Source organism: Haemaphysalis longicornis, unplaced genomic scaffold, assembly GCF_048455015.1.
Source record: "Haemaphysalis longicornis isolate Haplotype H1 unplaced genomic scaffold, Haemaphysalis longicornis Haplotype H1 scaffold_4, whole genome shotgun sequence".
Taxonomy (NCBI): domain Eukaryota; kingdom Metazoa; phylum Arthropoda; class Arachnida; order Ixodida; family Ixodidae; genus Haemaphysalis; species Haemaphysalis longicornis.
In genome coordinates this window covers 107,528,496-107,583,527 of record NW_027526361.1, presented here as the reverse complement: position 1 = coordinate 107,583,527, position 55,032 = coordinate 107,528,496, and the positions used below count along the sequence as shown (strand labels likewise).

Below are 55,032 nucleotides of genomic sequence, written 5' to 3'. Positions count from 1 at the left end.
ATTATGAAACGTAGAGCTCTGAACTTTACAGGGCGACCAAAGAAAGGACACACGAAACGCGTGAAGATCATCAACCGCTTCGTGTGTCCTTTCTGTGGTCGTCCGGTAAAGTTCAGCGCTTTACGTTTCATAATGTTCCTATTTCAGTAGTCGTTCGCTAGACGAAGCCTATTGTTTGGCAACAAAATCCTTAAGCTAGCTCCCATAGCCGCCGCGAAGTGTAGGTAGAGCTGACCGCGCTCGACGCCGGGACCAGTGGCCGTTTCAAGGTTACAAACACGAAACTCCCAATCGTAAACGCGAATTAGCTACGCGCACTCCATGGAGAAATTAATTTAGTTCAGAACACCTTAATTTGGTCAAGGACTATATCAGCAGGGTATACAACATATCTTCGCCTTCAAGCGTGGACCTATACCTGAACTAAGGGGACGTTCCCCGTGACGGCACGATGCCAACTAGCTCAACACCAAGCAACATTGAATGATATAGGAACTTACGCCATAAGATGAATATTTCTAACGGTGCAGGAAAGGGGAAAACACGTGCATTGCAGACGACATATTATTAGAAAGGGAGAAATGTGGGCTGCTTCCTCTCATATCAGAAGTCTGGGGGATATTGCCGGGGCTCGGGTTCGATTGACTAGGTATTTCTGGTCCTCAAGCTTGGAGTTGGTGAGCGCGCTCTCTCACTGCTCTACGGAAACGGAAATAAGAAGGTGTTAACACTGGAGGCACTCACATCGAAGTTCATAAGTTGACCTTCCGGAGGTCGCAAGTACCGCAGTTAAGGCGTATCTTGCAGAGGACATGTGGCGATGGACAGGGGCATTGTAGAAGGTATCAGAATTCTTCGAGATTGCGCGCATCTGGGTGGCTGATTTTCGGGTGGGAAAGGGATAGTGCGGTCTAGAATTTTCACGAGAGAATCGCGGAGGTTTATGTGTTTGAAGTACGTGAAAGAGATCCGAGAGAAAACGTTTGCAACACACCTTGTAGCTAACGGAGGCGGGTTCGCGAAAAACCTCCCGTTCCTCTCGGCCGACGACACACACATGCCAAGGTTCCTGTACGTCAAGAAAAAAAGTTATTGCTTACGTGTTTAAGCGCTCTCGTAAATAGCGGCATGGTTCAGTTGATAACACATGAAATAAAATATGCATTCAGACAGCCCCACTTTGTCCAGCTTTTGTTCATATTAAAGTATTTGAACAATGAATTTGAAACAATTCACTTCAGATTTGCGACGAATTCCAACTATTCAATGATTTTAGCCATAGCCATAACTGTTTCTGCCGTTGTTTTCCTGAGCGTGTTGCTTTTTGGTAAATATAAACAGCAACATAACGTGAATATCACTCAATAAGGCTGCTGCTTTCTCCAGATAAGTGTGGTCACATCCCCTAGTTCAACGATGAATTTGAAGTTGACCGAAAGCGTTGGTTTTAATAGCGAAGCAGTTGAGGAAGGAGCTTGTGTGTGGTGACGGCAGCTAAAAATTAAAAAAGAAAAGGCGAGCCTTCGTGCACGCGTTCCTCGAGTGCGCGTTCATCAAGCTAAGCATATCCACTGAGGGAGATTGGCCAACATTGAAGACAAAAAAAGGAAAAAAAAAAAAAACCTCCTGGCTTCGCCGTATCGAGCCAGCGTACGCCCCTTGTTCGTGCATCCTCGTGTCGTCCTACGCATGCGCTTTGTACTGCAGAAGAGCCGTGACTCGAATATCGAAGCTGCTGTAGGTGATCACTGACTCCACATAGCCCGGCCGCGGATAGTTCGCACGGACGAGAAGAGGCCGCGCTTCCAGAGGCTCGGCGTGTAGAGCGTCCGTTCGAGACGATATGTCGCGCTTGCAGAGTGGCGTACGAAAACGTCGGCCAAAACGACAACCTCACTCTGGCGTTCCTCAACATGAGTTCATTAAAATGTCGTGCCGCCGGCGTCACCCACAACATCACAACGATATTAAAGCGCATCTTTGTGCCCGTCAGTGATCACCTACAACAGATTCGCAATTCAAGTCCTCCGCGTGAGTGCAGGCTTCCCAAAATATTTTGGCATGAACATTTCACCAGCACATATGAACGTCGCCAAAGCGCAACCAGTAATGCATGCCACGAACGGTGTGTAACGACCAGAAAACTCCTCCCTGTTATGATTCCGGCTGCACGGAGATTGACGCAGAGATTGCAATCTTTCAAACAAGCCGGTTTCAATTTCCCTTCGTACGAGGCTGTGATAATGGCGCGCTAGCGGGTATCCCTTTCTCACAAAGGACCCCGAGAGTGTTCTGCCCAGTGGCTTCTGTCCGAAGATCAAGTCATCTCCGAGTTGGTCTGTGCATTTTCCATCGTTCACTTTGATGTCGAAGCCAACGTGGGTCTTTTCACGAACTTTTTGGGGACACTTTTTGGGGGGGATAAGCCAGTGACAGTGTGCAGGTTTTCTGTTGCTCTTGAGGAGGGATTTGGTCATGTTCCTCCATACTGTCAGCTCACGCAAGTACCCGAGGGCTTCCTCGTCTCCACAGTGACACAAACTTTCTTTCCGTATGGCGTCGCAGAGCGCCTCGAACGTAAGTACTTTACTTTGCCAGACGGGAAGAATGACGGTTGAAGTTATAACTGACTGGACATAGACAACAATACACAAGCACGCGAGAGACCAGAAGGAAAAGAGCACCCTACGAGTGTTAGAAGAAAATTTATCTTTGCTCAGGTTGTAACCCTTCGACAAGGCGACGCTGAAAAAGACCTCCAAAAGACCAAGAGCAGGTTCGTGCAAGTATCGCTCTGTCATCATGGCTATTGCTGCGACAGCTAAGAGGGAGCCGAGGACTGCTGCGGTAGCGTAAATGATTCCCAGCAACTCGTGAGATAAAAACTGTGATCTCGCCCAAGTTTTTACGCGTGCATGGCGAACGTGGGCGTAAAATATTACGCGTTTGTCAATCAGTAGAGGAGAGATGTGAAATTCGAAGGGAGTTTCCTCGTCTAGCATGTCGTAAGCTAATGTGATATCCGCTGACATACTTTTCAACCCAGCCTTCGTAGCCTTAACCCAATACATACCCCTTTGATGCAAAGTGACGGATGCGTTCAGAAACTTCAGCGATACGAGAATTGCAGCATTAAATTTCTCATCGCAGAACGGTCGCCCCTCGCCACAAGCAATCACAATGTCGCGACGTCTAAGTCCTGACCAGAGCTGGGTTTCAGGAAGGTGATAAGGTCCTTTGCAGATCTCAACCTTTTCTTCCGTAAACGCTATTGAGGGACAGTGTAGCTGGCGCATAGAATCACAAGGTTTCCCGGCAGCTTCCGAAGGCGTGAAGAATACCAGAGTTAGGTAAGGAAACAGCCAGTTGCTAGAGCACAACGGATCAAAAATAGATCCACGCCCGCCTGACGGTGCGTGAAACAACACTGCGTGCGCACCACGTTTACACTCACGGCGAAGGACACGGAGCAGTGGTAGCATATTAGTCGGAGAATTGATAACTACTGATAGGGAAGGCGGGTTGTGATATCGCATCGCTTGCACTAAAATATCGGCTGGAATTCTTGAGATGGCTAGTACGCAGGATGTGCAATTTTGTTGAAGTGTTTCTGCAATAGCTTCGTCTAGACTTCTCATAACTTTGGTCGGCAGCAAGGGAACCTTCTCGGCCACCAAAAAAGAACCGCAGGTCACCGCGAGGAACAGGAATTTTTGCATATTCCTGGCGGCCGGATGGCTCCGCTGTTGGGTCCGCCGTGGGCAACCGCCCGTTCTTGCTGTTGTTCAAGCTGAAAGTAAAACACAAGAATGATCGAAAGCCAAGACAAGGCATCACGGAAATAATACATCTTTTTTTACATATTTCAACTGCAGCGTTTTTGTCGAAACTTGAATTTGTAAACACCCCATCTTTCGTAATGATAAAGTAGGTGCCACTTTCTTGCCTGACAGATGGGCGACATGATAGCGGGATGCAGCTCATTCTGTGTGAGATGTATCCCTAGTTTAAAAAAGTGTTCGGTATGCCTAGGGCCTTTAAAAATGGTGTTATTTATTTCAGCCTCACTCGGGACAACGGCTTAAACTGCTCATTTTGAAACACATATAAGGACCTTGGTGGTGGACGTCCACCTGTTTCAATGCATTTTGGGCTTTTGAACTATGTATCTCTCAGAAGCTTTCAAAATTTATCCGCCTATTTCGAAGTTTGTAAGGGCTAAATATATGCTGTACAATACATGTTCCCTTGCTAGCAATATTGTTTTTGTCGCTTATACGTGGTATGCGCGAGCCCTCGCTTTGCTCTGAAACGCTTCCAAAAGGGTATTAAGTTAAATTTCAGCAAATACTCAACAAAACCACGATCACAAATCAACTTATTCCAGCAATTGTAACAGTGACGTCCTTATTCCATAACATCATTGTTAGAACATCTACAGAACATGAAGTCCTCGCCGGTCGTACTCACTCGCCTGACCTTGTTGCAAAGTGTATTCTTGCCGGCTATCCACCAAGCACTACGTGGGTCTAAGGCCCGAAGATAACACGGCTGAAGAAGCAAACGCGAACGAATATTCCTAACTCGGCTGTACGTACAACCAGGCGAGCACAACATTGATTCCTGATTAGAAAATACGAATATGGCGGTCACCATCTTTCACCGGGCTCAGTTAAATTCCGAAAAAACAGCTGCAATAAAGGCAGGTTTCGTCGAAACTCTTACATGGTACACCGCGCCTTCGGTTCGAAATCTTCCAATGCTTGCGTCCAGATTGGTTGAGAGAGTGCACGGAGGAATCGGGAGCATGCGGATGGTGTCGTGTCTAAGAAAAACCTCTGCCTGTGGCAACTTTTCCAGGATGGCCTAACAAATTGGAAAAGTTTGACCGCATAGTAGCGCGTCTTCTATTTCGGGATAAATATATTGGGCCTATCGGCACACATTCGTTCCGTTGATCCATGAACTGACAGAGGGAAAAGCACCGCGAAAGAAAATGGCGCGTTTGGAGAGAGATAGTTCCAGTCGAGACAAGAGCTCGTGGTGACATTAGCCGCGTTTACATGAAGGCGACAGAATGCGATAGCAGCACGTAAGATTGCCTAGCGCATCACGAGTAATGCGATGCGGTAGCGTTTACATGTAGCGCATTACCCCTGGTGCGATGGTGGCGCCATACGGTGTCACATATAGAAGGTAAAGCAGCGTTTCTGGCGCTTCCAAAGCTTCTGGCACGGCTGGTTGTGATCTTTTTTCACGACTCGCATTTTCTGGCGTCTTACACTCGATTTAGACGTTTTTAAATGCAAAGCTGCGTTTGCAGGGCTTACTTTTCTTGTCGACATAATTTCTAATGCTATGCGCTCGCGTTTACATGCACTTCGAAAGTCGACTTACGCGTCTCAATCCACCCCGGTCTGGCGCATTAATGCGACGCGCTTTCCTAGCGCGTTAGCGCCGTTTACATGGATGCGATGCGCTAGAAAATTGATGCGATGCGATGCGCCAGTTGTCGCATTCATGTAAACGCGGCTATTGGCTGATGCGGCGCTGCGTTCGCGCCGCTGCTCCTACCTGACGTGCCTGTCGGCTGGCTCCCTGGAGCGTCGCGCAACCGCTTGTGCGCGTTGTTAAATGATGTTCTGCGCCAAGGCAGGGCGGCCGAGTCGCGGCAAAACAGGATGGAATGGGAATTACCGGGATCCATCGCCGATAATGGTAGACAACAAAACGAGCGAGAGATATCCATTGCCTCTGCTGAAACTTTCCGTTACTTCGATTTCGGGGCCAATACCAATAATCGTTTCATAAACTCTGGCGTATTTCCGGACCTTCAACAATCCAAGTTATTCAATTTTCATCATGCACCTCAAACAAAAGCACTTCCAAGCACTTCCAAAAGGTCATTTTTATACGCCTTCAACAGACAGTGGCAGACGGCAAGGCAGGAACAACAGGCCCAAATAAAAGCTGTTTGGCCAGCCCGGCATATCGACTTAGACCTCAAGCTCCACATTTTTGAAGCGTCCACAAAAACGGTCATCTTCAATAGTGGACATTATTGAATCACCACCGCTTCGACGAGAACACTGTTGATGGCACCTTACCAACATTAAATTATGAGATGTAAAGTGCGTTGCCTATCGAAATCAACGTTTTTATGATTTTTTTTTTTAATTTAGAGTTTCACCTCTAAGCCAATCAGTGGCCACACCACGGGTTTACCTGCAAATATCGTATCTGGACTCCACTGTTTCACGTTTTCCAAAGACGCCGGCTTCACAGTTGGCCACCACGATATCTTCTGGAGTAAGACAAAGGATGGTTGACCCTAAATACGTCTGCGGTCTGAAAAGCTCACATAGTTTCTTTGCTAAGCTCTGCACTTGGAGCGTCATAGTTGTTTTCGTGGCATTTCGTACTAAATTTCGAATGTATTTGTATATATTTCTGTCGTTCGAAAAATATACGGGACCCAGTGAGCAAGAAGCAATCGAATAATTTTTGGCCACGTGTTAAATTTATGGCCACATTCAAACCTGTCACCCAAATTTAAAAAAAAAATGAACATAAAAACGTTGATGTCGATAGGCAACGCACTTTACATATCATAATTTAATATTGATAAGCTGCCATCAACAGTGTTCTCGTCGAAGCGATGGTGATTCAGTAATGTCCGTTATTGAAGATGACCGTTTTTGTGGACGCTTAAAAAATGTGCAGCTTGAGGTCTAAGTCGATATGCGGGGCTGGCCAAACAGCTTTTATTTTTGCCCGTTGTTCCTGCCTTGCCGTCTGCCACTGTCTGTGCAAGGCGTATAAAAACTAAAGTACTTGTCTTATTCGATGTCATTCGTTTCCGCTACTCTACCAGACTCGACGACTTTTAAGTGTTGCCCTTCTATTGTATATCTTTTAAAGCTTTTATTTTTGTTAGTGTCCCTGTATTTACCTTCCTCGGTTCGAACCGCTCCTTTCTGCTTAGCCGTTACGGCAACAGCTGGCTGATTTAGAGCGACATTCTCTGTTCGCCGTTAAAGCACGGACGATAATCAGGGTGCTAATGAATGCCATTTTTCGTGTGAGCCCTACCAGACGAGCGTCTTTAGCATTCCCGAAGCTGCACTTGGTTTTTTTCATCCCCGTACGGGCTATTCTGTTTCTTCTGGACTTGCAGACCATTTTTTTTGTGTAGTTTCATTACCTGTCCTTGGTGCTTGAAATCAGGCTTGAGTGGGTACATAATAATGTAACGACTCGCAGCCTTGGAATATACCTAATATTTTTGCGTGCCTTATATTTCTATAACAGGCACAAGTTATTGTCAGGTATTGCGTAATTACATCCCCAAATCATATTTTTCTACGACGTATATATTCGAAACAAAGCCGCACTCGTAGTCCGCGCTCCAAAACGAAACACACCTCTCACTGTGCCAGTATCAGGTCTAAACGTAGCAACAATAGAATTAACTTGTGCTGACGTATTCGGAAGGGACATTGGTTATATGCTGCTTCCGTCGCCTACACCCGCAAGAGCGCCCAAGATGCGTAGAGAACCGCGTCCCCGGATAGCTCGTGTTGGCGTTCGAGCAATCTACCATGACACAGGCGTTTTCGAAGTGCTTTAAACGTACGATTTGCTTACAGACGTCACCATAACAAGTTGTTGAGGGCGCTGATCGGCGAAAAGATGCGAAAGAGAACCAAAACACTACACGAGCCCCTATCAGCTAGGCAGCACTCATCCCCTAAACGCCGCGGAAAAGCGGTGGCAGGCGGCGTAGCCATCGAGAAGCTCGAGGCGTATAACAAGCATCTGAATCACTTGGCTGCAGAGATTTACGAGTTTTCTTATTTGTCGTTGTTGTGAATTGTCAGTCCTACGCCCTAATGACTTTACCTTCGGGAACAGGCATTGTGTTTATATCGCGTTCAGTTTTCCTGCGTCTGATTTTTCTTATTTTTCATTACGACCAGAAGCTGATTTTTCCGATGAACTGGCAATTCAGTCCCTCGAACCGTAGCTCCAAACTGCATGCCCCGCTTTTTTGCTAGTGGTCTTCCATATCAACCGGTGACCGTGCTTTCATATATACCGTGATTTTGTGCACGTACTGTACATCGCAGGTTTCGTTCTTTTTAGGCTCTTGAAACATTTTGCCAGAGCCATCGTAGCTACGTTGAAGAGTAGCGGCGAAATCATCAAACCTTGTAGGCGTGCTTCGGTTAGAAGCGCTTCTTTAATGTGATTCTATTGAATCCAGTGTTAGCGCCATGCGTCTATCTCTCAGACAGCTCCTCACGTGGTTATGATTGATTGCAGGGTTAAACGCGCCGTCGCAACGCAGGTGATGAGGCGCTCCGTAGAGCTTCGGCTTAATTTTGACAACCTGGGGATCTTTAATGTGCGCTGAAATCTCGTACTGACGGGCGTTTTTGCGCTGCGCCTCCATCAGAACAGCGGCTGCCGCGGCCGGGAATCGAACCCGCGACTCGTGCTCAGCAGCAGAACGCCTTATCCACAGGGCCACCGCGGCGGGTCTCACGTAGTTATATGTTCTCGCTTTGCTATGGGCGTTGAGAGTACGCTGCCGTATCATAAAAAAATTTGGTCCGTCCTGTCAGAAATACCTTTTCTTTGAGTGTTCCTGTTAAGTACAGGTCAGAAAAGAGGGTCTAATTTTTTCTAGGGTGAGCCTTTTGCCTTGTTTAGGTAACAATACCAATTTTGAGGATTTGCATGCCATGATCTGACTATTGTCCCACCCTTGGTCCACGAATGGGGCTATTATTTCGAAGTCCTCTTCGGCGACATTTCACATAGGCTTATACGATGGCGTGTCCGGGCCCTGTTTGAAGTTCCGCTTCATTTTATCGAGAGCTGCTTTGATATTCTCTACGGTGGTGGGCCCTTTGAGGTATTCGAGGCTGTTTGTAGAACCTTCGTAATCTCTGTACACGGGGTTGCAGCTTCTTGGGAGATATCTATCCGCTAGCAGTGAATAGATATGATGATGTTGGAGAGTCCGTGGTGAACGTCGTTGTAAATGAAAGGACAAACTTGTGCTGGCTTACAAACAAAGTGGAGAACCCGACGTTGGCAGATTGCCCAGCGAAACTGTTTCGGTTCCATTGGGCTGCACATATTTGCGAAGCAAAACGACATTGACCGGGGCGCTCTCCTAAGTAAGTAGTGCACAAAACTGCGGCGTCGTCTGGTCGGCGGTGTAAACGTGGTTGCCGGCGTGAACTGCTGTGTCGCGTTCGACGCTGCACCATCTCACCCCCACTCTGCCCTGCGTTTTCGCTGCTGCTGTTGGGCGGCTTCTTCTACGCGGCTCTAATGCCTTGAACGCCGACGTCACCCCTTTCCACCCTCCATTGCGCTTCACTGCACTTGCGCTCCGCTCTCCCTCTTTACCCTTTTTTCTGTTCACGGATATTTTCGTGCTCGCGGACCCCGCCCTGTGAACGCATGTTTTGGATGCATACGGGGGGCTACAGTTAAGTCGCTGTAAAAAGATTACACGTGGGCAGCACACACTACAGCCGGCCCAAAGCTGCGAGCTTGGCGTCATGCATTTACTTTGTTCTCTGTTGGGCTCACCGAGATGCTTGCTTCAGAGGAGCGCAATGGCGTAAATACGTCGCAGCGTAGCGCTAGTCGCAAAGCGGGGGTGACGTAAAAGGTTGTTTGGAAGGCCCGTGGTAGTGCAACCGGCATCACTGACCTAACTGAGCTGCGGCCTTCGTTTTTTAACTTAACAAATGCGACGTAGTTGATGCTGCAAAACGCGTGGAACAGCCGATTAATGTATATTCCTTATGAGCTGCAAAGGTGCCTTGCGACATTTATTCGCAAAACCGAAAGAGCTGCATTGGGGTTAGCATTAAATATGATGTCGTCCTGTTTTTTTTTTTCGAGTTCCACTGTAGATATTGTTGGCGGCTTAAAGGAAGCACCTCCAATGTGTGCAACAACAATGCCGTTCCTTGCGGTAATACATTAACTCAACTTTGATGAACCTGGCAAGGCCGATAAAGCAACGAACTGCAACGACACAACCCGCACTTAACGAGTCCTTCACGCTCATGTTTGAGAGCTCGACATCTGCTTATTTCCTCTGCTTTTTCAGGCTTACCAACGTCTTGCCGAAATTTCACCAAGAATGTTTCTGCTTAAGGTTAGATTTCAGCAATAATTGTCGCTGCGTTCTTCGAAAGCATCGGCCGTTGTTCCTTGCGGATAAACACTAAACAAGTGACCAAAGGTATGGTAAACAAGACACTAAGGCGCAGAAACAATTTGCCTGTATGGTTACCTTGCAGTGTTAAGAGTATAAACGTATTACCCACAGATGCAGCAGTTCCTTATAAACGCAGGTCTTGAAAAGTGGTATCGACGGTCCATACTCATGCATTTCATTTACGAAACGTAATATGCTTTTTGGCGTCTATTTTCTGGTGCCGCTTTTTAAACTAGATTATAGCGAGGGAGGCCGCTCACTCCTATGGGGTCGGACGAGCCTGTGCAAGGAAGGAGACATTATAGAAGTCTTCTCATTTGGGCCCGAAAAATTCATTTTCTGTCCCTCTCTCTCGCACGCGGAACACAGAAATAATGTGGCAGGAAGAATTTTTACGATAACTTTAACTATCATGATCCCTTCAGCACCCACAGCCTAAACGCATAACAATCATCTGGACCCTGCCCACTCCTCTCTCTGGGGAAATCAAGCGGCGGACGCCTTCACTCAAGAACTGGTTAGCCGAGCACCGCTGGAAGAGGATGCGACAGGCTGCCCCAATCTCACGTACAATGACATCGCAGGACATTACCGGGCCAAGACGATAGCCTGCAGTCTCAGAAAGTCACCCGGTTCCAACAGACTGCTTTTACCTGCCCCCAACGAGGCTTGAGCAAACCTTTAGTGTGTTTACCTTGGGAGGAGCGCGACCGAAGAGTAACAGCATGAGGGGTGATCGGGAAAGAAAAGGGAGGCATTTACTTGGCAAATGTCGACAAAGACTATCGTCTTTTGTCGACACTTGGAACAAAAAGAGCAGATACGAGGCCAGTTTTTTTATTCGGGATTTTTTCATATGCTGAACGCACGCCGATGACTATTGTTGTTGTTGTTGGTAAACTTTATTGACACACAAAAAACAAAGAAAAAGACCCCCAAAGTCCAAAATTATCTATCAAAGGAACAAAATTATCTATACAGACGGGAGAACCTGACGAACGTGAGCCACCAAAGCTCGCCACCAGGCCACTCGGTCTGTTCCCTCCGGTGGCGCGAGCCAGTCTTGGAGAGAAGAGGGAGGAGGTGTAAGGGATTTAAGATGAATTGCGAGTGATGGTTGCGAACCAGAACAGTCCCAAAGAACATGCGGCGTATTGGGAAAGCCAGAGCACTTGGAGCACCGCGCAGGGCTGCGATGGACTTGTAGTCGATGCAGTATGTGCGGAGTTGGAAGGCTGTCCGTTTGCGCTTGCCGGATAAGACAAGCATCTGCCCGGGGTAACAGGTGAGAGGGAGACGGAAGAGTCTGCCTATCCCTGATTAACTGTTGCACAGTCTGGCGTCGATGGAGACGGGCTTGTCGCGCTTGCGTGGGTGGGTGGAAAGGATTTGGCCAGGGCGTCTCCGAGTCTCCCGGTTGGGACGGAGCACGGGAGAGCTGATGCGCCAGCTCGTTGCCCGGAACGCCTGCGTGACCAGGAACCCAGTCCAGCACGTAGCTAGTACCAGTGTGTTTGGCCAGATGAGTGTGGAGTGCATGCATAATATTGATGGGAAGCGTCTGCTCCTGGAACAAGCGCAGAGCATCCTGACTGTCACTGAGGATCACGTGGTTACCAGGAGTGGCTAACGATAAAATTGCGTCAGTTATTGCTTGAGCCTCTAGAGACAGGACGGAAGGAACGGCCGAGTATCTTTTCTGCAAGGGCGGGTGGGTAGGAGGAACAACTACTGTGACCCCGCGTGCGTCTTTGGATGAGAAGGAGGCATCTGTGTACGTCACTGTTGCTAGATCACCATAGCGGTAGCGAAGAGTGCATATTCGAGCTCGACGGCGTCCTGCATGCGAGGTTGCGGATACATTGATTGGAATGGTAGGAACTTTTATGCGAGGGAGTGGATACCAAGGGGGGTATGTCGCTGTAATTTCGGGTAACGAAGCTACCTCGTAATGAAGTGAGGATAGGAGTAGACGCCCATGCCAAGTAAGCTGGAGACGAGTGTGTTGTGCCGCCAAATGAAGATCAACTTGATCTGACAATGATGCGAACGGCTGAGCAGCCTCCAACTTAGCGAGGGGGGTATATCTAGGTACCCCTAGAGCCAGGCGGGTGGCAGGCCGGAGGAGCCGCTCAAGCTGGGATCGCTGCGATGACGTTAATTTTACGTACGGCGAGTATATATTGGAGAGTTCACAAGTCGCGTAATATCGTGTTCTCGTAGGCCTTGGCGACGTCGGGTCAGCCTGCCGATTATGTGAGTTAGTTGGGTAACTTGAGCCTTACATCGATTGAGCCACTTTAAGGCCTTCCCATTGTCCTGTAGGTCGAAGCCGAGGACGCGCAGCCAGGCCTTACGTGGAAGAGGAATGTCATCAATCACGAGTTCTACTTGAGAGCGTTGGTCGCTAGCTTTAGCCCGCAAACGCTCATCAGTGACCACGAGGTACTCAGACTTCTGCGGAGATAGTGTGAGACCTACGCTTGACCCGAACGAGTGGACCGCATCAATTCCAGCCTGAAGTGTGTCGGACAGTGCAGCTGGGCTGCCGGTAGAACACCAAAGGGTTATGTCATCGGCGTACAGTCCAAACGAGAGATTAGGAACGGAATGTAGCATACGAGGCAGGGAGCGAAGTGCTAAATTGAACAGAGTAGGGGAAAGGACAGATCCCTGAGGAACTCCTCTGGTAGGAGTCCAGGGGGTTTGGCGGTAGTCCTCTAACACCAAAAAGTGTAGTCGTGTGGTCAGAAAATTGTGGATGTAGTTGTACAGTCGGGAGCTAGGCGTAAGTATCCGGATTTGTTCAAGAATTGCAGAGTGCGAAACTGCATCAAACGCCTTTTGGAAGTCTAGACTCACGATTGCTCTAAGTTGGGCTGCGCTCGGATATGCGTACACCTCTTGTTGGATTCGCAGCATTGTATCCTGTGTTGACCTGTGAGCGCGGAACCCAGTCATAGTCCAGTCAAAGAATTGGCTATGTTCAAGAAGCCAAGTGAGACGATGCAGGACCATACGCTCCATCAGTTTTCCAACACAGGACGTAAGTGAAATTGGGCGTAGACTGTTCAAAGCAAGTGATTTGCCTGGTTTTGGAATAGGGCGGATGTTAGCAGTCTTCCACTCAGGGGGGATACAGCCTGTTCGCCATGCTTCATTGATGAAATGTAGAAGAGTTTCTAGAGCGGAGTCCGGAAGGTTCCTTAAGTGGGAGTATGTAATCAGGTCCGGTCCTGGTGTTGTGTGTCGTTTGCAATCGGTGAGTGCAGCGCGGAGTTCAGCGAATGTAAAATCTGCGTCAATAGGTTCTTGAGTGGGACAAGTGACAGGATGAGGCGGCGGAGGCAAAGAAGGAAAAGGAAAGAAGGAAGCTTGAAGTTCGTCAGCCAAATCAGCCAAGCTAAGACCTGTCTGCAACCGCAACGATGTGATGTGCGTGGATCGCCGTGCCTGCCGGGACATGGAACGGATAAGTTGCCAAATCCGAGTTGTATGCAGTGTTCCACTCAGAGAGTCACAGAAGGACAGCCAGTTGGATGTTTCAAGAGTGCGCGCATATTCTAGAGCCTCGATTGTGAGAGCATCGATGCGTGCTTTGAGGGAGCGATTGCGCTTATTACGCTTCCATCGGCGCATAAGCGCATGACGCTGATCCCAAAGGCGTAAAAGATGTGTATCAACAGCCGGACGTGTGTCAGAAAGAGCAATAAGCTTGGTGTTATGGCCATAGGCTTCGAGAATTGCAGAATTCCAGGTGCTTAAATCAGATATGGCAGCCGTATCGATTGATTCCCGGAAACCATTCCAATTAGTGAGGCGAGCACTTCGCGGTGACGGAATTGAAGCACCATTCAAGGGTACAGTTGTGTGAATAATGTGATGATCGCTGCCTAGAGAATTATCCTGGACTTCCCATATAGCCGAAGGCAAGCCTATTGCCCAAGTGAGATCAGGAATCGTATCTCTTTGGCAACTATTGCCGTGTCGTGTAGGGCTGGTTAGATCATTAAGTAGAGAAAATCGGAGTTGCTGAGTGACCCGCCCTAGGAGTTGACCTGATGGTGAGGTGTATGTGTAGAGCCAATCAGGATGGTGAGCGTTAAAATCCCCAGCCCAAATAACAGCATGATCGCGGTAGGAGCGAAGGATCTTACCTAACCACCCCAAAGCGGGTCTCGCCTTAGGAAGCCAATACGAATTCATGACAACTAGTGGGATAGAGCATCCAGGAAATTGAGTGATAGTAAGGACCAATTCCGACTTAATAGAGTTGTATGCGGAAACATCTACCTGGTGAGTTGGTAATGTGCGCAGGACATATGTCACAACATAGGTACGAGGATTGGGATTGCGGCGAGTCGGTATACTGGGCTGTATGAATGAATCGTACCCTGCAATGTTGTTTACACCGTGGGTTTCCTGAAGGAGTATGATAGATGGAGGGTGTGGGAGGGATTGAAGGTAAAGCCTAAAAGCGGATATTTTACGGCGGAGTCCGCGACAGTTCCATTGCACTATAAGTGGCGGAGCCATGTCCAGTTAACAGTATTTGTCGAGTCCGTAGATTGATCGAAGGTCACGTACGCTGTCCCTGACAGTCTCACGAACACCAGGTGAGGGTGAATGCCGGGCGGCAGGTCCAAGGCCGCGTAGCTAAGCGTGGGACGTGACAAGCCGCTGAAGGAGTTCATGTTGACGACGGAAGTGTTGCTCTTGTGCTTGGTAGTGCTTTTCTTGGGCTTGAAGAAGCGGTTGAAACAGTTGATGAAGCAGCTGTACCAGGCCCGTTGGCTGCATCGCTGCCGTAGCGGAATCCTCCTGTGCAGGTGGTCGCCCGGTGTACGGCTGTTCCCGCCGTGCAGCGCGGAGTCGCTTGAGGAGGGCGGTATGGTGCGCTTCCGTTTCTTCGAGTCGTCGTCGAAGGTCAGCTGCTTCTGGCGCGAGCTTTTCCAACTCGGCTTGGATAGTGGCTTCCTCTTGCAGGATGCCCTTCAGTGGAGGTTTTTTTCTTTGTAGCACTAGTTCATGTCTTTGCAGTCTCTTCGATCTGGCTGGGTGTTGTGGTCGCCGCGGCGTAGGAGACATGCCGTTTACGCTCAACATGCGCCGGTTGCGAGTTGCTCGAACGTTGCTGCTGTCCGCGCGCTGCGCCATTTGCTGATGACGGCAGCGCTGTAGTGGTACGCTCTTGTGAGGCATGATCTGGTAACTCCGCATCGCATTGTCCGGGTGTTCTGCCACCGCTTGGTGATCGAAGGGGACCGTATCTGTTCCCTCGGGTCTGTGACCGTGGTCGGCGCTTTGCGGCTAGTTCAGCATCAGCCTTAATTTTAGTCGGACATTTTGGGTCGGTAGCCACATGTCCCTGCTTCTTACAGTTGCGGCAGGTCATTATATTTGCTTCCTTGCATTTAGTGACGGCAGCGGTATCGTTTCCGTGGTTCTTGCCGCATGTGTCACATACTTCCTGGTGAGGGCAGACGTCTTTCTTGTGGCCGAACCGATGACAGCGACTGCATACGACCGATTTGGGTTCGTAGAGCGTGACTCGAGAAATGCGGCCGTAATAAATCACAGATCTAGGTGGGCGTCGCCCCTCAAACGTCAACAGGCATGCTCCACGGCTGCCCATTGGGCGTGCGTCAAGTATTCTCTGACGGTTGCACGACGACGCCGCCTTAAGTTCAGCCTTGCTTTCTTTGCAGTCGATGTTATAGATCACTCCACGGCACATATCTCGTCCGGGAGCCTGGTAGACTTGCACAGCAACCTGTTTACCCCGAATTTCGAGGTTCGTCAGTTTGAGTAGGGCATCGGCTTGTTTTTTGTCATGGACCAGCACCGTGATTGTGTTCGACGCAGGATGAACTCTGTACGTCATAGGTTTTGTAACATTCTCTGCGGGTGCTGCGGAGATGAGTGCGAAGTGGAGGTCCTTAGTTGGTAAAGTGCTGAGATTCTCGTGGGCGCGCGGGCGTATGACTAAGACATACGTTTCCACGGGAGGTTCAGAATAAGGATTTAGTTGCTTACGTTTACGCCGTTGTTGAACCTGGTAGGCTCCTCCGGTGTCAACACCGTCACCGTCGCACACGTTAAAATCGGTTGCAGGCCGGTCCGCCTGTGATGTAGTGGTGAGCACGGAGTTCTTGAGATGTGCACCGGTGACTTCCATTGTTGGGTCAGGCACTGTAACATCATGGCCGCATTCCTCGGCGCGCTCTTTCGCCACGTATGTTTCCATGCCGTCTTCGTCACTTGAGATGGCCGATTCATTTTCTTGAGCCGAATGCGTCAGGAGGCCGCGGCGCGTTCTTTTTCCCGTTGTACTGCTGTCTGAGGCGCTCGAAGAGCCCCTCCTGTCGTGGCAGTTGCGGCGAGCGCTGCGGCTCCTCCCATAGCGTTGCTTGCCTTTCCTCGAGCGTTCGCGCCGATTCTGGTGTGGCCCTTCGCGGCAAGCCCCAGAGCTCGCGCCAGGAGTTGCTTCGAATAAATTGCTGCCGCCGGCGCGAGGCCATGGGACCATGGCCATAAGCCGCAGTACTGAATGCGCGTCTATCAATGCGCCGGCTCCCCGTGCGCGCGTGGAAACGGTGTGTGTGTGTGAGAAATGCAACTTTTTAAAAAACGGTTTGTACAGGCTCGTGGACGACTATGGCTGCGCCACCCGTGAGCTCCTCTTGGTCCAGGTTTGACCAACCAAGCGCTGCTTTCCTGTGTTCGAGGGAGGTGATGAGACGGAAGGGGTCAGATTTGCAGGCCCACGTGTGAAGTTGTAGTGTGACCCATTCTCCTCCGATTCTCCGCCGCACTGGCAGAGAGTTGTGCGATAAAGTAAGGGGTGAATGCGAGGAAGCATGGGTAAACAAGGGGGGTATTCAGTTTTGAAGCTGACGCGCGAAAGCCGTTCCGCTTCGTCTGATAGGAAATGGTGGGCGGGAGAGAAGGTACTCGCGGCGTGACAGGCGTAAATGTTCCGTGATATTTCTGTACGTGAGTAGGCTATCCCGGGCCGATATGGCTCCATGGGGGGCTGTCCTGGCATCACAGGCCGGGGAGACAACCGCTCGGGCTGCGGTGTGTGCCACTTCACTTCCCCCAGTACCCGTGCTGGCTGGGAACCAGATCAACTGACATAATTCAGAACGGTCGTTTTTGAGTCTGAGAATATGAGTCGGGAGGTTCGCCTATGTGTGACTGCGAGTCCTAGCGTCGCTTCTTTCGCCACTTGAGGGTGACCGGTTCAGTTGATGGTGAGGGCGGGGAGTGGGGGAGAATTATGTGAGTGAGTGACTGCTAAGCGTCCACGGGACGATACTCCACTGCATGAACTTGCGGCGTGCCTGTATCAATCGGGTATTTTGCTGCAATTGCAGGAACTGCTTGCGCCCCTTTGTCCGCATAACATCGGCGGTACATGTTTAAAAGGAGAAGCAGTCGTGGTGTTCTCTCATGCAGCCGCAAATATTTGCTGTGCGTATGAAGGGGAGGGGGAAGCGGAAAAGGCTACGTGAGACTTCGGTGAGCGACGTACAACAGAGTGGATCAGTAGTTCCTGTAATAGAGCTCAAGAACTACAATTCAAAAAAAGAAAAGAGAAGAAGAACGCGTAAAAGACCGCCCCGAACGGGGGTGAAATGTCTGGTTAGACCCATCGCACTTAAAACGCATATTCTCTTCATTTATACCCACGATAAGCAGTGAACGTTCCTCGCAGGCCACTCGGCTGATTGCCTGGGTGCTGTCGGGCTGCTGGTCAAGGAAGGCTACAGCGTCTCCTTTAAGTACCCTTGTCAACGCTACATCTGCAGAATCGGTTCGTCGGTAATAGAAAGGTGAGTAGGGATCTCGTTGTGATAATTTGAAATGCCTCAACTAGGCTTTCCTTGCGCAAGAACGACGCTAAGCAGCACCGGTATTAGTCCGAGAAATTCAATTTACTACTCTAGCTGAATGTCCACGTGAGGGAAAGGTGGTGGCACACACACTGGCGTTATATCACTTGCAGCTACCGAAAAAGATAATTTTGTGGAAATAATCGGGCACTCCCCGTGGCATTTTGTGCTGAAGTTTTGTGCTGCAATTTTCGCTCACGAGACAATGTGGGCATCTTTTATATCAAGCTATCCTGTGTTATAAATCTGGTAGAGTTGCTTGGTATAAGACTGATAGAGTCTTATAAACCTGGTAGAGTACCGTCTCCAAAGTTTCTTACGTTACTATGAGACTATTTTTGTTGAATGGCGCCAGTAAATCTCGTAGCCTTCGTGGCATGTTGTTAAAGCTTGCAAAAATTGCGCCTCAGTTTGGCTTAAAGACACTACGCTTGTTCGCGTGCAATTTGCACTGTTTTCTTTTATTAACGAGAAATCCGGCCATTTTTTTGCACTATTGCTGAAAGCGGCAACGAACGTTCATGCCGCTGTGTTGTGTTTAAAATATCGACCTCGGACTTACTCAGCCTCTTTGGAGAAAAGGTTGTCAGACACAACCAGCTTATCGCATACTAAAACAGTTTGTGAGTTAATCAATTTCGCGCCGTATGAATGACCGTGTCAATCCGGACGGTGACGGATTACTCGCTTTTTACGAATCCGTCATTCGTAATTTCGCTATACGCGCCTAGCTGCGATCGACCCGAAATCCTTTGGTTCACTCCTAGGTGCAATTACTTGTCAGCTATTATTCCGGGTGCCGAGTTTGCAATTTGGAAAGACCGGAAGTATTACGTCTTTTCAAGCAATACTTAGTAATAAATAGTAATAATATTAGAGCATTGTACCACGTTCGGAATGCTGCCTGGTCCGGTATATAACACCGCCTGATACCACGGGAGGCTGTACTAGATAGGTTGAACCACGCTAGGCGAGGCTCCGGGGACACAAATAGCATTCCCTCTCCAGACAAGGATTTAGCAACCCTGGTTGAGTACATTTTCTAAAAACATCCCAATTATTACAATCACTCTATCGGCCTTCAGGCACTCGATAGGTGTGGCTGCAGGTTTTTGGGAGAGGCGTTCGTTTTGCAGTGGACATACGCAGGCTTACGATGAAGATAAAGATAAAGAGTAATAATATCATTTTCAATTATTTATTAGTAGGTTAATCACCAGACATATTAGGTATGATAAACCACATAGCTTTCCTTTTGCATGGGTGGGGAAGGTCGATTACTGAAGGGTAAGTTGTCTCTACAAGATACTGGCAGCAGCCCGCATGAGGCGATTCCTTTACTGCACAGAACCTTCTGCCTTGAAAGATCAATTACGTTGTTTTCATACAATCAAATCGCTTGGCAGTATACAGTTAAGAGGCAAGAAGAAAATTTCGTAGAAGAGCTTGTAATTTTCCTGTCGATCCTGGAAGAGACAAGTTTTTAGTGACGCAAAGTTCTACGTGCCAATTTAGGTTCTGCACGTGAATTTGCTCTTAAGGCTCATGCGGCGTGGAGTAGTATACTTTAATCAATTTAGCTAGGCCCCAGCATTGTAGAACGCGTGTATCTTTGACCTAAAATGTTCGGAATTCGTCGAACTAACAGTTACACTGTTTCCCAAAGCTTTCCAAATTTCCCTTGATTTGGAACAAAACTGGCGTTCTACACGACAGTATGGTCCTTGTATTGCGACGATACCACACTCAGGATACAAAGCCCTACAATTTTTGTTTTTCAGGTGCATCGATGACCGCGACCGGATGTGCAGCTGGCTGCTTGGAACAACCCGGGGCCCTGGTACTTACCCGGAGTGTTGCGCGTCCCCTGTCCTGTGCTCTAACATGTAGAGACGCACCAGAAAGGCTCACGCTCTTGTTGCGTCAAGCAGGCGTTGTGCCAAAAAACGCATCCGTACTTTCAGAAAATTGTGAATGCACTCCGCTCGATGGGGAACTAAAACACAAACGTCATGACGCAAATCTTAGAGCAACAAAATTAAAGAAACCCGGATTTAAGGCTTTGACTTAAGGTTTTTAGTCGGCGTATTTGGGCAGATGTCACAGGCATTGACGCACGCACACACATACACACACGCACGCACAGACAGACAGACAGACAGATAGACAGACAGACAGACAGACAGACAAAGTGAGAAAGCGGGAGGGCGGGGTGTCGGGCACTGTAGGCGTGGTAGAGCTACATCTTCCAAGGCTATTAGCGAAGCTGGGGCGATCGCCCCAGTGTCTTCTGGACTTTTATGCGCTACTGGTGCTCCACGACGGAAGGCTGGAGCACCAGAGGGAAGCGTGGTTTACAGGGAAGGCTGGAATTTGTATTAAAACCACAACAGGGCGATTCGGTGCGTTGAAGCTCCGTTATTCTTGTGGAGAACATAATATTCTGTTCCAGTGAAAAGAACTGTAATCGGCGGGCAACCTTTTCAGCGGATGCGGCGTTTTCATCATAACTGGAGGGCCACGTTCGTATGACATCCGTCGGGGCGGCTTACAAGACGAACAAGTGGCAAAGTTGGCTATGGCAGCCGTCCAAGACAGCTATCCCAATGCTTACGGTCAGAACCACAATATCTCCAAATACCTTTTTCAACCTTGTGCCCCCGCGCCGAAGCGATCGGAAACTGGTGAAAACAAATGAAGTTTACCGTGCGCCTGCCGGGCTTGCTGAGCTGTACACAACAAATATAACCGCGTGCGATATGTTCACTTAAAGTCGATGCAAAAATATTGCAAGATTCGTCGGCACATTTTTTCGCGAACGGGTTTTTTTGGCTAGATTTGTCGCCCAGCCTCCTGCCTAAGTCGACTATAACCTACAACCTCAGCATCAGACTCACTGCAGCTACTTTTTCTAGCAATAACAAGCAAGCAAGCAACAACAAATTCGGCAAGCGATATTTTCGCGCGTGGGCAGGTCGCTATCTATAAAGCTGGCCGTTCTTCAAAGGCTGTAAGTCTGTGGCTTGCCACACGGCGCGCGCTGATTGGGCGCCGAAGAAGCGCCGGTGGGATGACCAATTGCGCGCTTGCTGAGGCAACGGTGCCCTTTTTTGCGTTGAACCAGATTTACGTAATTAAGTGAGATAGACTGAGCGTAAGTTGTGCGCGTTAAGAAGGAAGCTTTAAAGGAGAAAACCTGGTGGTTGAAACCAATTTCTAGACGCAATTTAACAAAGTTCTGGCATTATTCCAATGAAATCCTTATTATTCCGGTATGTTAATCTTGTCAGTTTATTTCGAACCGTTTTATTCACTACACACTTGTTTTGACCACCGTTTGACAACTCGTGACGACATGAAACGACGACGACAGGAGACGCCAACAGCCCGAGCCACTAAGCAGCTTCACCCCTAAACGAAAAACAAAGGAAAGATGGTGTCTTTTTGACGTGTTCCTTCATTGCCGCGAATGAATACTAATGTTGGTGAAGTAGAAGCCGCGGAAGATTGAGTAGCGAACCTTCAGACTTTCTGGCCCTTTCGTTTCCTCGGTGTGAAAAAACCGGCTCAATGCGTTGTACGAGTACCACTTGCTACAGGATGCTGGAAAGACGCATAGGTAGTCACATGAATTAAAGACGCGTGCAAACAACTTTCGCAAAGCGGGTAAGAGACGTCTGACAGAGATACGCCTTTTTATTTGAGAAGAAAAACGAAGTATGACAAGCCACTACAGAAGTTGCTTGAGACAACCACATCGTCAAAACTGTGGGAATAAGGGAAATTCATCTTTCTTCCTGTTGTTAAGAAAAAGCGTTTCACCGGCCAGTAATACTCTTCAGATGGAACAGCTCGTACAATTCCAGCTGTGCTTTTTACAGCGATTCCACTAGTCTTGGTGGTCCTAGGATAAGAATGGCTGCAGGGGTGGAATGCGAAATCCATATGACTTTTGCATACCCGCGAGCAGAACGTGACAACACTACACTTATGCTTTTTGTTTGTTCACCGAGGTGGATGCGTTCCTCACGTATTCTTCGAACTGGCTGTATCCGGGTGGAAGCCGTGAGGCCTGGAGGATGCAAGACACCCGTTCCACGTCATCACTCTCGGTCCTGTAGTGGACAGGCGGGATGCCGCAGCCGTTGAAGCCGCAGGCTTTGACCATACCGTAGGCGCCGACGTTGTCCATGAGCAGCCACTCGCCCACGGACACGTCGAAGAAAGGCACACCATCCTCGAACACATCAAACGGGTGGCACGTTGCACCCCACAGGGTTGTCACCTGGTTTCGGGGCCTTTCGTGCGGGGGCTGGAAAACAGAAAATTTCTTTCGTGCGGTTATCTTTCGGTAGAGTTTACATGGGCGATGTCTTCTTGTTAATATTGAAACCAGTACTTCGTACTGCAAATAATGCCATTACTTTAGGCGCTGCTCCAAACGTTCCTGCAATATATTAATACCATAGATGCGATTCTACTCATTAAGTTTAGCTGCTTCTGTTTCCAGAAGTGCTACATTCTTAACCATCCCGACATCATATTCAGCCCTTCCTTTAGAGGTTGAGTTTATTTATCTTTTTTTAGCGGGAAGTGTTTAGAGTACCGCCCGACTGTATTTATCATAAGCACGCCACTATATCGACGTGCACCGGCGTTTTGTAAGAAAATTGCCGAGTCTGGCACCACATCGCTCTAGATAACTAAAGCTAGGCAACCTAAACTAAACATTAGATAGCATGACCAGACACACACACAAATATTTAAAACACAAAAACTAATCTAAGCCATAAAATCATAGTGCAATTTAAAGATGACCAAAAAAAACAACCTAGTCAAGAGCCGGTCTAGAACCACTGTCTTTGGGATCAAGAAGCTAAGATGGATTCTCTACACTGCAACGAGAGACGTTTTGGGTTGCTTTAGCTTAGTTTTAAATATTCGAATGTCATCGGACGGCACTCTAACCGTGCCTCCAGCGATCAGCTCGAGTGTTGTCAGGCGGATTTCCAGTCACTGCGTTCGGGGCGGCACATGGATAATTCCCAAGAGCGATGGTGCTGGGGCTAAGACACCATTCATGAGAGCTGGCCGCACGCCGCTAGTGCGGTGAGAGCCACCAGCTAGTAATAAAAGGGACCCCACTTTGGGTTTACGGCTCGAAGGGATTCGGACGTGTCCCGCCTCGTCTTTCCTCGGAATTTGCGACATTGATGATCCGGACTTGGCAGCGGATCAACAAGCGGATGGTAGGAGCTACAATGGACCAGCGGTAATTAGCTAGAATGGACCAGCGGTAGTCCAGCGGTAATTATGCGCCCTCCACTGCTGCACACGGCATCTCCGCTCTCGCTTGCCGCTTGCCGCCCTTGAGTGCACAGTATCCTGACATGTGGTTCCTCATAGCCGAGGTGAGTTGCCCAGCTTGCCACATCAAGTTACAAGCGACCCGCTTCAACCATTTGCAGCAGTCCTTGATATTCAGATCGTGATTTAGGTTCGGGACATTCTCTCCAACCTGGCCCCGTGGAACCCTTACGACGCATTAAAGGCCGCCATCCTGAGCCGCACGCACCTTTCGCAACGCCAGCGTTTCTAGCGGATCCTTTACGCTGAGGAGTTGGGTGACCGTCGACCGTTGCAGCTCTTTAGCGAACTTCCAAGCCAGTTTAGAGACACAGCTTCTGCCACGGACTCTACCTGACTGAGGCAACTTTTTTTTTTCATCTGCTTTCTTCGTCTGTGCAGACGATCCTCGCGACAACTTCCGATTTGCCCTTACCCGCATTGCCGCTCATGCTGACGTGATACTGTAAGTCGCCACATTACATCCGCCTACGCCTATGGTGGCGCCTGCTGTAACCGTGTCGTCGCCGGTATCCGACCACGTCACCGCCCTACGAGAGGGCATGCGAAACTTGAACTCTTCGCATTTGCTACATTCTATCCGCCGCCGACTCGCGATGCTCGAGCTCGTCGGATTCGACGATTTCGTCATCTCGCACCACCCCACGTTTCTCTCCAGGAAAGCACGGAGCCCCCGCAACCACAACATCCTAATCGCCTTTGCTGGCACCAGCGGAACTTTGCACTCGCCCTTGCAGCTGGCCTGGAAACGAGACGCCGGGTAGTTAGCGGCGATGACCGATTGCATTGCCAGCGACAGTCGCCTTCTCTACATAGCTGCAAAGTAAAGTGCCCAACGTTTTCCAGTTTACACTGGTGTCGAGCTGACCGCGCTCCAAGCAAATTCACGAGCCACCGGGCTGACCCTTGAAGCAACCACATTTGCAATCTTTCGGCCAAGCGCTTTGTCTGGAACCGGGTGCGCCTTTGGCGCTAAGCGCGCCATGTTCGCACACACGCCTCGAGGTGCCAGTCGACGTCGCTACTTCTCTAATCAGTAAAACGAACTGCGACGCAACTACGGCGGTCTCTTCTTTTAGGTCTGCAGGCAATGTCGTCAGACATAGCCTGAAACTTAAGTCTTGAGTGCAGCGCACCGCACCAGTTACTCAAGGCCACCGGTAAGATTTCGGTGCACCCTTCCTTTCATTGACCGCTAGCGCAGCGAGAACTACAACCTATATAGCGCAGGAACTCGTAGATGGCACGGGGAGAGGTGAGCAGGAGAGCTGCGCACCAACTTCGGGTTGTACACACCCGAAGCTATTTCTGTAGGAGCCATCGCGTGTCGTGTCTCATGCGCATCGTATAGAAAGCCAGCAGCCAAGCGTTTTAAAGGACGCGTTCGGCCTTCCTTTGCTTGGCATAACCAACGAACCGCCAAAGCAGCTGCTGTGTTGTCAAAACCATCACGCAGGCCAATCACGACTCGTCACCCAAGACGACCAGTACACCGAGTGGAGCCAGAGCAGAGGCGCAGCAACGCGTCTTCCGCGTCTTTCTGTGTTGTCCTAAAGACGATCAACATCGCTCGAAGGGAGTTCTATTGGCTCCTGCAGTGCAGTCAAAGATCGCAACGGGACTCCCAGTGCAGGCCTCCTGAGGCTACTCGCTGCACCGTACGCTCCTTCAATGCCGACTTCGACTGCCCCTTTGGCTAACTGCTGTTTGACCACGGATTACATACCAACTTTCTGTCACTATATATACGGACACATACATGAACGATGCTTTACACTACCTCGTCCGATTCTACAAGGACTCCGCATCAAGCCCAATTCAAAAATGGAGGGGCTATGAGGCGGCGCACGGGCAATCCATAAGAGCGACGGTGCTTTGGCTGAGCCACCATCCCTAAGTGCTGGCGTGCGAGCCAAGAGCCAGAAGTAAACGGGGACCCCAGTTGGGGTTCACGGCGCGGAGGCGTTCGGATGTGTCCAGCCTTGTCTGTCCTGGGCATTTTGGACATCGGTGATGCGGACGTGGCAGCGGATCAACAAGCGGATGCTAGGAGCTAGAATGGACCCTCCCCGCGAATCCAGCGGTAATTACGCGCTGTCGGCGCGTAGGCATTCGGACTTGTCCCGCCTTGTCTCTCCTCGGAAATCGCGACACTTTCATGAAGACAGAGCAAATAAACTAAAGCTTATAAACTGTCCTCGTTATGTACCGCTTATCCCCGTTTCGTCTGTCCCCTTCTTTTTGTGTGCTTGAATTGCATATATGGAATTACAACTAGCTACATGCCAGGCCCCTCACTATATGTCATGCTCAAGCGACAACGAATGTGTAGCTGGACATTTAAGAAATTACCGCGTGTTCCTCAAGCTGAGACGTATGGGCGTTCGACAGACTAAAGTGCAGTTTGAGGATTTTTTTTGCAACTGCTTGTTTAGAAAGTACGGGAATTGACCTATTTACCTTTTTAAGACATTGTACCAAACTAACCAATCCAGCCACTTAAAGGAAGCATTTTCTTACATTTAATGGCGAATGCCTGATGTCCAAAAGCGTGTACATATCACGCGGGACACAGTTTTCTGTGCTCTCGTTGACGTAGACATCATGTTGCTCTTGTACCATACCTAAGACGGAAGAGGAAACAATTATAGCAGTCCAAAAATTGGAATTTTGAGATGGTGAGAAAGCAACTTGTAACCCATACCATCAATGGTAGTTTGCCGGGTCCTCTTGGCGACAACCTTGACGGCCAGAGTATAAGGCGACGTAGAAAAAAATTCGCCGGGCTCGGCTATGACCACGGTTCCACCGGAGGGCGGGAAATGCGTGTCCAGGGCAGATCGCACCACTGCGCAGACCTAGAGAAGGAAATCCCCGTGAAGTGTAAGCGAAATGAACAAATGTTTGACAAATGTACTTGTTTGACGAATGAAATGTTGATGAATTGGTTTGACGAATAAATCTTTGACAATTCAATGTATTGACGAACACGGTGTTGCTTTTGCAAGTAACGCCTACACGTTTCCCCCTAAATTTTTAGAACTGTTATCTGAGTACGTACAGTTCGTCTATGTTTGTTTTAACGATGGAACGTCTATTAAGAATATATGCATCTGCCTATGCATAGCGCCGATCCAAGGCGATGTATACCTTGAAGACCTGGACGGGCATATCGACGGACATTCAGATGCAACAAACTTTTTTGACGTTACCTCGGCAATTATGTTGCATCGATTGTCGTATTCAGCGCCTTCAAAGCCGCGGTGAGCAAAAGTCATTGCGCTTTTCAGAGCCCTTGGCTACTACTACCGAGCTGCCCGACGAAGCCCACACTAGATTTTTGTACTCCGACCTCCCTTCTATCAGTAAATTTGTTTGCTGGATTCGCACTCCTTAAGCCGGCAAACATTCTTCCGTTTCGGTCTGCCCACACGTCAAGACATCTACTACCTATATCCTTGTGCGTCAGAAATTCTCAGCATAAAGCACTCCGGCCCATGCTGATCGCCAGCCTAGGCATTCTGAGCGTCTCTCCATGTCAGGACACCAACCTTGTTCTTTTCGTGGCGCAAAAGGCACTGAAAGATACTGGCTTAAAATTGCATAGTGTGGTGAGCTCGCCCGGTACAATGAACCTACACGAGAAATGAAAAGCCGCGTTTCTTTGTATTCGGGCTAAGTTCCAATCTGAAACGCATCGCTAAATGTGCAGGGGCCGGTGGGGCTATCTTGGCATCTGACAAGCTGTCGGAGGTCTATCACTTTGTGAATTGCGCACTGAAAAGAAGACAGTACATGTCGCACGAAGCACTGGAATAAGATCGTCGTTTGTACGGAAAGAGTTGTGTACAGGATATCTTTCCCCCGCAGAAGAACGTCCATCGACCGGACTAGCAGATGACTAACTGATGAGTGAACTGAGGATTAACGTAGGCACCACTATTAAAGGTTCATCTAGGCATTCATATCAGAACTGCAAGAGTTATCCCCGTGTTCGCGAATACTGGGGTGCTGGGGTCAGTCAGCCGTGACTGACTCACCTTGGAAGTAATTGAAGCGCGGCACAGGGCCCCTAAAGGTGATAGGTTCATACGTGCTGCATTGATAAATTTATCTCACGAAGAAATCACCTTTCTGGATGGTAGGGATAGTATACAGGTGGCGTGCTTATTACGGGGAAGTTTGTTTTGTTCCATTTGTTGTGTGCGTGGCGACAAGTTAGTAACTTATATAGGCCAGTTGAAAATAAAATCACTGGCTAAAATGCGTAACGCAACACAAGTATGCCAAACCAACTAGCCCGATTCTCTACCTTTGTAACGATTCATCGCGCCGCTACCGTTTTCTCGCGTACTGCAAGCTTCGTGCAGTGCTCTTCTGCTTTGTGGCAGAGCATACCCTCGCCATGTGCGCCAGCCGCGCAGGGCCCGTTGGTGGTGACTCAAGCCGTTCAGCTACAAAACACGAAGCCAATAGATCTTCATGTAAGACATGTCCCGAAGAAGCGGACGCTGCAGCCAAGATCTCCTCTCTCCGCTCTTTCATACTCAACAAGCGCCGCTACAGCCGGCCCTTTGCGAGTTGGGAAAAGAGCATCGTGTGTGTATGTACAATTTTCGGGCCGTGTGCACTGAGGCACTGGGAAAGACGCGCAGCCGTTACGGCTTCTGTGTAGCACCACTACTGCCAGTCTCACGAACTCAGAAATGGTGTTGCGTGTCTGAACTATTTTTAAGCCGTGTGCAGTGAGGCGCTGGGAAATACGCGTAGCCATCACGGCTTCTGTGTATAAAACCCACCGCCACAGTGGGTTTTGTAGCAGCGAATCCACGCTGTCGGTCTGATCAAGAACGCTGTAACCTCGCCCGGAAAGGTATTGTTCCTGTATTGCTTCGGCACATCTCTCGTAATGGAGTAAATTAGTTACGTTTGCCCTCGACCTCTTGACGTCATCACCATGGCAGCAACCTTTGCAGGCCGCTGACGGAGCCCGGTTCGTGGACGCCTTCCCGAATGTAACACCTTGCTGAATTAGCTACAGTTGATAGTTCAGTCTGGGATGTGTCTTTTATTTTGACCCATTTATAGCGCTTTGCATTCCAATCATATCAGTAGTAGGTCACACGACCCCGTTGCGTCACAATTTAATCTCAAGTCAAGACCTGGTCACAAGACTCGCGAACGCAGCGTCATGAACTGGTCACATCATATGTATTGTAAAGTCATGATTTGGTCCAATCAATGCATGGGACTGCATAATTTGTTCCTTTGACTATAAAGTGATCGCGTGATCGCATAACTTTGTCTTCTGGCTTCCTCACAGACACCCGAATGGGAATGAAATGGGACTTCCTCACAGACACACGAATTGGTAACGTGACGTCATGGCTTGTTGACATGGCTTGATCAAAGTGGTGTTATTGTGATTCTAATTTGTCAATAACTACTCACGTTCTTAATATCCTTTGATCTCCGTTACTTATAAATGGTATACAATTGACCATCTTCTATACCATGGCGGACTCCAATCCATACGCCGGTAACGTCACATTGAGTTTTGGTACCGTCCACTTTTCCCAGCAAAGTGTACCGTCCGCTTTGCCCTGCCTCATGGAAGACAATGATTTCGCGTTAGACGTTAATGATGTACTTCTTAATTTTACAATTTCACTGGCAATTATAGTAAATAATACTGTTAAATGGACAGTGAAGTGATTTGTAAACAACCTGGGATTACACGCGCAAATTGTCGTCTGCAGTCCCAAAGCAACGTTTCAACCACTCTCGGTGCATTTACGCCAGTTTTTTTAGTTGAAAAATCCGTTCTAAAGTGCTGTCCTCCACGGCATTTCCCTTGTCGATTTCTTATTACGTTTTGTATTACGCCTACTCGAGCAGGCTTGGCTTGACTGCGGTATGCGCGGCTCGCCCACCCACAGACTAAGTCAGCCGACGGGTCGTCGTTTGCTCAGTTAAAACTAAGCCTCGACACGATTAGTTCCTGGAAGAATGTGCCTTTTGTTTGTTAGTTAGTATACTGTATCAAGCTTCATAAAGTCTATACTATGAAGTCGAAGTAGCTGCACACCTGCGCACACGCCCAGGCCAAATCTAAGGACAATTAAAGGCTGTAGAAAATTCAGCGAATCTATATAGCCACTAAGGAATTAAAATAAACTGAACCGAAACTTAACCTGTGAAGCGGAAAACTACAGTGCGCGAAGCGCTTTTTGTCCTGGGTGAGCTAGCACAGCGGTCAGCAGCACGACCACATATTTGTGATGCATTTCCCTGCTTGAGGAACGCAGTCGCTAGAGATAAGATATTTGCGGGAATTTGGGGGACGCTTTCTACGCAAGCGTTATTTGAGAAATAGTGATCTGAGCTTAGGGAAATGCTGAAACTAAACAAATTAACACCCTATAGAACATGTACTTTATATTAGCACTGGGGCTATGCCCGAGTATGTATGGCCATACGCTATCGTGTCGTTGACGCGAAGCGTGCTAAAGAATACTTCGTCGAGTCTGTGAGTATGATAGTTGAAGTTTGGAGAGCTCAGCCCGACCCTCCGGACTGAGTGCCCGTGATGAAAACGCCCACAAACTTCAAGCCGTTTTAACCGTTTTAAAGACGATAGTCTTTCTTGGGCTACTTAAACCCAGAAATTTTGGTCTGTCTGTATGTCTGTGTGTCTGTATGTCTGTCCGTCTGTCTGTCTGTGACTCGATTCAGCCACCCGGCCAAAGCAAAACAACGCCTGCGCAATAGTCTTATATAGTCACAGCTAAATCTACCCGTCTTGGTCCGGTGTAATGTTCATACTTGGCAACATTGTTGAAGAAGAACGAGACATTACGCAAATATGAGACAACAAATCAATACAGAAGTGATATTTGCAGTGTTCCTTTATAAAAATTCAAACATGCTTGACTTTTGTTAGGATAAATACTTCATCAACTGCAGAAAAAGAATTCACTCCGCCGTCGCCTGCTGTCGCCAGCGCCACTATAGCTTCTGGCGCCATTTTAAGAAATCAACCGGCAACAGTTACGCAAGGTTCCACTAGATAGGTTCCATGTTCTGCTTGCAACGCACGTGGAGTAGGGAAACGCGGTTCTATAAACGCTGAAGTAGGGCGCCTCGATTAACGCTCGTCTTCGCCGTACGGCAGCGTTCGCATCGAGACACCCGGTTTGGAGCAGTGGAACGCGGGAAATTTAAAATGATTTAGGCAAACCTTTGGTGTATTTACCTTGGGAGGAGCGCGACGCAAGAGGAACAACATGAGAGGTGAGCGGTAAAGCGAAGGGAGGAATTTACTTGGCAAAAGTCGATAAAGACTATCGTCTTTTGACGACATTTGCAACGAAAGGAGCAGATACGCGGCCAATTTTTTCTCCTAGCAAGCTGTCGGCTAGCACTTTTATCATTGTAGCTTTTGTTTTTAGTTGTGGTTCTTGGGGCACGTTTTTTGTCGAAACAAGGTAAGAAAGAAAAAAAAGGCTGTGGCCGAATGATATGAAGCACATGTGTGGCAATTAGGAAGTTCGACTCCCCGACAAAACTTCTTTTAGAGCAGATTTTTTGTACTTTGGCAGTGTTTTTATACTGAATTAACCATTTTAAGATAAAACTTTCATAGCTCCACGTGCGAGTTGGCAGATTGTGTGCAGACGCACTGCCGCGCTGGCGAATTCTCCTTGGCGTGGTGTTGAAATAAGCACCGACAGCATGCGGGCACAATGCCGAATCAGCCTGGTGCGAACGCGCCTCTTACGACGAAGGGACGAGCCCGACAAGCTCTAAAGGTGGGCGATGCGCCTCGCAATTGAGCATCGTCGATGACGCAGTGGGCGTTAAGCCACTTCTTACGCCTCGGTTTTGAAATTTACAATTCTAAGCGGTGCTGTCAGGCTTATCTGAGGCATTCTGCAGCCGACATCACGGCAGGAGCGCGATCTGTCAATTCCTGAGGTATCGATAATGCCGAACCAACGATAACCTCGGATGCCAAGTATAATTTTGCACAGAACCAAAATGGAAGCTGGTTTGAATTCCGACCTTGGACATCGTCAAACCACATCGCAACTTGGATACCCGTCACTGCTCTTAGTTGTTGCGGCGGCCGCAAATGTCGCATGGTATTTCTTTTATTTCCGGCTTTATAAAAAATTGCGTCTTATTGACCGAATAAACCGTGAAAAGAATGTTTATTTGAGCCAGTCTATGCTGCAAGGAAAAACAGTTGTATGAAAAATTCACTTCATCGTCCCTTTAATTTGCGATTGCTATTGACGCTTGTGTTCGGAATGCTCTCTGTATCGGCTTCCGGGAGAACAGAGCAATTTCTGCTTCAACAGTGTATCAGTGTCATCTTCATTGGTGCCGCTAGTTTGTTAAATTTTGCGCAAGAAAGTAGTGCGTGAATTTATTTTCACATAATTTGTTCATTCTTACTTGAGCAAAGAGATCCAGCTTTCGGTGGCTTCCCAAAAATCCTCCGCCGATGTCAAGTACACTCATTTCGATTCCGAGTCGAGCTCCAAGGTCGAACAACTTCCTTGCTTGCTCAATCGCAAGCTGGTAACTCTCCGCGGTGCAGGCAACGGAGCCAAGGTCAAAGCTGCCGAGCAGAGGAATAGTCGGTAAGCCCTTCTTGAGGTGAAACTTATTTCAGTTCAACGAATAGGGAGATATTGCGCAACGTCAATATCCTCATTTTTATCCAGTTCTTAATTACTCCCATTTTAGTCCTTCTTATTTCTGATAAACTCCCGTACTATCCTCCATTTGAAGGTAAATCAAGAGCGCTTCTGTCTCGTCTGCTTTGCGAGGGAGGTGAGAAGTACAGTTAGAAAGAGGCTGCTGAAGTAGGACAGGCTGAAAGCTTCGCTTCAATTTCTGTCTCGGCCCTGGTGTACAAAGGGAGGTAAAAGGACGTCACTGCATTCTTGCCGCCAGTGTACACATTACATGGCCTCCAACGGTTAAAGTTAAAGTTTGTCAGCGCCGACGGCTGCGCACATGGAAGGCAATGAACCTTATCTATCGCTTTCTGCGCGGGTATTTTCTACCCTTTTACAAGGAAAGTGTCTTGGGCTACGTTCTGACCAACATTAGTTTCGTCTTTGGCTGCGCCGACAAAAAATCGCGTGTGCTCTCGCCAGAGCTCGCGTAAAATGTCGAGTAATTATCTATCGGTTATAGGTATCTTGGGAAAAATATACTGAAATTGGCCCCCTAAAACGACTCTATTATTACTCCGAGCTTTATTTCCTTGCCACAATAAGTTCAATGTGACGCTTTAACCATTTCATTATTCCCGTTTGCTATTAGTACATGGCCGCTCCGGAGAGAGTGTGGTTAGAGAAAACGGCCGTAACTATTTTTATCAAAACTATCCCGAAACAATTTATATGACAATTAATTTATAAATAAATCTAGGGACGTTATGCGTGTGCATTTTTATTCCATCAAGATAGCCAGCGTATTTATACATATAGAGGTGCCTACGGCTTCTCTAGTCTTCCCCCTTCACAGTAGTGGATGAGCTCTAAATTGTTTTAGGTGGCGTCACCACACGGGAAAGCCGTAGATAGAAAGATCAGGCAGCTGATCACACAGAATAGGAAGTCGGGAGGTGTAAGTGATGTATGAAGTGCAGTTAAAATCAAGAGTAGATACTAATAACGGACAGAGGACAATGAAAACAAACAGAAACTCTGGATACGTATACACACAACATCAGATGGATACACGGAAGGAATTTTTCTATGGCAAAACTAAAGCGAGCGTCAAGCTTACGTGGAGCCGGAGGGATGCCTAAGAAAGAACACAGGCCTACGCGGGTAAACGCAAGTAATCGCGTCACAACTCTGTGTTTCATGGGCATACTCCCGGAGCGAGCGCTGCTAGGCGAGAGCGCTCAGTTAAAGGCCAACTGTACTCAAAATTTCGACCTCTTGAATACACTATTCCTGTATAGCCTGCCTAAAAAGAAAGCAAGATGCAAAATACAACAGCTGAAATACGCGCGTGCACGCCGCAAGCGGTCAGGAAAAATCGGCGAATGTGAAACTGAAATCTAGGAGAGCGCGGCCATTAAAGTGACGTTGCAGCCGGGCAGCGGGCGGCCGGGCGGTCACCAGCTCGGGAGCAAGCCTGTGCGCAAACTCTAAGCGCGCACGGGGCAGCGAATGGGTGAAACGGTCGCAGCAGAGCTTGACCGGTTGTCTAGCTGCGTGGCTGGCCAGAGGAAGAAGCCCCCGTCGGCTGGAGCGTCACAGGCGCGTCATGGCTGTTTACGCGATCCGTCGTCAGGTGCATCGTGGTCGGGTCTGCGGCGGAGCTTTTTTAAACGCTTCTGACTGATTCACGAAGCGTTTCACGGGCTACAGCTCGTGTCCCAGCTGATTTGGTTAAAAATAACACGTTAAAAATAAATTTTGCCGTGGTGGAACTTCAGTGCAGTTGGCCTTTGACTAAGGCGCTGGGCTTTGGCAAGAAGCAGAGTCTCGGGTTCAGGGCCATAGAAATTTCTGAGAGGTAGCGGCAAGGATTGTGGAAGAAAAGTGAAATAGGTGAAAATTGGAATCGCAGGGGAGGTGGAAAGAGGTAAGAAATGGGAAGGTAGATAAAATGAACTAGCATCGTCGAAAATCTTTAAAAGTAATAAAAGCATTTAAAACATTCATCACGCTAGCGCCTAACCGGTGAAATGTTAGTACGTAAGTGGGAAGTACTGCCAGAAATTACGAGGACACCTACGTGCTGCCTATGGTGGAGTAGTAGTAGTAGTAGTAAACTTTATTTTGTAAAAAGGGGTGAGAAAAAAGGGGGAGAGTTCACGGGTGGGACCCAAATTCCAGGACCCCAGAAGCTATTTGGCCATCCCAGCACCTACTAAGCAGCGCAAGCTGCTGTGCAGGGTCCGAGAGTTGCTATGGCGTCAATGTCCGATTTCTGTACCCGCACTCCCATTATCATCATCATCCCTTTCCATTTGTAACTTTATTTTTCCTCTCTGTAGCTATAAACTACCGCATACCCATGGTTGTACCGTCAACGGGAGCACTTACCGGGAATGTAATTTGATACTAGTGCAATAGCACCCGCCGCGGTGGCTCAGTGGCTAAGGCGTTGCGCTGCTGCGCACGAGGTCGCGGGTTCGATTCCCGGCCGCGGCGGCCGCTTTTCTGATGGAGGCGAAAAGCAAAAACGCCCGTGTGTTCGAGATTTCGGCGCACGTTAAAGATCCCCAGGTGGTCCAAATTAATCCGGAGCCCTCCACTACGGCGCGCCTCATCGCCTGCGTTGCGTCGGCGCGTTAAACACCACAATCAATCAATCAACTAGTGCAATAGCAATTAGCGTCTCAAACTTTCCATGTAAGTCTGAGTACTACAGGTCTCTCACACACGTTTCTCAGTCAAAAGCCACAGGGCATTCACTGGGTACACCTGCAGTCAGCTGGGATGATGTAGTGGATATTCGCAGGTCCCTTGTTCGGATCCCACCCAGACACACAATTTAGGTACACTTTTAACAGCGGGGCTGTTGTTACTGGGCGTAAGTTCGGGGTTCGTGCGCCCCGAAAACTCCCGGCGAAGAACGTTATCGTGTAGGCGTCTCGCAGCTGTCGCATTACCCACTTTAAAGCGGAAGGAAACGAGATAGCGGCCGCCGAAACACTCGAGAGGAGCGTGCGCATGCGCTCAGTATCGTAGGAGAGCCTTTCGTGCGGGAGCTCGCATTGTCGTGCGCATGCGCTTAGAATCGTGCAAGAGACCTCGTGCGCAACGTCTTGGCAGTTCTCGGCATGGTCCGGCAGCGGATAGTTGGCCGAGGAAGAGGCCGCGAACCGAAAGGCAGGGCGTGCTACAGAAACTAACTATGTGTCCGTCAATGCTCACCTACAACAGATTCGTGATACAAGTCTTGCGCATGAGGGCAAGCTTCCCTAGATTTTTTTAAAACTCAGTTTCCCAACTTTTCAGTCTTTGAGCCATCAGCAATCTTTTGTGTCGTTTGTGTGTCAGGAGCACCGGATTTTCTACGCGCCGAGTTATCCAATACTTTTGCATTAACAAAAGTAAAAATTGGTGCAAACTTACGCAACGCCGACAACAGTGTGGCCCAATTTGGTGGCAGTCTCGAGAACCTGTTCGGCGTCGCCGAGTGGACATCCAAACTTTCGTTCCATTTTATTTCCTCCTATTCGTGGTCGTCTGCCTGCGAATCTCAAAAGGAGCCTAAAGAGATGCGTTTCAGCGTTTTACAGGATACATGAAGAAAAAATACAGTTTTTTTTCAGTTCGGAATACCCTTTAACCCGGATATAACGAAGTTGACAAAAGTTCGCAATTTTTTGTTACATGCCGGTTTTCGTTACATGCAGGGTTCGACTTAAATGTAGCAGAAACGGAATAGAAATGCTAGACATACCTGAAGGTGAACTCAACGTTCGTGGATTTATTTCCCAGCAAAAAAACTGCGTGAGTAGCGCCTGCTGCTTTCGCACAAGCTTAGGCACTACATCGGGCCCCAAAGAAGCAAGGTGACTTACCACGCATTGACTAACGTAACTTCAGTATCCCTTTTGCGTATTGACACTTTTCGTCACCTAAACGTCTTCCAACAACCAAAATTGATGCTCTTGATGCTCTTTACCGCACTTAAAATTGTTGAGAAGGTGCTAGCAGGGATACTGTACACGGCGGCAACATTCTTTTTTCTCGCAAGCGGAGACGGCATTTAAAATTGTGCGCTTGTTTTCAAAACACGCAACTTTTCGTTTTCTGGCAGCAGAACTTATCACCGACGAACCGAATCCGTAGATAGCAGTGGAGACACACGACTACATCTCTAGAGGAGGGCCTAGCACGAAGTCTCGATCCGAAACCGCACTCACACGTGGAAGCGTACAGTAGTTCGCGGCGCGGGCGACAAAAAAATGAAGTTTAGTTACGCTTGTTAAATTTTTGAGGTGTCATGCTACGCAGGCAAAACCACAAGTGGGTGCTGCGTTAGCCGCGGGATGGCGCTAGCCGCTCCGTTCATCGTCATCATCATGCCGAATTTCGTTTTTTGGCGATCTCAGATATTTTCGTTGCTGGTGGATCCTTACAGTAGTGCTATAGTATTCGCTAATTTAGTTCACAGTTTTGAGTAAAAGGGCAAAAAACAATGACTGATCAGCTTGCCGGCTTCGTTAAATCAAGGTTAACTGCCGCAAAGTTTTGTTACAAAGAGGTCGCAAACACATGTGCTTCAATGGGTCTGAGAATAGGGAATTGAAAAACTTTGTTAAATCGAGGAATTCGTTACAAAGAGGTTTGTTACATCTAGGTTTAACTGTAACTGGTTTCTGGTAACCAACTCAGATCCATTTCGGCCGCTAAATATATTTCTTACCCAAAGAATAAATGCCAGAAATATCAAATCTTTCAAATTTAGAGGAGTGACGTAGTTCAGCCAGCATTAAAAACAATGTTGTTAGTGGGTTAACGGCACGTCAGCATTCACGTGATACGATCAAACAGTAGTAGAGGCCCCGCTACAATCGCTCTTATTACTCTCGACACCCTGAAAGGAGGCAAATCAGCGGCAACAAAGGCCACATATCTTGAGGTGTGGTTGATTGTAATGTAGACGATGTGATGACGGCCGCTTTGAGTGCAATATATGTATGTGTGTTCACGATTAAACTTTTCTGTTGGTAGTAGCGCTCCGCACTCTGTCATTTCCTGTCCGAGTTTTGTTTGCGCTGTACCCACCATGAACCTAACCAACATGTCCAACTCGCAGTTCTTTATGAATTTTATAGTTGAGTACCAGAACGTAAAAGTAAAATTTCGCCATGCTTTTTCTAATAACGTGTAAAGCGCTTACAAATGACCACATTGCTCAAAAAGATGCTGATCCTAAAGGCCATTTCATGATAAAGTCCTCACAGGATACGTCAAAAAGCAATGCGAGTGATCCTTATGAATACAAAAGGGTACACGCGAGTAGTTGGACTTTAGCTCTTCTCGAAGGCACCAGGGAAAGAAATTGAGCGTTCTCGTATCTGACGAAACCATGGCAACGTGAAATCGTCCAGGCAAATAGCTGGGAGCCAAATGAAGAGCGAAAAGATCTGAGTAGTGAGCGGAGTTTTGTGAGCATAGTCGGGTTGTGTGTGTTTAGCCCAACGAACACGCGAAAGCGTCGGTGGGTAGCAGATCAGAGTGAGGAGGAGGCGTGAGACAAGCACTGACACCCAGATTTGATGAACTACCATCATCATAAATACAGAAAATTGGGCCCATTTGGTCGGGATTGCCGAGGGATTCTCCATAGAACGAACTGACAGGGCCGGGGGCTGGATTTGCAAAGAACACGTAGGTGCAGCACCAACATTTGATTACTGTGGGTCACTTGAAAATGTCGAACACATAGTACTGGAGTGCTCTGCCTATGCCGACTCAAGGTGCCATTTACAAAATAAAGTTGATTATTTCCACCCTGGACCATTGACACTGAAATTGGTACTTGGACCATGGCCGTCTCCCTCCGCTCAGTGCAAACCCCTGCCCGCGATCCGAATTTCTCCAGGACATTGGTGTGTGAACGAAATTGTAGTCGTTCCTTCATTTCAAGAAACTTTTAACTCAATACCCTGAAGACGGACCGCATTTTATTTTTTTCTCTACTACTATTCTTCTCTCTCTCACTACACCTACTACTCTTTTCCCTCTCTTTATTTCTACGCAAAGTAGCATGCCGGCGAACTGATGTCGGAAAACCTCTCTTCGTTTTCCTCTTTTAATAAAAAGTCTCTCTCTCTCTCTCTCTCTCTCTCTCTCTCTCTCTCTCTCTCTCTCTCTCTCTCTCTCTCTCTCTCTCTCTCTCTCTCTCACTCTCTTTGGTGCGCAAAGCAGAAAAAAAAAGAAGCGGTAGGCTCTTCCTGATGAAAACTTCGTAGTGAAATTGTACTATCGGCGTTTTTCTAAAACCATGCAAACACGCATCGCCAGATGTGACGAGTAAGAATGAGTGGAACGTAACCACTTTAACGAAACGTCGAGTGCATATATACTCGCCATGCATAGAGACCAAACATCGTGCACTTTGTTCAAGCCCATCCCCATTTTAATCAGTTGCTGATAAGATAGGGTTTGCTCATACAATCGTGACAGCATGGAATCGGCCGAAACAGAAGGCCGACGTGATTTTCGAAATATCACACGCGACCACCGTCATGTTTTATTGTTGTTCTGTGCTTGAAAGTAAACTCGTTAAATCATCAACGTTCTTATGCCTTATGTTAGTGAAGCACTAAATCCCTCGATAGCTGGTACATACCATCGTCCTGTACGTGGTTTTTAGAACAGCATTCTGCCTTGAAATCAAGTGCCTAACTCTTAAATCTTCATATCGATGCTAATCTGTCCCCATCTGCATTCCTTTTTCTCGGCCTGTCACTCATCCCGATCAGCAAACTGCCGCTTGTCATTCACCGACCTCTTGCTCAGAATCTGCTGTCACACACTGCATAGGGTGCGACTTGGAATGCCATGTGCACGCCGGTATTCTAACCTAATCGGTTGCCCCGGTTGGACGGCGTACATCATTTCACACCTTTGAATAACAGTGTCCACATGGCAAGATCGACAGTATTCACAAGAGATTCATTTTGAAGAAAAGCGTTGCATTCGTGCGCTGGGAAACCGGAGTATGAGGCGACTATAGGGTGCTGTAGGGAGCTCTACGACAGGACTGAAGTAGCGTGTTTGTTACGTTGAGTTTCTCTCACAAGCTGGAACATCAGCGCATATTTTTGGAACTCCTGTCACCAATTAAAAAAAAACGAAATAGTACCATTTGTGTCTCTATGCATTTTTTATGCGCCTGTTAACATAAGAATTTCCAACTCCGTATCCGGCGTTCAGAAAGTGGCACGTGATCTCAACCTTAATCTGTGCTTTTTTTCAAAATCAGACATTTTTTTTTTGTGAACCGCGCTCAAGAAAATTGTTCGGAAAAGCAAATATGACCTTGCATTCTTGTCCGAAATTTTGTCCAGTTCCTCCACGCAGTCGAAAGTCATCAAGGTTACCCCAACACTTTTGGCGTAGTCAAGGTGGGAAACTTGCTTCGCAGGGTTTCCGTAAAGAATCCGATTCGGATTGACGCCCATCTTGAGAACCCACTGAATTTCTCGCTGAATGAAAGAACAAAAGACCAACCATGTTTTGACTAAGGGAAACAACTTAGGAAGTTTCATATACAACGACACCCGCAAATAGCTCCAGTTGTGACTGTGACATGTTTGTTAAAAACTCCGCCTCCTAGTCTACTCGGCTAGTTTGGCTTCGATAAACGACATCTGAACCGCTTGATAGGTAAATTAAAGGACTCTGGTCAGACCTAAAACCCAATGGCGGAGCAAAAGTTCTGAAAGTGGTAACCGCCGCATAATACTCTTGTTTATGATTTTCTGCCTATCGCTCATATTTTACTAGGCATTCTCCACTAGAAATAAAAAAAAAATATTCGTGGTCACTTATAGTTAGTTTTGGCAGTGCAAAATGCGTGGTACATCTATGAGGTCAATTTGCAATGCTTTGCCAATACGTGCGCCGGGACAGTTCATTTTATAACCAACTATTCTAGAATTTACAATTTTCTAACCATAATAACGATTGTTCACTGTTTTCTTTCTTACCTTGTTTGCACAGTCGAAATTAAATCCTTCCTTTTCCAGGGTTTTCGCAATCACAGGATCCGTGTTGGCTTTTATAGCTGAAAAATGAGGGGAAACTCATAATCTGGTACGATTTGGTGTTTGCTTTAGCATTCAAATCTGGAGAGCTCTTCTGCAAACGAAGATATCTTTATCAATGCCTTCCCGCGTGAGTTGGGTATTTTTTATACCACGGCTATGGTGTATTAGAAGAGAGGCTACAGCGGTTTGCACTTAGGCTTGGGGTGCTTTTCTCGAAGACATTCTTTTGCACTCTCCAGGGAAAGAGCACACAGCCGATGCCGAGCACAAAAACCTCAGAGACATTATGCCTGTTAACAAATAGTGCATGAATGTAGGCGTAGCTTGTATCGCGGAAAACACAATTCAATGTTGCCCTTCTTGCTTTCCAGCTCCCCGTGAAGCTACACAGATATCCAAACCAACAAAATATTTCAAAAGTCAGCATACTGTGTCCGACTAGTAGGGTGTTTGCAGGTAGCCTTGTCAGTGTGACGAAGTGACCATCGCCGCAATTACCCGCTTAACTGGCTTTGAATGGGCAGATTGAAAACGAAGGGGCTCCTCGCGAGAAAGTGGATAATACATCCTAAACGCGTTGAAATTAGTAACACTGGTTTATGTCTAAGAATTACATGGCACCTTTCCTAAGAAGCGCAACTTTAAAGTCCAATCTTTTTCCTAGTGGTTTGAAGGTGTTCAAAACTTCTTGGACGTACCCTTGCAACTCTGCAATGGGGTATTTTTTTCAAACTGGTTAGAAAACCTCAAAATATCTAAATACACTGGGCACTTTCTCATTTCCCAAAGCACAATTCCAAACACAAATAATGGAAGCAAAAAAATGGTGCACAACACAGCAGTTACAAAGGAACATTACAACTTCCACTTTTTTTGTACGTATAGTATGCTGTCAGGCACAACAGTAACATGAACATACCATTCAACCATAGTTAAAATTATTTCCGAAGATGCTTTCCGAGTTTTGAAAACACTGTCTGTATTTGGTTCGGCACATTTGTTATTCGCGACAAGGATATCGTGATGCAGGCAGGAATAAAAAGACATCTTTCTATACTAAAAACACTGTTTCGATTTCGATTAACTGTTCATGATGGAGAAGGTCAACACTGCTACATATTTCTTGGATTCAAAGGGACACTTAAAAGATTTTAGGGCATAAAAGAAGATGCTCACTAATCTGTAGGGTCCATGTACCGTTGTTCCTCTGGTGATAAAGTGAAACGGAATGTCACCCCTGCGGGTCTAAGTGGCTAAAGATTCACAAGCTGCTCCGTTTACAAGCACCCATGTCATTATCGACCCATTAGAAGGTTAAATGTTTGCTTCCTGTGCACAATACGACCTAATTCTTCAACGTGGAAAGACGTATTACGTGCCACATGTTTTTTCTGTCTCTCTGGAAATTTTACCAAGATCTCTCACCATAAAAGGGGATAACGCGAGGCAGCTCTTTTTTCCAGACTTCGACGAGGTTTTTCAGCTGCCGCAGGTCACACACGTAAAAGGCGTTATCCTCTTCCTGCAATAAAAAAGAAAACATTGTGAAGTTTTGAGTAAAGCAATCTAGCTACAATGCGGGATGTATAGGGTTTGTTTTTCCAGTTGTAACCAACTCAAGCACGCTAGCAGTTGTAAAGCCTGTAACTTCCACAATCCTTTTACAGTGCTTGACGGCCACCATTATATCCACCTCAATAAGCTGTAATAATCTATGATTACTGCTTTGAACGTTTAGAGTTCATTTATGTGTCAATAATAGACAACACGCGCGCTACGGCTCCTCGTACATACAATGATTACTCAGCTTTGAATTATGAAACCTGAAATGGTGGCCGCAGTGTGACGGGAAAACAAAATCGATTCTTCCTTAACCTTTTCAGCCCTAGGTTTCTTTTTTCAAGCAAAATTATGTTCCTTGTATTTTCCTTAATGTTTGGAACCTGTGAGCTTACAGTCGAAACACATTGAACGTGTGCGGCAAATAATTAACGATTCACAGGCATGACTACTAATTAGGTCATCAAATAATTAAATTTAAATTGAAACAGAAACCCTTTTTTGCTTGTTTTCTTACATTTTAAAAAGCACTGAGCTAATACACAAAAACGAAGCTGGTAGTGCAACTATTTTTTTCATTTACAGCAATATCATTAATCTGGAACATCTCGTCCTTGTGGTCATCTCGTCGGGTGCCTGGTCTTAACTGTTGCGCCTTCGTACTTCTAGCCTTGAGCTTTAGAACTAAACGGACAATCGTTATGCAGTGTATCTCAAGATGTATCCTTGTAGAACTATTTCCCAGAAAACTAGCTGCCGCCGAAAGGGTTTATCCCCCGACCAAACACATCATAAAACGGGCGTGCATTGTGCAGGGCCGCTCGGCGTAGACGTACAAAATGTACAGCCTAACGTGTCAGTCTTAATTAAAGCCACCTGAATAGATGCTGAGTGGCTGCTGAATGAATCTCGGGTTCACAGCAACAGGGAGTGGCAATGGCGGACACGCTCATGTGTGCTCACTTGTGTTTCCACGACTTCCATGGCAATGTCTCGAACACTCCCATCCGCGTGTACGTAGACGCTGCCAACCTTGCTTGGCTCCATTTCTGTAACAGATGCATAGAATGAGACGGGCTGTATCGCCACCCTTTCCCTCTGTTATAATTTTTCATCTCCCGTTCCACAAGCTAAGCTCGTCGCAACGCAAGCGTCTGCCGTACACGCTACGGAGCGGGACCGAAGCGGTACCTTTGACGAAGCGACCCGCCAGCAGGACGTCGCTTGCCAAGCACACCCACAAGACTGCTGCCGACCCGAAAATAATGCTCCTTTCGCTGTAGCGAACGGTGGCTTCACCAAACGATTGGCTGACAACCCGTTCAGTTTTGATTGCACGATTTTTCGAGCGCCTGCAGTTTCAATCTGATGTACGCAATGCTCCGGTGCGTGTAATCTAGTGCCTAATGTTGATGTGGTTGGTGCGTCTAACGGTGCCATATACCCACGAAACATAAATAGCGATGTGCAAGTTCATATCGGTGCACAAAAAACATTCAACTGCTCCTGTGAAGGCACATTTCACTTTCGTGTTTTACCGATTACAATGAAAGAGGGATTAACCACAATTTTGATCAATTTAGCTCCTGTTGCGTACGGAAGGGCATACCCCAGCCGAGCTCCTTCACCTACGGCATGTGTGTTTTAACGTGGTGAAGCGAGCGGTCAGCCAATGTTGTTGCCTCGAAGAAGCCCAGAAGCCGAAGGCAAACGTAACTTTACTTCATGGCGAGAGATGGCCGAAGCCAGACAAGAACAATGCCCCTACGGGCAAGATTACAGTACGGGACTCAAGCACAGTGACAGCATTGATTCACTGCTCAACCAGGAATGAACTACAGAGCTTGTGGGGGGGGGGGGGGTCTTATTTATACCCAAAGCGCCAACGGTCAAAGCAAGCGTTCCCTCTAGATTGTGCACACGACACGAACGGCACAGACACACACAACACTCTTTCCAGAGTTCGTGAGCGATCAGTAGTAGCGGCGCACGCTGAGTCCGAGAGAGGGGAGACAGAAGGTCGCCGCAGAGGCTTCCGCATCCTCCGGACAAGTCTCTGCGCGTTGCGTCGGCCCCACCGATGTTTGATCACGCCGATAGCGAGGCGCCTGCGATCCAGACATGTAGCGACGCGTTTGGCTCCATCGACTGCAAGCGTGAGTCACCGACAGGGAGGCCTACTCGAAAGGCGCACGTAGCGGAGGCTTCGCCACACAGCCGAGAAGCGTTGAACAAAGCCCTGCGGCGGGCTGATTCGTAACACCCCGTACATCGTTCCCTCGACCTACCGCGCACTGGCCATCCACATCATATGTCGATCACTTAATTATTACGAAACGCACGGGGGCGGTACCGGGGCTCTGAGGCCGAACACAATTGCGCGTCCTGTAGCCCTGGTGGGCGCCAAGACCCCCAAAAAACGTCGCGTACAGTAATTTCAAACGTCTGGCGAATATCTCGCACGACCGCGGTTGCGTGTCTCACTTCCATCAGTAACACAGTTTAGGCGAACGAGAGGCAAATCCGCGTACCGGTACATAGGAACAAAACTTGTCCGTTACTATGCGAACACGGTGGGCCACACGCCGCACAACGTCCTATTAGAAAGATATCATTATCGCCTATTTTCTGCGATTATTCAAGGACCTCGAAGGTGGTATATCCGGTCAAAAGCTACTCATTGCCGCATCTGTACAGCCCTGGCTCTACTACAACGATGCCTTGAAGGAGGCTATAAAGACAGAATACAATTTCCGTTCATTAAGAGAAAAGCTGCCTTGTCTGGATAACCCCCGCGGTGGCGCACTGGCTATGGTGTCGTGCTGCTGAGTCCAAAGACGCGTTTTCGATTCCCGGCAGCGGCAGCCGCTTTTCCTATGGAGGCGGAAAGCGAAAACGCCGGTGTTTTTTAGATTTCGTCGCACGTTAAAGATCCCCAGGTGGTCAAAATCAGTCCGGAGCCCTCAACTACGGCGCGCCTCATCGCCTATGTAGCGTCGGCGGGTTAAACTCTTCCCAATCAATCTTCTCTGAATAACAATGACGCCAATTTTTTCGCGAACCCCACAGATGTAATCAATGTATTAAGGAAACAAATATAGCAGTGGCGACTTACAGCCACTTTTCGGCGATTTATTTAATACGTCATAGGATCTTGGCTGGGTGAGTGGCGTCCGCCGACTTAAGCCTCCACCAAGGGACATGACTGGTCTATTTCAGTGGGTCCCCTGGTTACGTTTAACCGTATCTCCGGAACGATAAGCTGCAGTTGACACGGTGGTAACTGTTTTCAGTGCTGGTCCGTAGGACGTCACTGCTACCCACAACACGTCAATGTGGCGTGAAATTTCAAATTTTTTCAGTATTTTTTCGTTAAAACTCCTTTTTTTAGGGGGAAATTCAGTTCAGTAAGTTACTACAGTCAAACCCGGTTATAGCGAACTGTAATATGCGCCGCGATTAGTTCGATATATCCAATAATTCGATATAGCCGAACCCGTCTATAACGAATTTGTTTGTTATGAATTCGCAATACTCGGGACACCCAACCCTTCCATTCCCACATAACGAAACGAACACATAAAGTATGCCGTTACTTTACACAAAACAATTCATTTATTGCATGCAATAAAGCCACTTTCCGCCTTAAAGGAGCTATGAAAAGAAAACAAAAGTTTGTTTTATTCGAAAGATTAGGTGTTTCATAGTACCCCAAGCGCTTTATCGGAAGCAAATGATGCTTTATTCACTGAGAAATAAGGCAATTTAAGCCAAAATTTTAAATCTCCCGCTAAAATTGCACATTCCGTGACGTGAACAATGGCATCATACGAGCCGGTCCATGAAATAGATACTTAGTATGTCGATTCCATATAGCACCCACACGCGGGAGTCGACCGAGACGGCGGCCATTTTAAAAATACTGGTAAAACCTAGTGCACCCGCAGCCCTAGTCATGGAATCGCCTGATCCGGAGAACAAAACTCTCGCCGAGGAGCTCGGGCTTGCATTTAAAACCTCACACCACTTGAACGCTCAATGCTTCTAAGTGCACGAGCTGCAAGAGTTGTGGGATACGCGGTGGACGGGAAAGCGACTATTCCGGGATAGCCACAACAGACGAACGCCCAGCCGTCGGCACCGCTGCCTCGTCAGCCCCGTCGCGACGGACGAATACAGACTGGTACGTATGTGCCGTATTTTCAGTTTCAGTAGCAGTATCGCTTATGCCAGTTGGCCGGTATCTTGTATGGAAAGCCGTTCGCTCGAGCTCTCTGCTCCGACCAGAAAGATTCGAGCGTCAATGCGCGGTGTGCACGGCAATTTTTTTTCCCCAAGGTCAGAGCGCTTTTGACGAAGTCGGCGACAAGCGCCAGCATGTCCGGGTCCCTGCCGTAATCACTTCCTCGGAAAGGAAGCGAGCACACTCGTACTTCCTTTAGCTCACTTTCTCCTCCGTTTGCAAAGTTCACAAAACGTAGCCACTTGCTTCGCCGAGGTTCGTCGTTGGGCAGCACATGAAAGGAGATCTCACCGGCGGGGATGTCGCACTCCCTCGACGATTTGCCCGTACTACATGGGCATTTCAAAACACAGCAACGAAATTTCATTGTAAAGTACTCGAACAAACTGAAGTTTTCAGTGGTTGTAAACTGGAAACGAGCTCGTAACGATAGCAGCAAGCCAACACGACCTCCATACCGAAACCTGTGCGACGAGTGGCACTATCTCGTTGCTGCTCTGTGTTCCTTACTCCCCTTGTTTCTATTTTTACCTTTGCTGGTTGGCGATATGACGGCCAACCTCCTGTGAAGTGATTACGATACCAAGCAAGGTCGCGGCTGTGCGTGCTGGGACGGTTCGTTGGCCCCGAAGAGCCTTGGACCCGAAAATTCGTCTGCGCGACGGTGGCGACGGCGAGATGTCGATTTCGGCTGGCGGTAGTTTCGTACGCAGTGGCATACACGCTTGCGTGTTCGTTCGGAACTTCAACCGTTTACTCCACCGTTTTTTGTCATAAAAAGAATGTGCAGTATGTTTCACGGGCATTTAGCTTACTATGGAAACTGTAAGCCCTGCCTAACATGCGTTTGCTTTTGCCGGCCTCCGCCAATCGCAGAGCATTCTCGAGTGACATCATAGGTTCTGTTGCGGAAAATGAGCTGGTGGGTCGCATGGTCATTTCCTTTTTTCCTAATTATGTAGCTTATTTGAGCGAAGTTTGCGTTATAAGTGATGCCGTTGTGGTTCTAACGAGGCAAACTTTCGAATGAACCAAACTTGTATTTTCTCTTCATGGCTCCTTTAACTGCCTACTCCCCCAGAAACGGATGATTTTTGCTTTCACCTTCGTTTTGCCAGCACCAACTATAGCACCGCACTCTCTATACGAGTAATCGTTTTGACCAGTTCAAGTCCGTGTCCTTCAATAACGAAGCAATATTGGCGGAGAACATCGACTGGCAAAAATGCTTCATAAAGCCTCGGACGGCTTTACATCCTCAGTCTCCTCAGTGCTTTCAGTAGTGCCAGCTGCCATGTCATCGGCGACGGTGTGTCCGCTCGAGGGGCTCACAGTAACAGCAACATCGTCGTCAACACTCCGGAAATCCTCTGAGGACACTCCTTTCAGCACAGCATCTGGAACGTTGACCAACTCTTCCAGCAGTTCGCCGTCTTGGTCCGGACTCGCTGGCTGGATGGGGTCCGTCGGGAATCTCGTGCGTTGGAAACAGTTACGGAAGGTTTCGGGCGCCACATCGGTCCATGCGAGGCTCAACATCTCATTCGTGGCCAATCAGCATCTCAATCGCCGCTCCGAGACAACGCATTTCGGTGGCAATTGTAGGCGCGCCGAGTTCGATATAGCCGATGTGAACTTCGTTATAAGGTGTATGTTTTGCATGTATTTTCGTAAGTAATTTATTTTTGTTCGATATATAGCATAATTCGCTCTATGGGGGTTCGTTATAATCGGGTTTGACTGTATATGGGCTAGTTCTTTCAAATTAAGGAAAGCTGTATTGAGCCTGTTAACAAACAAACGAACAAAGAATGCGTGTGAAAAAAATTATCGCCATCCTATACCGCGAATGTGGATGTGCAGCGAAGTGCTCGTCCTGATAGAGGATGGTATGAAATAGTGGCATGACGGTACTACACGTCCTGATGTAGGGTCGTATGAAATGTTCCTCGTCGTCTTGTCGGGCTTGTCGCTTGCATTCGGCTTCTCTGGCGGCAAATTCTGGGTTCTGACGACGTATGCGCTCGGCGTGTTGGGTGAGAACTGCTCTGTCCTGCCCAGCCTGACACATGCGCTATCCTTAGAATGTCGTCAGCCGCCCTCCCCTTTCAAGAGAAGCTGCAGACCTAATCTTTACCAGAACACGTGGGAGGGGGGCGGTTCCCACGCTTCACCGGCGCCTTAGTATCCATCATGCGATTTCTATGCTTCTTTTGTGTTTTTCTTTAATTACACGAATACGGAGTTTTACGCTGCAGCCTTGATTAGCCTGACGCATGTGCTCGGCGTCTTGGGCGAGAAACTGCTGGGTCCTGCCCCGGTTTTTTGTTTACGACAGGAGATTTTTCGTTAAACGAGAGGCTAACAGCTTCGCTGTAAAAAGACACCGAGAATGGTACGCGAAGTACCTTTCAGACGTAGTCTAGAAAATTCCTTTGACCTGCAAAAAGGTGTATATTGGTACAACCGGGAGATGTTTTATTGATAAGGCACGCGAGCAGAATATTTCTCTCCAAAATAAATCTGGGGGGCATCTGGCTATGCATTGCAAAACCTGCGGCTGCGTTCCCAAGCTTGCAGACACGAAATTCTTGGCACATGCTAAAGATAAAACAGATGGAGTAATTTACGATGCGTACAGGATTGTAGACTACGGGGAGGATTGTGTCAGCGCGCCTTCTGTAAGCCTGGTACCTACAGATTTAATATTCCTAGAGGGACACATTAAAAAAAAAACTTCAAAAATTTTTTTTTCTTTCGAGGCATGTTTAGGATTCTGTTTAGCCTTCCGTTAAAAAGGGGGGAAAATAAGAACGCGCTTTTCTGTTTTGTTCACCCGTTTAATTTTACGACCGCTATTATCATTCTAGTTAGATGATTTTATGCCTTACTGGCTCTGGTGTTATTCTTTGGTCTTAAGAATAGCAAGTGTTTATTTTAGAAATTTTGTTTAGTTTGCATATTGAACCTGTTTTCTGCTACCTATTGTTTTGTTTACCACAACTTATGGACTTGTTTTGTTTGTTATGTCTCGCATGGGGTTTTCGCTGCGCCAAAATGGTGGTGCGGCTGTTGATTGGCTTATGGATGATACCGGTGGGAAGTCTATATGTGTACTGTCATTTCATGCAAAACTAAAGTCGAAACTTCTTCTCGTCCTGTCACCCTCGTGTCTTAGTCTTCGTCTTTCACGTAAGTCTTTTTCTTTCGAGTGGGCAGCATGCCTTCCTTGTGCTATAAATTTATTCAACGATTTTGGTAGAGCGCGAGAACTGCGCGTGAAATGTATGTATATCTTGCTTTGATAACAAGAAAATGAAACCAACCATCAAGTTAGTTAAACTTGCATATTACATAGTCGATAAAAATTCGCAATTTTTCGTTACTAGCAGGTTTCGAGTTAAGGCTCTCATGAATGAAGCAGGACCAAAACCAAAATGCTAGACATCAGTGACGGTGAATTCACCCTTCAAGGATGTATTTCACCGTGAAAAACTGCTTGATTTCAGCCTACTGCTCTCCCACGAGCTTAGAAACTACATTGCACACCGAAGAAGCAAGGTCACTTACCCCTGTATTTACAAATGTTACTTAAGTACCACTTTTGCTTTTGACACTTTTTGGTGCCTTAAGACTTTTCAAGGACTAAAGTTAAGGACGCCGTTTCGCGGACTTGATGCTCTTTTCCGCACTTAAAATTAGTGACAAGATGCTAGCTGGGATACTGTGGACGGCAATGTTCCTCTTTCTCGCCGGCGGAGACAGCGTTTAAAATTGCGAGCTAGTCTTGGAAAAACGAAACTTTTTGTTTTCCGGCAGCACAAACCATCACAGATGAAGCGGCATCCCAGATAGCAGTGGAGGCGCGCGACTACACGCCGAGAGGCAGGCCTAGCACCTAACCGACACCGCAATCACACGTGGACACGCACGGTAGTTTGCGGTACGGGCGAAATTCACTAAATTAGTGCATTCATCCAGCCTATTTTTCAGAAAAAGTGCAAAAAACAATCGGTCATCAACGTAGCGAATTCGTTACATGAAGGTGAACCGTCGCAGCGCCTTCGTTACACCGAGGTCGCAATAACGTGGGCAGTGGGGAACTGAAAAACTTCGTTATATCCAGGAATTTTTTATATAGAGGTTTGTTACATACAGGTATAACTGAATCTCCATTACCATGCCAGTTAATACTGTGATTGTAAAAAGTTGTAAAAAGCGTACCTTTCGACTCCGGTCAGGATGGATGGTTGCCTGAATGATATGCGTGCGCGTACTGCAGACGGGGTCGCTCGGCTTCCTGTTTTTTCCGTGACAGGAAGCGCATCTGGCTTTCACCTTCACGCACGGGTGGTATAGGCGTTTCAATACTCCGGATTGGTAGCCGGGATAGCTGCCCGTAATGAGGTGCGTGCCGCACTGAACCTCCCGCGAATATGCCCATGTTCGGCACTTCGGAAACGTAGCAAGGACGTTTTGAAAGTATAATGGAGACAACCTACAATAAAGCTTAGATCGAAAGATTGGACAGCTGATACTTCAACACCATTTTGTTAACAGGCGAAAGTGGCTGCCATTAGCGAGAAATTTATGTTTAAAGCAGGAGATTCGAAATAACCCGCTTGTTGCTCCGCAACATCACGTGGTAAAGACAGGGTATTACAATGAGCAGTTACAAAATTGGTCAGTGTGGACGTGCTTGATTTACCAACGAACTCCGCATTCACAACCGCAGCTGCAAGTCTCCACAGTCCACGTACTTATGCGGTGCTTAGCATTGCTGTCATTGACATGTACAGGCTTACGCTATTGAACACCAAACGCTTTGTGCGTTGGAACGCTCCTCCAGGAGACGTTTTAATGCGTAGCATTCTTTGCCGAGTACCCCCACAGCCGGGACCGTGTAACGCCCTGCATTTTCACGAAAATGCAGATATCGCGGAAGCTCCACCTGTAATCCCTATAATAGCGTAAATACAGATGACTGGTCACACGAAATTTTGAAAAACTAGAAAATAAAAAAAATACGAATGATTTACGGAAAATAGCGAGATATCTAACACCCTGCATTGCCACAATAATGCAGATTTTGAAGATGTTACAAACGCAATCGTTATAATAACGTAAATGGAGATATATGGTCGGACGAAATTTTGAAAAACTAAAAAATAAGAAAAATATAAAATTACGTATAATGGCAAAACGTATAACGCGTGGCGTTTCGACAATAACGCATATTTCACGAAAGTTTCCCCTGTAATCTTTATAATAGCGCAAATGGAGATATTTGGTAGAACAAAATTTTGAAAAACTACATATTAAGAAAAATATGAAATAATTCCGGAAAATGGCGAATCGTGCAACGACCTGAATTTCCTCAATTATTCAGTTTCGGGAAATTTCTACCTGTAGTTGTTATAATAGCGTAAATGGAGATAATTGGCCGAACGAGATTTGGAAAAAATAATAAATAACAAAAATAACAACAATACGGAAAATGGCAAATCGTATAACGACCTGAATTTAAACAATAATGCAGATTTCGCGAATGTTCCACTTCGAATCGTTATAACAGCGTAAATGAAGATAATTGGTCGGACAGGATTTAGAAAAACCAAAACCTTTGACTGTAAAAACTCACACTCAAGACAGGTGGCATAAGAATGCTACGCATTAGTAGATAATTCTCGGAATTTCTGCAGAATTATTTTTATGTTCCAGACGCCGACGCCGCACGCTGGCCTTTTCGCACAAGGGCCCTTTCGCATTAGGCAACAAAACTGACTCAGCGCCGTCATGGTGCGACGATAAGTCGGAAATTAGGCTAACCTCTCAGGCGTTCGATCGTGTAATAACCCTAGGTGAAAGTGAATATAACAGGACTGGTTGAACTCACCTGAATCCCCGGTGCCCCTATAGAGAAAAAATGCGTGATTTGTTTGTGTTTTTTAAACTCCAGGAGCTGCTACGCTACTACAAGGGGCCGCCCGATATACCGGTGTCAACGGCGCTCGCTCCGCTTACTTTGACGTGGCTCCAACTCCCTTTTCGATGTCTCAAAGATTTTGCACATTACCAGTTCTTAACCGTAACACTATGAAACACTACTGTTTTACATTTGAAACACTGAGTTCGAGAGAGAGAGAGAGAGAGAGAGAGAGAGAGAGAGAGAGAGAGAGAGAGAGAGAGAGAGAGAGAGAGAGAGAGAGAGAGAGAGAGAGAGAGAGAGAGAGAGAGAGAGAGAGAAGACTGTATTGGGCACAAATAAGAAGACTGGTCTTATGTCTTCTTTCTGGCAAGGGTTTGGCCGACCCCATGGGAGTCCGCGGCCTATGTTGCTATTCGGACCAGTGCCTGTTGATCTTCAGAGGTAGCGCTGTGCAGAGCGGCCTCCCACTGCACATCCTTGTGTGTGTTTAGTAAATATGTGTTGTGTTCCTTTGGGTTCGTAGCGCTGTGCGGGCACTTCCATATCATGTGTGAGAAGGTAGCCCACCCTAAACAAAATTCACATTTCGGTTCATATAAGTCGGGATACATCTGATGATACAGGACTGGGTTTGGAAACGAATTGGTTGCAATAGTCGTAGTGCTACAGCCTGTGTTCTATCGAGGGACTGGTGGGGGTAGGGATATGATCGTCTGCCCTCCCTATAGTAGTTGAGGATTTCCCGATACCTGAGAAGCCTGCCGCCGTTTCGAGGAGTGGCCGTGGATGCGACTGGCAAGTTGGTTTGGTGGTGAGAGCGAAAGCCAACTCATGCGCCTCCTCGCCTTCCAAGCCAGTGACCCACAGTAGCGTGACTGTGGAGAGGTTCTCAATGTTGGTTAGATGTCTGAGAATGGCAAGTGTCTTGGGTGATATACGTCCTCTAGTTAAGTCTCGAATGGCAGCCTGCGAGTCTGAGACTACCACACCCGATGCTTGGATGCTGGAGATCGCTAGGGCGATAGGTGCTTCCTCCGCTTCCGCCGTGTGCGTAGTTACAATTGGGCGAGCCACATTCTGATTTCCTGGATAGTTGTTTGCAGCCATACACATGGCACTCTTCTACGGATATTCTGCTGCATCCGTGTACCACACATTGGGCTCCGCTCGAAGTCTCTTGGACAAAGAGCGGAATCTGGCTCGCCTACGTACTGTGTCCTCGGTTGGACGCATGTTTCTAGAGAAAGGAGTGAATTTTATGCGCGATCTGAGAGCAGTTAGAAGGTCAACTTGCTCGGGGGTCTCCGCGTTCACCTATAGTCTAAGATCGCTCAGAACATTTAGTCCTGCCCATGTAGATGAGAGACGTAGGAGTTGTGCCGTGCGTTGCGCCTCGATGATTTCTTCCACTTTGTTGTGGATACCGAGTTCGAGTAGTTTGTGCGTCGGGGCAGAAATAGCGATGCCTAGAGCTTGTTTGTATATCTTGCGGATTAGTTTATTTATTTTCTCCGTTTCAAGTCTTCGTAGTCGTAAGAACGGCGCGGCATATGCAATTCGACTGATGATGAAAGCCTGAATGAGTTTCCTAATGCTGTTTTCAGGCATCCCTTGATATGTATTCGAGATTTTCAATGTCACGCAGCTAACTTGCATAGCATGCTTTTCCAGTTGTTTGAGAATTGCTGTGTTGTATCTATTACCTTGGATCTGAAGCCGAGTCTGGTAATTAGGTCTTGGCTCCATTGTACTACGTCTGTGATCGGTGCACGTGGTTAATGATCACGGAACTTTTTCCAATTGGTTAATCGGGAAGCGCCAAAGCGGAGTTGAGTGCATTTTTGATTGGTGATCGTCAATGCAAGGACGTAGTGGTCACTCTCCAGGAGGTGCGTTGTACATTCCCAATGGACGTCCCTGATATTCTTGGTGCGAATGAGGTCAGGGGTGGTATCTCGGGAAACGCTGTTTCCTATTCGGGTTGTCGTTTGAGGGTGGTTTTGAAGCGTAAAATTAAATTGCTAGATAGCCTCTTGTAGTTTGGTGCATTTGATGATATTGCGTCTGTAGCCGCAGACCATGTGCGGGGCGTTAAAATCACCCATGAAAATCCGCGGTAAAAGAATTAAAACAGACATTGTGTCCGCTCGGAAAGAAAGTTAGAAGTCTATTGAACAAGAGAAGGTTTTTCACTATTAAGTTTAGCGCACACAGTATTTTTTAAAGAATAACAGTATCGAAAGCTTTTTAAATGATAATGATGGATAACGTGTACTGGAGCAAAAATAAAATAAAAACAAAGAAAGGTGGGTGGGTGGCATCTTCTTAGAACGGAAAGCCGCAGGCCGTAGCCGATGCCCTAGCCCGTGAGATTAGGTTGACCTGATCCGCGAGCCTAGCGCTGGTCAGCCCGCATCGCCAGTGCTCCGGCACCATACTGCACCACACCACTGTTCGCCTTTGCTACGTTTATGACCATATCTTCACCTGGCTTGTTTTTGTTACGGTAGGTAGTAATCTTTTCGTGAAACATGAGGTATGTTCGACAAACAGGGTCATGTATAGACAATGTCGCTTCCGCCAATAGACAACTCCAAAGCGCCGCACTGCTGTGCAGCTATAACAAGCATAGTGCGCACAGTGCCAGCAGCAGCGCCCACTGGTACTTCTATGTTTACATGCACTTTCGTAACTTCCATTGCTTACACCACCATTCTTACTGCTATTCTGAAAGCTCGTTCTAAAAGCTTATAAGGCCTGCCTACTTCTGTTTGCTTTTGCCTGCCCCAGCCAATTGCACGGCTGTGCATATTGCGCGTCGTATGTTCTAGTGCGGAAAGTGAGCAGTGAGTCGCATGGCCATCTCGTTTTTTCCTAATTATAAAGCTTATTTGGCGAAGTTTACGTTAGAAGTGGTGCCAGTATGATTCTAACGAGGCAATCATTTGAATGAACCAGCCTTGGGTTTTGTCTGAATTTCCCCTTTTACCGGTGTTTACAAATCTTGCTACCGGC

The 55,032-nt window shown here is 47.5% G+C and overlaps 1 protein-coding gene across 1 annotated transcript; it reads right to left on the bottom strand.

Moving 5' to 3' along the window:
• Positions 1 to 21,800: 21,800 nt before the first annotated feature.
• LOC144179238 (ornithine decarboxylase-like) lies at positions 21,801 to 50,396 on the bottom strand. The gene is made up of 10 exons (XM_077707525.1): positions 50,313 to 50,396; positions 42,809 to 42,894; positions 41,711 to 41,807; positions 40,226 to 40,302; positions 39,555 to 39,721; positions 35,631 to 35,768; positions 31,975 to 32,140; positions 26,219 to 26,372; positions 26,035 to 26,138; positions 21,801 to 22,459 (listed from the first exon to the last, which is right to left on the bottom strand). The coding sequence occupies exons 2-10, from the start codon at positions 42,890 to 42,892 to the stop codon at positions 22,136 to 22,138; spliced, it is 1,311 nt and encodes a 436-aa protein (XP_077563651.1). The 5' UTR covers positions 42,893 to 42,894; positions 50,313 to 50,396; the 3' UTR covers positions 21,801 to 22,135.
• Between the last annotated feature and the right edge of the window lie 4,636 nt (positions 50,397 to 55,032).

Coding starts and splice junctions, on each gene's coding strand:
- LOC144179238 (XM_077707525.1), bottom strand. CDS start 42,892: ATGGAGCCAAGCAAGGTTGGCAGCGTCTACGTACACGCGGATGGGAGT. Junction 39,722..40,225: donor ATTTCGACTGTGCAAACAAG/GTAAGAAAGAAA, acceptor TCTTTCATTCAG/CGAGAAATTCAGTGGGTTCT. Junction 35,769..39,554: donor ATTTCGGACAAGAATGCAAG/GTCATATTTGCT, acceptor GCATCTCTTTAG/GCTCCTTTTGAGATTCGCAG.